The sequence below is a fragment of the Coregonus clupeaformis genome, unplaced genomic scaffold (assembly GCF_020615455.1).
Source record: "Coregonus clupeaformis isolate EN_2021a unplaced genomic scaffold, ASM2061545v1 scaf1350, whole genome shotgun sequence".
Taxonomy (NCBI): Eukaryota; Metazoa; Chordata; class Actinopteri; order Salmoniformes; family Salmonidae; genus Coregonus; species Coregonus clupeaformis.
This window is the reverse complement of record NW_025534804.1, coordinates 68,352-140,440: the sequence shown is the minus strand read 5'-3', so window position 1 is coordinate 140,440 and position 72,089 is coordinate 68,352. Positions and strand designations below refer to the sequence as shown.

The 72,089-nt window shown below is 42.0% G+C and overlaps 1 protein-coding gene, 1 non-coding gene and 1 pseudogene across 2 annotated transcripts; 1 reads left to right on the top strand and 2 right to left on the bottom strand.

Annotated features, from left to right (window-relative positions):
* Positions 1-604, bottom strand: part of LOC123486917 — a 667-nt pseudogene extending 63 nt beyond the window's left edge.
* An 18,973-nt stretch (positions 605-19,577) lies between these two features.
* Positions 19,578-47,399, top strand: LOC121535013 (septin-2B). Its single transcript, XM_045218085.1, is given in 14 exon segments — positions 19,578-19,606; positions 26,044-26,083; positions 28,186-28,300; positions 35,600-35,683; positions 35,880-36,003; positions 36,276-36,398; positions 36,400-36,408; positions 36,528-36,645; positions 36,916-37,017; positions 37,884-38,029; positions 40,737-40,859; positions 42,100-42,160; positions 42,436-42,533; positions 45,973-47,399. Coding segments are annotated over 13 exon segments (1,161 nt in total). The 3' UTR covers positions 42,523-42,533; positions 45,973-47,399.
* Positions 20,400-20,471, bottom strand: trnap-ugg. The gene has a single exon. It is a non-coding gene; the product is annotated as a tRNA-Pro (tRNA).
* Positions 47,400-72,089: the final 24,690 nt, after the last annotated feature.

Here is a 72,089-nt window from a genome sequence, read left to right as displayed (position 1 = left end):
AGAATGTATGCAACCTGAGGCTGTAAACTCGTCGCCGACCACGCGCCACAGTTACAGGGCACGACGTACCCCGGGTTCGTTGGTGAGGGGTGAGTGTGCTGGATGGGGCATAATCCCAAACTTCCAAATGGGCCAGTCTGGTATCCCAAAGATTGCGCGTAATACAAACCGTTGGCAGCCAGCACGTTGGGCATTTCTGATATCCTCTTGACAGCACCTGTGCTGAATTTACCAGGGTCAAGAAGCCAGTATGACCACGACGTCGGCGGCAAAATGGCTCTAGCTTTCTCTGCGGAAGCCAAAAGGGACTCCGTCGAAAATCCTTTCAAATGTTCTGCATCCCCGAGTAAGGGCAAACGGTCCTTTTTGAGCAAACTCTTGGGTTTGCGCCGGGGTCTGTACTTGTAGTTGGGGGTCTCTTGGCTTCATCAATGTATGGTTGCTTCTCTGATTCGGAAAGCAACTTCCAATCCACGCCAAGTCTTTTGCTGATTTCAGAGTTGTGCATTTTGGGATTCTCCAGTGACATATTTCGCCTCTGACCGCGAGACCACGCCATGAAAGCGTTCATTGGTCTCTTGATATGATCCAAAGGTTTTGCCATTTCAAGAGCACACGGTGAAATGCGCATTAACATCAAATAAAGTTATAAAGATCTATAGATGTAGATATAAAGGTGTAGGTATTTACCTCATCAACTGCTCATACTCCTTTGGTGTGATGGTGGAGATGTGGTTCAGGAGAGAAAACGTAGGCTATCCAAATTGGCTATAGGCTAATTAACATAGTTAAAAGAGAAGGTAAATACAAATGCCTTTGCGAGTTGAATCACTTGTGTATTTGTCAAGAAAATAAAGTTGTCTGCAATGCAAGCTCAATAATGTGGAGAGAATGGGAGCCAAACATAGCCAAGTTGAAAGGCATAGATGATGCTGGGCAGGTCCGCGCGCAACCTGATATCGTAGGACTGTCACACTCAGGCAAGCCAATCAGAGTGTAAAAAAGCAATGTAATCCCTTTCCTAAACGTTGAATCTATATGTAAAAAAAAAAATAGGGAAAGGAAAGTGCTCTCTTTTTTGTACCCTATTTTGCCAACCCTAGCGAGGTTTCCATCCAATTGGGGAAAGATTTTCATGCGAATATTCAAAAATCTGCATAAATACAATATGTGCGTGTTCCCACCAGAGATGGGTTTCCATCAAATTGACTTGTTGCAGATAAAAGTCTGTGCTTGATGGAGTAGTGAACATAAAAATTACTTTTGCAGTTAAATTCCCATGTACTGAATAAAAACACAAGTTAAATGGGTTTGCATCTCATTTTCAACTCTACTGATGGTTGTGTCACACATTTTTTTGCCATATATAGGGCAGGGTTATTCCTTAAATAGAGCGGCATGTTATATGGCAGTCACTGTGTGTGTGTGTGTGTGTGTATATGTGGTGAGTGTGGTGAAACGAATCAGGCGCAGGAGGGTAATCACCGAATACAGAGTTTATTCCTTCGTTGACACACAAATGCGCTCCAATAGTGATCAACGAAACAGGCACAGGGGAAACAAACATCCCTGGCAATTACACTGTAACGGAATCCAATAATACATAGGCACAGGGGGGGAAATCTACCCTGGCAACACAATGTTATGAGTAGCACCACTGCGCTACATACTCTCACAATTAACAATCACGCAGAGGGAACACTTATACATAGACTAATTAGGGGATTAGAACCAGGTGTGTGTGATTGACAAGACAATTGTGATGATGATGATTGGGGCAGCAGTGGTTAGTACTCCGGTGACGACGAACGCCGAAGCCTGCCCCAACAAGGAGGGGAGGTAGCCTCGGCCGAAGTCGTGACAATATATACACTACCAGTCAAAAGTTTGGACACACCTACTCATTCAATGATTTTTCTATATTTGTACAATTTTTTTTTACATTGTAGACAAATGATAGTCCCACTAAGCCCAAACCAGATGGGATGGCATGTCGCTGCAGAATGAAACTGATTGTCTCAAACGCATTAAGGAAAGAAATTCCACAAATTAACTTTTAAGAAGACACACCTGTTAATTGAAATTAATTCCAAGTGACTACCTCATGACGCTGGTTGAGAGAATGCCAAGAGTGTGCAAAGCTGTCATCAAGGCAAAGGGTGGCTATTTGAAGAATCTCAAATATAAAATATATTTAGATTTGTTTTACACTTTTTTGGTTACTATATGGTTCCATATGTGTTATTTCATAGTTTTGTTGTCTTCACTATTATTCTACAATGTAAAAAATAGTAAAAAAAAAAAAAAAAATCCTTGAATGAGTAGGTGTGTCCAAACTTTTGACTGGTAGCGTATATATACTGATCATAAATATAAATGCAACATGAAACAATTTCAAAGATTTTACTGAGTTACAGTTCATTTAAGGAAATCAGTCACTTTACATAAATTAGGCCCTAATCTATGGATTTCACATGACTGGGAATACAGATATGCATCTGTCGGTCACAGATACCTTTTTAAAAAAGGTAGGGGCGTGGATCAGAAAACCAGTCAGTATCTGGTGTGACCACCATTTGCCTCTCCTTTACATAGAGTTAATCAGGGTGTTGATTGTGGCCCGTGGAATGTTGTCCCACTCCTCTTCAATGGCTGTGAGAAGTTGCTGGATATTGTCGGGAACTGGAACACGCTGTCGTACACGTAGATCCAGACCATTTCAAACATGCTCAATGGTTGACTTGTCTGGTGAGTATGCAGGCATGGAGAACTGGGATATTTTCAGCTTCCAGGAATTGGGTACAGATCCTTGCGACATGGGGCCTTGCATTGTAATGCTGAAACATGAGGTGATGGCGGCAGATGTATGGCACGACAATTGGCCTCAGGATCTCAGTATAGTAAAGAGGCATTTTAAATGCCTCTTTACTATACTGAACAAAAATATAAACGCAACATGTAGTGTTGGTCCCATGTTTTTTGGGCTGAAATAAAAGATCCCAGAAAATGTTCCATACACACAAAAAGCTTATTTCTCTCAAATGTTGTGCACAAATTTGTTTACATCCCTGTTAGTGAGCATTTCTCCTTTGTCAAGGTAATCCATCCACCTGACAGGTGTGGCATATCAAGAAGCTGATTAAACATCATAATCATTACACAGGTGCACCTTTAGCTGGGGACAAAGGCCACTCTAAAATGTGCAGTTTTGTCACACAACACCACAGATAACTCAGGTCATGTCTTTTCAGGTAGCCTATCAAACCTAAACAATCATTACTTATGCCCACACTTTCACAGTTCTCAAACTGCCCTTAAAAGTTGACGGGTTCATAGAAATGCTTGCTTATGTGACGAGTACTAAGGATACGAAGAGGCAGGACGCAGAAATCAACAATGTAAAGGTTTACTTAACACTGAGCAAGAGAACAACAACACGCGAGTACACAACAAGACACTAACAATCACACACAACACTGAACAGTCCAGGGCTATATAGGGGTGATGATGAGGTGCAGGTGCAGGTGCGCTGGAGGTGATTAGGGTGAGTTGGGTTTCCATTCCGGTGTTGCCGAGGTGGTGCGCTCAGACCGGTGGCTCAGTAGACCGCGAATCAGAGCGCTGGAGGGGAGCAATGGGAGGAGACATGACAGCTTAACTGCACCCTCACTTGACTTAATATGTGTACAGTGAGGGAAAAAAGTATTTGATCCCCTGCTGATTTTGTATGTTTGCCCACTGACAAAGAAATGATCAGTCTATAATTTTAATGGTAGGTTTATTTGAACAGTGAGAGACAGAATAACAACAAAATAATCTAGAAAAACGCATGTCAAAAATGTTATAAATTGATTTGCATTTTAATGAGGGAAATAAGTATTTGACCCCCTCTCAATCAGAAAGATTTCTGGCTCCCAGGTGTCTTTTATACAGGTAACGAGCTGAGATTAGGAGCACACTCTAATCTCAGTTTGTTACCTGTATAAAAGACACCTGTCCACAGAAGCAATCAATCAGTCAGATTCCAAACTCTCCACCATGGCCAAGACCAAAGAGCTCTCCAAGGATGTCAGGGACAAGATTGTAGACCTACACAAGGCTGGAATGGGCTACAATACCATTGCCAAGCAGCTTGGTGAGAAGGTGATAACAGTTGGTGTGATTATTCGCAAATTGAAGAAACACAAAATAACTGTCAATCTCCCTCGGCCTGGGGCTCCATGCAAGATCTCACCTCGTGGAGTTGCAATGATTATGAGAACGGTGAGGAATCAGCCCAGAACTACACGGGAGGATCTTGTCAATGATCTCAAGGCAGCTGGGACCATAGTCACCAAGAAAACAATTGGTAACACACTACGCCGTGAAGGACTGAAATCCTGCAGCGCCCGCAAGGTCCCCCTGCTCAAGAAAGCACATATACATGTCCGTCTGAAGTTTGCCAATGAACATCTGAATGATTCAGAGGAGAACTCGGTGAAAGTGTTGTGGTCAGATGAGACCAAAATCAAGCTCTTTGGCATCAACTCAACGCGCCGTGTTTGGAGGAGGAGGAATGCTGCCTATGACCCCAAGAACACCATCCCCACCGTCGAAAATAGAGGTGGAAACATTATGCTTTGGGGGTGTTTTTCTGCTAAGGGGACAGGACAACTTCACCGCATCAAAGGGACGATGGACGGGGCCATGTACCGTCAAATCTTGGTTGAGAACCTCCTTCCCTCAGCCAGGGCATTGAAAATGGATCGTGGATGGGTATTCCAGCATGACAATGACAAAAAACCCACGGCCAAGGCAACAAAGGAGTGGCTCAAGAAGAAGCACATTAAGGTCCTGGAGTGGCCTAGCCAGTCTCCAGACCTTAATCCCATAGAAAATCTGTGGAGGGAGCTGAATGTTCGAGTTGCCAAACGTCAGGCTCGAAACCTTAATGACTTGGAGAAGATCTGCAAAGAGGAGTGGGACAAAATCCCTCCTGAGATGTGTGCAAACCTGGTGGCCAACTACAAGAAACGTCTGACCTCTGTGATTGCCAACAAGGGTTTTGCCACCAAGTACTAAGTCATGTTTTGCAGAGGGGTCAAATACTTATTTCCCTTATTAAAATGCAAATCAATTTATAACATTTTTTACATGCGTTTTTCTGGATTTTTTTGTTGTTATTCTGTCTCTCACTGTTCAAATAAACCTACCATTAAAATTATAGACTGATCATGTTTTTGTCTGTGGGCAAACGTACAAAATCAGCAGGGGATCCAATACTTTTTTCCCTCACTGGAAGTGTGTCTCACCTGACCCAGCCACCATTCTTATCCCAGTGTAATCAATAATAATCACATAAATAATTCAATAGTCCTTGATGATTCCATTGATTTTGAGCTGCTGTCACGCTCGTTGAAGGACGGGTCGGACCAAGGCGCAGCGTGATATGCATACATGTTTATTATAACGAATAAACACAATGACAAAACAACAAACTAAACGAAATGTGAAGTCCAAGGTAGACACAAACAACATACCTTACACGGAACAAGATCCCACAACTAACGAGTGCCAATAGGCTGCCTAAGTATGAACCCCAATCAGAGACAACGAGTGACAGCTGCCTCTGATTGGGAACCACACCGGCCAACATAGAACTACACATACTAGAACATAAACATAGATATACACCACATAGAAAATCACACCCTGACTCAACAAATAAGAGTCCCCTGAGTCAGGGCGTGACAGCTGCTGGTAATTACTATCCCTTATCTGATCAAATATATATTTACACTATTTTCCTTGATAACGAAATTACATTGATAAGACAGGGCATTTGTTTTTAATGTATTTTATTCCACCTTTATTTAACCAGGTAAGCCAGTTGAGAACAAGTTCTCATTTACAACTGCGACCTGGCCAAGATAAAGCAAAGCAGTGCGATAAAAACAACAACAACACAGAGTTACACATGGGATAAACAAAACGTACAGTCAATAACACAATAGAAAATCTATATACAGTGTGTGCAAATGTAGTAAATTATGGCGGTAAGGCAATAAATAGGCCATAATAAAAAAGAATTACAATTTAGTATTAACACTGGAGTGATAGATGTGCAGAAGATGATGTGCAAATAGAGAGACTGGGGTGTAAATTATCAAAATAAATAACAATATTGGGATGAGGTAGTTGGGTGGGCTAATTACAGATGGGCTGTGTACAGGTGCAGTGATTGGTAAGCTGCTCTGACAACTGATGCTTAAAGTTAGTGAGGGAGATAAGAGTCTCCAGCTTCAGAGATTTTTGCAGTTCGTTCCAGTCATTGGCAGCAGAGAACTGGAAGGAATGGCGGCCAAAGGAGGTGTTGGCTTTGGGGATGACCAGTGAGATATACCTGCTGGAGCGCAGACTACGGGTGGGTGTTGCTATGGTGACCAATGAGCTAAGATAAGGCGGGGATTTGCCTAGCAGTGATTTATAGATTACCTGAATGTCCTTGCCAGAATACTTAAAAACTGTAAAAAGTGTTTTCTTAAATTTGTTCCCCCTTTATGTGTTCTTCATTCAATTTGTAAAATATCAAAAATCAATATTTTTAGCAAAATGTGTCATGATCATATAGAGATTTATATAATAAAGATTTTGTTTATTTTTGTCTTGAAGTCTCCAAAAGAAAGGAGGGGCCACATATGAAGAGGGGAGCAGATTTGTACACAACACAGGAACATTTTTATTAGGATTAAACTTTCTGAAAATCTGGTCCCATGGGGGATACTTTTTGGGGGGCATAAGGGAAATACACCTTTCTTTGTGGGTAAAGGAAATACACCCCTCTTTGGGGGTGCCTCAATAGAAGTGGATGCCCCTAGGCCATCCGACAAACCCTGAAAAGTCAGAAGGGGCTTGAACCAAACAGATTATCACCATGACAGACATATGTGTTTTTTTGTTTTTTACCCTGATAGACTTGGTACCAGTTGATCAGAGTTGGGAGTGGAGGGTATAAGGACATAGGACCAGAGTGGAGGCCTTCTTTATTTCAATCCAGTGCCAACCTAACAGGGTTAAGTCAACTCTGTACATCAGTGGCACTGCAGGGCCACTTTAAAGGCAGAAAATGGACACAAGGGGATCCAATGATGCACGTTGATACAGAGGCAGAGGTTATAAAGATGTTTAACCACCAAACTGGGCTTCTCCCGAGGGCTGTGTGGATAAACTGCCTGGCAGCAGGGGTCATGGGGATCCACAGTAACACCACAGCCATGTTATCTATCTGCTGTGGTGGGTTGATCAGAGCTTCAGACACAGGAGGCGTTGACCATGCAGCGAGGCTGATTACTTCTACAGAACAGGGTATAAATCCTGATTGTTTCTGCTCTAGGAAGGCAGCAGTTTGAAGGAATCAGTGAATGGGTTAAAATAACAAAGTGTGTAAACCCAAATTCAGGTACTCCCCTAGTAAGAGAGTGTGTAGATAATAACAACACTCCTGCCACTCTTTCCAATAATGCTGTCATCCGAAATGATTTCCGCTGTATGAGGAAAGCTCTGAGAAATGTAACTACATGATGGCAGTGTTATGTGTAGTTTTCCATATAGTCTGATTGTGTAAGTAAGTGATTGGTGTGACTATGTTCTGTGAAGATGGCATTTTCTCTCTAAAATTTGACAAAACCTTGGGTAATGAGAAAAACTGCCAGCAGCACAAAATGGCAGACATAATCCGGCTATCCTCCGGGTGCTGAAGATACTGGTGTAGTGGGTGATGTTGGACGGAGTCAGATGCAAGAGAGTATATCACGTAATAAATGGTTTAATCAATAAACAGAGGTACGCAGCAATGCACACAAGTGTGGACAAACGGCACACTGGGGAAAATAAGGCACACGGGTGAAATAACCCAGAGATACACAATATAATCGAGCTCCACTGAGCTATAATCTCCTCTTCAATAAACAATCACACACAAAGACAAGGGGGCAGAGGGAACACTTATACGGGTACTGATGAGGGGATATGAACCAGGTGTGTGTAATAAACAAGACAAAACAAATGGAATGATGAGATGAGGAGCGGCAGTGGCTAGAAGGCCGGTGACGACGAACGCCGAAGCCTGCCCGAACAAGGAGAGGTGGCAGCTTAGGAGGAAGTCGTGACAACTGGTCCTCGGGACTCTATCTTTTTCTTCTTGTGTCAAAACTGTCCACCACTCACTCAGGTGGATTAAGAAGTCACGCTGTAGAGAGAAATTGACAGGTACAAAAGACCTGGGGGAAGAAAGTGAATGAAAGAGGAGAATGAAGAAGTGGGGATAGTTGTACCTCAGGGCACCAATAACTTTCTGTTCGATAAAAGGGAAAAAACTGGTAACCACAGAGTTCAAAAAGTAAACAAGCCCTGCTAATTTTGCGTTGAATACTTGCTGCTCTACTCTGTTGACATTAACTACTGACATGTATCCCACTGGGCACACACTGGTTGAGTCAACATTGTTTCAACCTAATTTGTCAACGTATTGTGATGTGGAATCAATGTGGAAATACATTGGATTTGGAAAAAGTCATCAACCAGTAGACTGCTGTTTTCATCTCATTTCAACCGGCGTTGTAAACATTGGAAATTAGGGTAAAAACCTCAACTTAAATACATTGTCACATCAATCTAATTTCAACTAAATCATCTGAACTACGTATACGTTGAAATTGTGTTGAAAATTCCACATAGAAACGTAAAGAATAGCTTTCACCTGGATTCACCTGGTCTGTCTATGCCATGGAAAGAACAGGTGTTTATAATGTTTTGTACCCTCAGTGTATATTGGGTGGATGAAATTATGTTACATATTTGATTAAATATATTTCATCAGCTTCCATACTCATTTGTGTAGACTACCTAAATAGAATTGAATAGTTGAAAGTAACTCCTCTAACTTTTCTTACACAAGCTGTATGTGAAAGTAAATTCGGAGTGAGGTTTCAACGTGTAGCAAGGTATGCTATCATTCTTCAATGGTTGATTGGATCTTAGGAAGTTTAGAAGTAGTTAACATTAGCCCTATAAATAGGATTCCAAATTCATGATATTAATAATAAACTTTTAACTTTGGATATTGTATTTTATACACTACCGGTCAAAAGTTTTAGAACACCTACTCATTCAAGGGTTTTTCTTTATTTTTACTATTTTCTACATTGTAGAATAATAGTGAAGACGTCAAAACTATGAAATAGCACATATGTAATCATGTAGTAACAAAAAAGTGTTAAACAAATCAAAATATATTTTATATTTGAGATTCTTCAAATAGCCACCCTTTGCCTTGATGACAGCTTTGCACACTCTGGCAGTCTCTCAACCAGCTTCACGAGGTAGTCACCTGGAATGCATTTCAATTAACAGGTGTGTCCTGTAGTCCCCGTAGCTCAGTTGGTAGAGGCATGGCGCTTGCAACGCCAGGGTTGTAGGTCTGCGTTTCCCACGGGGGCCAGTATGAAAATGTATGTACTAGCTGTAAGTCGCTCTGGATAAGAGCGTCTGCTAAATGACTAAAATGTAAAAATGTGTGTCTTCTTAAAAGTTAATTTGTGGAATTTCTTAATGCGTTTGAGCCAATCAGTTGTGTTGTGACAAGGTAGGGGGGGCATACAGAAGATAGCACTATTTGGTAAATGACCAAGTCCGTATTATGGCAAGAACTGCTCAAATAATCAAAGAGAAACGACAGTCCATCATTACTTTAAGACATGAAGGTCAGTCAATACAGAACATTTCAAGAACTTTGAAAGTTTCTTCAAGGGCAGTCGAAAAACCATCAAGCGCTATGATGAAACTGGCTCATGAGGACCGCCACAGGAATGGAAGACCCAGAGTTACCTCTGCTGCAGAGGATAAGTTCATTAGAGTTACCAGCCTCAGAAATTGCAGCCCAAATAAATGCTTCACAGAGTTAAAGTAAAAGACACATCTCAACATCAACTGTTCAGTGGAGACTGTGTGAATCAGGCCTTCATGGTCAAACTTGCTGCAAAGAAACCACTACTAAAGGACACCAATAAGAAGAAGAGAATTGCTTTGGCTAAGAAACACGAGCAATGGACATTAGACCGGTGGAAATGTGTTCTTTGGTCTGGAGTCCAAATTTGAGATTTTTGGTTCCAACCGCCGTGTCTTTGTGAGACGCGGTGTGGGTGAATGGATGATCTCCGCATGTATTTCCCACCGTAAAGCATGGAGGAGGAGGTGTTATTGTGTGGAAGTGCTTTGCTGGTGACACTGTCTGTGATTTATTTAGAATTCAAGGCACACTAACCAGCATGGCTACTACAGCATTCTGCAGCGATACGCCATCCCATCTGGTTTGGGCTTAGTGGGACTATCATTTGTTTTTCAACAGGACAATGACCCAACACAACTCCAGGCTGTGTAAGGGCTATTTTACCAAGAAAGAGAGTGATGGAGTGCTGCATCAGATGACCTGGCCTCCACAATCCCCCGACCTCAACCAAATTGAGATGGTTTGGGATGAGTCGGACTGCAGAGTGAAGGAAAAGCAGCCAACAAGTGCTCAGCATATGTGGGAACTCCTTCAAGACTGTTGAAAAAGCATTCCAGGTGAAGCTGGTTGAGAGAATGCCAGGAGTGTGCAAAGCTGTCACCAAGGCAAAGGGTGGCTATTTGAAGAATCTCAAATATAAAATATATTTTGATTTGTTTAACACTTTTTTGGTTACTACATGATTCCATGTGTGTTATTTTATAGTTTTGTTGTCTTCACTATTATTCTACAATGTAGAAAATTGTAAAAATAAAGAAAAACCCTTGAATGAGTAGGTGTTCTAAAACTTTTGACCGGTAGTGTATATGTTATTCATAATATTCAGTATACACTCAGTGTACAAAACATTAGGAACACCTGCAAATTATCGATTGATATGTTGGATTCAACTCTGCATCTCAACCAAAAAATGTAAGTTAGGTAAGCACTTTAAATGCACTTCAAATAAAGTTTTAATTGATTTAGTCCTTTTCTTCGACTTAGATTTTTGGTTGAGATGGAGACGTAACCAACATATTAATAACGTGTAGATTAAATTTGAAATCAACCAATCATCCTTCATTTACAAGACAATATCCAAAGCTATTTTTAATATCTGAATTTGGCATGCTATTTATAGGGCTAATGGTAACTACTTCTAAACTTCCAACGGTCCAATCAACCATGGATGAATGATAGTATACCTAGCTATATGATGGTGTCCTTTGTTGGGCAAATCAGATGTCAATGTAGCCTACATAAACCTAACCTCACTCCAAATTTACTTTCACATACAACTTGTTTAAGATAAGTTAGAGGAGTTACTTTCAACTATTCTGTATAGTCTACAGAAATTAGTATTTGAGCTGGTCAATGTCTAAATATGTTGACATAGTAGCTCAGCTGAATCGAACACAGCTTGTTTCTAAAGCTAAGCAGGGTACATAGAGGTAGGCATCTGGATGGTAGATGTGTTCTCACTGAAGTTCATTACTCCTCGTAGGCAGAAGTCGTTGGACTGTGGCTTCACATTTTATTTCAATATACCTCTTTATTTAGGTTGATAGCATGACATTGAAACAATGACGTTGATTCAAACATACCATTTTACTATCAACGTTGAAACAAAGTCAAATAAAATATCTAAAATTCAATATAATTTCAGCAGAGCTTTCTTTTCAGCACCATGGTGTGAATCCTTACCACCGCTACACCTGGCTGTCAGCGGTGCCTTGTCTGGCAGCGAAACAGTTCATTCAGCCTCATTTACTGCCTTTTTAAAAAGCATAGCTGATATGGCTGACTTGCTTAATCAAATGTGGTTTCTACTGACAATTGAGATGTACAAACTATGGCATAAGGGAATGATGAGTGCATAAGAGGCAATCCGTAATTTCGATTAAGACATTATGAGATTAATATATATTATTTGTTCAGCACTTTTGAAAATGTACAGCGACAGAATTCAGAACACGGGCCGTTCTTACAGTATTCTCCCTGTACACCAAGTCAGAACTGTAGGATAAATAAAGGAGGCATATAAGCAGACAATGAAAGCTCTTACAATATTCAATGATGACATTTCTCTAAAACAAGCTACATGTGCACCACCAAGTCAGAACATTAGGCTATGTTATGAGGGGGAGAGGGACAAAATTATTAGGGTGAGGCACATGGGCTACTAACAGCTTACTACACAACATACACTTAGGCTGCATTCCTAACACTTAAAAGACACACCCGCTCCCCTCAGCCCTCAAATTAAGTGGACACTTCTGATGACGTATCATGACGTCTGACGAGTTGACACTTGCAGGACAAGGGGCAAGGGAAGAATTAATGGATGTTATATGGACCGCTCTTGCAGTGTATTCGATCTGCGCATGTGCATGGCGAGTATCCATCTTAGAAATAGTTTTAACATATACACTTTATATGTCCAAATTCAGAATCAAATAGTCTTCGCAAAAACAACACGATCACTGTAGTAGAACGTTTATTTTGATTGCCGATATTCAGCATTTATCAAAGTGCCATCAGTAGCCTGATTTCAGATGTGTCCATGTAAACAGGCTTATTAGGGAAATCATTCTTCTGTGCAAAGCATGTAAACATTTTAAATGAACTATTATATTAATCTGACTATCCACAATAATCATATCATTATTATTATGTGCATGTAGCTGTGCTCATTGGCTGTGACCCTGGATAATCCAGCAGTACCAACCTGGGATAAAGAGAGTGGGATGCCTGCTGCAGACACCAGAAAATGGCAACTCTAAAATGCAGGGGGATAGAGACAGACACTGAATAATCGAATTGAGCCAGACAGGAGTAGCCATGGCGCCCAGTTTCACTCTTGTTAAGCAAATGGGATCATACTCTTGCAGGTTTCTTAAAGCTTTGGCTCATAGCTCGAGTGTTGAGCGCTATTAGGGTACGTAACCGGATTCCATATGTGTGTCAAGAAAGGAGATCAAAATGTGTCACAGGAGCTGGACAAAAAAAGTAGCAGCCAACCTTTTTATGCGAGTACGTATACGTCTGCAAAAAAATTCACGTCCAGGCCTGGATGGAAATACCAAATTTGGCGGTAAAATTTCCAAATGACGACAACACTAAATACGCTAGACAAGGTGGGATCTTTTTGTGTCTGCAAAATGTATTATAAGCAGAAATGGCGGTGGAAATGCTTTTATGCGCAAATATTGATATAATAACCATCGTCAAGTACACTTGGAGTCATGCTATAACATGTTGTGTGGTCTTCCCACTATGACTCGGAAAGCATTATTATTTGGCTACAGATTAAATATGTTAAAATGAACTTCACAGGGTGGTGAAAGTGCAAGGTGATGAGCTTGATGGTCCTTTCCAATAAATATTGAGTCTTATTCTGGTGACATGATGATATATACTTTGCTGCCTTTTTGACAAATAAAAATGATCTTGCTCTTTTTGTCCATAATAATCTCATCATGTAGCCTATAGCCTACCCGCACTGTATCTGTGAGCTGTTGGCTAGAGTATTTTTATTAGATACACGTGATTTTAACTGCAAAATCTATTTTGATGTGCACTACGTGATCCCTTACGAAAAACCACATGAATTTCACATGTGAACACGTAATCTCGTGTGAGCTCATGTGATCACATGTCATTTAATATAAAGTTAATGTGATAATATATGACAACATGTGAAGCAATATGTGAAGCAACATGTGATAACAAAACTACACGTGACAACATGTGAAAACACGATGTCATGAGAAATAAATTTGAAAAAAAATGGACAACTTGAGGATGCAACATTTTTACATGTGATCTCATGACACTACACAGAACATTTGAGCACATGTGAAAATCCAGGGGTGAAATGTCATTTGGAATATTTTACTTTGAAAGGCATAATTGACATTCATTCAATTTAAACAGTCATGGTCCCCTGCAGGTTTTGTCTAGTTCCCAGTTTGTTAAACTAGTTACTGTATTTTTACAGCTAAATTCAGGTGTTAATGGACATTTATGCTGCTGTATGCGCAATTACTTGGGGCTCAACCTCACAACTTCTTGGTTGCTAGCAGCCTGAAGGTCCTCCTACATCACCAGTTCTGTGGACATAATGGAGATTGGCAAGAATACATTTCTGCTCTTTGCCCTAAAGTTGCAGTAAAAATAAAGTAAATATATACAACAACTTGAAGGTGTTATTTCTATAAAATAACAGTACGCTGCTGTATTTTGATTTAAATAACTGTAAAATATTGTGCTGTGACCTCAATGGAGACTCAGCCTCAAATGGTATTTGAACTCATAACCTCTTGGTCGCTACCAGACTGTAATATCCTGCAACTGTGCAGCTACACAATCAGATATGTAAGCATGAAAGAGATATGGCCACAGACTTATTGGCAAGAATGCATTTCTGCACTTTGATAAAAGCTGCCCAGAATCAAGTTAATAATTGTCCATTTATCGCCACCAACGTAAAACTATCAGTTCTCAAGGACAGTTAACCTAGTGCATACGTTATTCCTTTGGGGATTTAAACTTGCAAGCTCTTGGTTTGGAATGCATCAATGTTTCTGTAGTGCCACCAAGTTCATACGAACTGCATTGAACATTTAACACACACTCTCAAAAAAATAAGGGTATGGGTAGGGTGCACTACAGTGTAACCTGGGACACAAAAGGTCAAAGGTACACTTCACAAGTACATGTGAACTCACATGGTACTGTTTGGTACCTTGTAGTTATAATGGGACATTTTTCTACGCAATATTTTGAATATAAGGTGTGATCATCACTGTGCTTTGATAGGTGGGGGCAATGTACTGGCTCATTAGCATATTTAGCGGCGTGGTCAAATATATGTGCATTTGTGCCAACCGTCAATGGAAGTGTTGTAACAGTTTAAGTGTTTGACGGCTATGCCGAAGATTGTACAGCACCTCCTTTGACAATATTTGTTCTGCAAGCTTTGCAGAGCTTATTCTGCATTTACCAGTAAGTCGCTGTATATTTGTTGTTTTTTAATTCTAAACTACTTGTCAGTATGTTATTGTAAAAGACAAGTCTTACTGACAAAATGTTGCCAGTAACCTACAGGACACTGACTCTTCTGTTGACAAGCTGCACGTCACTTGCCGATTGGCAGCTCATCAGAAGATTGCAGGCGTGGCTTATTCGAGGTGTGGCTTTCAGCTAGCTCTTTTTAGTCTCCCATAAGAGGGGAATGTCCTCACAGTTCATCTGGTCTGTTCATTAATGTTATGTTTACATACTGCGTACATACTGTGTGTGTGGGATTGCTGGAGGCCAGACTCACTTGGCTATGGAGCACTCACAAATACTTAGTGGGTGTGTTCAGTGCAAGTTCTCTGTATGTATCTTGTGCCGTCTATAGATGGATTCCTTAGTGGGAGAGGCAACCATGAACAGCTATCTGAGTAAAGTCCTTCTGTTCAGGGTCATGATGATGGGTTATTGGGATAATTTCATTGCAGATTTGGATCAGGGCCTCTAACGGGTCATTTGTGCTGTTGGCTGTTCACAGGTCTTGACATGCCTCCCCACTGACTGCCTGGTGGACTACAAGTTCTAACTAAGGTTATTTCAAAATTCATCACATGTTAATATTTCAAATGAAATTTAGTTAAACTTCAAAATAATAAACAATTCAAACAATAAATAATGAATTTAATTTAAGTTAATCAAATGAAGAAAAAAAAATTACCCCTTGCATTCAATCAAATAACATTTAACAATCATCAGTCTGTCAGTCATGGTTGGTCTGGTGGAGGATGGTGTCTTTGTGTTGGGAGAGGATTGCAGAATTGACAACATTTCCACTGACGGTTGGCACAAATAAACACACTTTAAACCATTGCCCCCACTTACATTTCAAAGTGCAGTAATGATTGTACCTAATGCTACGTTTGTAATCAAGTGGGAAGTGGAAATTGGCCACATAGAACTGGGAAAAATCCACTTGAACGGGCCTCCAACTGGTAATTACTAGTGGGAAACACGTCTATCATCCCTGAGCTTCGACTTTTCCCCACATTCTGACCTCTGATGTCACCTACTAAGGAAATTACCTCGATAACAGCATTTTCTGCAGTGAAATGTAACAACAAAACATTATTTATGAAACACTATGCATTAAGATGGTTTTTGAACTCTATAATTTATTTACAAGCATGATAGCTATACTTTTAGTTTATAGTTTATGGCTTGTTGGCCATTAGCAATTGGCGTTCGCAAACAATTTCAAAGCATGTGAATACATCCAACTGGTATTTACAACTTCACAACTGATAAATTCTCAAGGTTGCGAACACAGCTTTATGTTTAATATATTGGGTAGAACATTTTACCATTATACTATATTATCCGCACATGTACCCTAAAAGGTACCGACCAGTAGCATGTGAGTTCCTTTGTGTACCTTTGACCTTTTTGTACACCAGGGAATAACACTGTACCATAACTGTACTCTTATTGAATCTATGCCTTACTGTCAAGTGTCTCTGAGCACTACTTTTTAGTTGGTGTTGTCAGATAATTGCAAAATTATTGACATGATTCCTGGCAACTTTTAGAAAAGTGCAGAAATGTCTTCTTGACAATAAATCTGTACACAGAAGTGGTGGCGAAGCAGGAACTTCAGATTGCTGTCATTTAAGAGATTGAGAGTTCAAATCCCAGGTGTGGTTGTGTCCCAAGTGCGGAAACTAATGTTGAGGTCAATTCCATTTAAGTTCCAGTCTATTCAGAAAGTAAACCCAGTTCCTACTCTTAATTGAATTTGAATTTTTGTGTACTACCTGAATACAGCTCGTTGTTGTATATTTACTGACAAATTACAGTTCAGCTGTAGAAGTACATTAAAAGTTGTTTCCACTATTTTCACCGCAACTCAGTAGCCGGTAACTTACTATAAAACTACAGGAAGATTTCTGACGTCACCTACTAAGGAAATTACCTCGATAACAGCATTTTCTGCAGTTAAATGTAACAAAAAACATTATTTAAAAAAAGCAATCTATTATTAGGGTTTTTAAACTCTATAATTTGTTTACATGCATGATAGCTGTACTTTTAGTTTATAGTTGACACAGCTTGTTGGCCATTAGCCAATTTGCATTTCCCAACAATTTCCCAAAATGTTTTGTGCACTTCCTGAATACAGTTCGTTATTGTATATTTACTGACAAAATACAGTTCAGCTGTAGAAATACATTAAAAGTTGTTTCCACTATTTTAACCGCAACTCAGCCGGTAACTTACTATACATTTACAGGAAGATATTTTTTAACAGTTTGTGCCATAAGCACATCTAAAGTATCCTATTAGTTTAAATGCAATTGCAAGTGAGGCATGCCAAGTTAATTTGCAAGAAGGGCCAAAAAGTAGCCAAGTGCTTTGCGAATTACATGAAATATATAGCAAAACATGAATACAGTATCCCATTACAGTAGAAATGTACCATATAATGACAGTAAAATTAGTAAGTCGCTCTGGATAAGAGCGTCTGCTAAATGACTAAAATGTAAATGTAAAATTGACCACAAAATTAACAACAATGGCTAACAGTGTAGTTTCATAAATCCATCAAGAATTTCTGACACTTCTGAGGAGTACATTAGGATACATTTCAGGGGGAAAATCACCCAGATTTCCAGAGACTCCGGAGGGGATTTCACTAAATCTTGTGCTTATTCTCATGATACTTAGGAAAGAAAGTAAAACAGTATTAATATCTTTCCCTGACGCATTGATTGTGGAATATGCTTGGGGTCTCTTGCAGACAGCTCCAATCCTGAGGGGGTTGAGAGATCTCCCCCTGCATGCTGTTATGGCCTGCCTGACTAAATTAATACACTTAATACACTTCACCATCTCAGGATAAACCTGAAGGCCAAATTATAGTGGGGCCTATCTGCAAGCTTGTAATAGCGGAGTCAGCAGTGAGAGACATTTGTCAGTTACTCAGCGTCATGCAGGCTAGAGATTTAAAATGTCCTGCAGTAAATTAAATGCTGCTTGAAAGTGAAAGGTGTCGGCTAAGCAGGACGATACTTTCCTCTTAAATGCCAGAGTGGTTAAGGGCGTGAGAGTGCTCCGCAGGTGAAGTAGCTTCAAGTTCAGTCCAGTTAATTTTGTATCCTCCTTGGTGAGCGTCGGTAGGGTCACCTGACATCTGAGCGAAACGAAAGAGTCACAAGTCTTGACCTTGATTCACAACCTTCAAACTAGCACATCTGATATCAATGTTATACTAACCTATAGTTGCTTTTATATCCACCTCAACTTGCTTGAACCCCGCTATCAGTTTTGTGATAGGTCATCCTTGACCAACTCCATCATTTATGAACTACTGTATTTGAAACAGGGACCTACCAAGGGATAGACACATACAGAGTGATTTTCCCTCTTTTGTTGGATTAATTACACGCTGAAACATGATGACAGATGTTTAGAAATACGCCAGGACCAGAAAAAGAAATTCCAACATGCAAGATGATCACTAAAGGATCAACAGTTAAGATGCTCCCTGAAGAAACAAGTTTTTACTGTATGCAAATTAGCAGTAAGACATTATCAGCAGCCAGGAGAGTTTAGCAGGGGAGTAGTGTGTTTTCAGCTGAAACGCTGCTTGATGTTGCATTATTTTTTTCCAGAAGATACAAGTGAAGATGAAAGTGTTTGTTTAAGGCATAATTCCAGAGGATTGGAAGAAGGTCCTTGAAAGCAACAGAAGCATTGCTCTAATCAGTGTGTGTGTGTGTGAGTGTGTGTGAGTGTGTGTGAGTGTGTGTGTGTGTGTGTGTTTGAGAGAGAGAGAGAGCGAGAGAGAGAGAGAGAGAGAGACATTCAAGGTGAGGGATGTGGAGGAGTACCCCCAACTGACCTTGTTTGTCTGTTACTTCCAGACAGACATTTATCTACCATCTTCCACTTCCTTTAGCGCACACAGGGGAGAACAGAAACAATCTGCCCTCCAGGGTACCAGCCTAAGCCTGGCAGCTTTACACCCCTCTCCTCCAAGTGGCCTGGCTCAACCTTTAGAGGTGAGACTCCTCTCTTGAGGTAAAGGGATTACATATAAGTGGCCAGTTAAAATGACTGGAATTATTAGCTTTTTCATATTCCGAGTTTAACAGGAATTTGTGTTGCCATATACTGTATGAGGAGAGCCACTTCAAATACAGACGATATCCATAGGGTTCATAATATGGCCCCGCAGCTATGATATACCAGCTGTGACAATAAGGAGAGATTTGTATTTACTGAGATTGCCTGTACTCGTGTTAAACACCATCCTGAGCCAGAAGGGAGGGAGTAGGGAGACACTGTGACAACAGTGTGCTTAGATACGTCTCCTACCGGGAGAGGACAGATAGACAGGCATAAAGTGGAGGTTTTTAAGTCTCTTTGGGATGCTCCTGCTCAACCAATGGGATTGCAGTGAGTGTACTGTAGGTAGGTGGATTTGGTTCCATGACTGATTATCTGTGGGCACTCCAGAGCTGTTGTGAATCCGGACATGACAGAGCCATTGTGCCCGTTTCTGAGGTGGGCTGGGTAGAGCTCAGCAATACACAACACAGGAAAAAGATATAGGACTGGAAAATCTTGGTAATCCTCCTCTTTATCAAAATGTTCCTTATGAATGTGCCTCATTATTGTTGTGTTTCTCTGAATTAAATGTCTTGCATTTCCCCCTGATTCACCAGTAAACACTGAGCAATGATGAACAACAAGACAGGAGACATGATCAAAAATGTTAAGACACAACTGAAAGCCAATCTGAAAACAAACCCCAATACCATGGGTGGAGAAGCTACTAGATTTAGAGCAAGTTGGAGAAGCACACCAAGTAAAATCAATGCACACACTGAGGTTAGTGCTGGCAATAACATGACATGTAAGGTGTAAAGGGCCAGCAACAGCAGGCATTAGGCCTACAGTGTATTGGTTTAACTGCACACGATTGTAGTACTGAAGAAGGGCCAGAAGAGATCAGTATAACAACAGTCATTCATTGGGCTATAATACAGCAAGTAGCCTGTACATTTTTTATCAACATTTTTTTATCAACATTTGGAAATAGGTAAACGTGAGGTTAGATCCATCTCTGTGTTATTTCTGAGACTAGACATTTTCAAGTGTGATTAGGCCTACTTTCAGTCTTTGAGGTGAGGGCTGGCAACAGATAACATCATTAGTAAATCAACCTATAAAAATACATTCCAGACCAAGATGAATTCATGGATAGAAGATGTGCACCTGAATGTTAGAGGGTAGAAAAGTTAATGATGAATGGCCTTGTCACAACATACCGAAAATGTTGAATAAGAAAAAAGATGGGCTCGTCCGGGATTTGAACCCGGGACCTCTCGCACCCAAAGCGAGAATCATACCCCTAGACCAACGAGCCGCTTACGTGATATGCAGATATCAATGTATAACTACATACCAACCGTGACGACAACAACGACACGAAATCCTTGCTGTCTGGCCATAGTTTTCGTCAAAACAGCTGTTGGCGCCAAATTAATAACTTGGGAAATACAGACTGTCCCTTTTTATTATGAAGAAAACCCTGGCTTTACGTACCTCAATTTCACCCAACTTGCCTTAATATCTTGTTTAAAATGTTTGAGCGCACAAATCCTACCACCCAAGTTTCACGAGCACTGATTAATTTCCTCATTACATTGTAACGCTGGTTACAGATGATGAGATACGTAAGGACACATGCTCTTTCCATGACATAGACAGACCAGGTGAATCCAGGTGAAAGCTATGATCCCTTATTGATGTCACTTGTTAAATCTAATTCAATCAGTGTAGATGAAGGGGAGGAGACAGGTTAAATAATGTGTGCCATTCAGAGGGTGAAGTGCCTTTGAACAGGGTATGGTAGTAGGTGCCAGGCGTACCGGTTTGTGTCAAGAACTGCAACATTGCTGGGTTTTTCACGCTCAACAGTTTCCCGTGTGTATCAAGAATGGTCCACCACCCAAAGGACATCCAGCCAACTTGACACAACTGTGAGAAGCATTGGGGTCAACATGGGCCAGCATCCCTGTGGAACGCTTTTTGACACCTTGTAGTAGGAGTCCATGCCTCGACGAATCAAGGCTGTTCTGAGGGCAAAAGGGGGTGCAACCCAATATTAGCAAGGTGTTCCTAATGTTTTTGTACACAATCATTGTACCATCTAGACCACTGTGAAGTATATTTTATTTAACCCAAACTATTGTATTTGCAGCTGTTTGAATCTGGTCTACAAAACCGAAAGTAAATCTAAATTTAAGCATGGGAAGCATAGAATAGCACACATAGAACATATATACCGCTTTTTAAACTTGCTTTCATTGATAATGACAGATCTGTAAATCATATTTCTATGTGAATTTGGTTGGGGTCCCCAAAAAAGTTACATATTGCAGCTTTAAAGGGGGAATTTGCGATTGCTACATACATTTTTGGACTTTTAAATTAATGATATGTACCCATTGATTCTTGAAGAATATGTAGGGATAATCAACTGGCTCTATGTGTTCTATGGAAAATAGTGAACGACGTGGAAGGTGAGTTCCATGACACATAGCGGAGTGGAACTAACCTTCCACAGAGTTGCACTATTTTCCAGAGAACGATAGAGCCCAAAGTTGATTATTCATTTTATACCATGGCTAGAAATGTGTTCATTTGCAGGTAAAAATGTGTTCAACATCCACTGAAGTTGCTAGCAAGTTTACTAGATGGCTACAGTAGTTGCAGTGGTAACCGAACAAACAGACTTGCTAGTTTAGCTAACCAAACTATCAGTCCTAGCTTGCCATTATGAAAATCAAACTAGCAATGCCAATAATGTTTTCAATTCGAATTTTGCTTTCAAAAGCAGCTCAAACATAGAACATGTAAGAATGAACTAAAGCCATTGAATTCTACCATGCTGATGTGGTTATAGGGAATAATGCACACTCTAGAATGCACTTCAAGCCAATCAGAAACAAGTATTCAACAATGCCATGGTATAAACACATGCCATGGCATAAACACAGATAGAACAATGAGACATTTATTTCACCTGATGTATAAATGTGAAGCATCCGGTTGCGTTTTCAATCACTACCAAATATGGTGGTGAGAGGAAGCCCAGTGGCTGGCAATGGGAGAAGATGGAGCGAGATGGATTTTGGCCAACATTCTGCAAATGTTCTCATCGATTAAACATTTGATCTCAATACAGTTTTCTATTTCCCAAACTAGAATCTGTTACAAACAGAGTGGACTAAGTTTAGTAGACTATACCCTTTTGCGTTGTTTAGAAGGAGTACAAGGGTGAATTTAGTTATTCCACACCCGCACTTCACAGAGTAGGCATTCCCTAACGGAAATATGCAAATACAAGCTAGCTCATGCTTGGCTCTGCCCACCTCCTTGCTTGTTCTGCCCACTATGATTAATTTGCTCCCATTGGAAACGACAGGCTGTGGTCTATCTTGGGTTAGTTACAAAAATCTTTGGTATAAATGTATATTATAACGTTGCTACATAGTAGCTCACTAGCGAGTTCACATTGTAGCCTATTGACCCGTAATACGTAGGCCTATGTTGTTCTTTTGTAGCCTATCTAATTACACGTGTATGAGCCCTAGGCCCACCTTCCACAGACTAGCCTGAGCCTAGTGATGGCTATAATGTCAACGTTATTATCCTATAGGCCTAATGTTAATAACTGATCAAATGTAATAGGCCTACCTGATGATGATGTGGCACTGTAGGTGGCTTAGTTCAGTTAGAGTATGCATTTATAGTAAGCTAGGCCTAGTTGTTGGGCAGTTTAATTACATTTTTTGTTACCCATTTTAAAGTCTCATGCCTATCTTCATAAATAATGGGCTAGTTTTATTATTAGTAGGCCCATAATCAATCATCATAACCAACTCTACAGATTTATTCAAACTTTAGGTAAATTGCTTCTACCTCAGAGATGGGAAACTGACGGTCCACACCCTTTGAAGGCCCAATTTTGTATAATTTTTAGGAACTCAGTCGGGGTCTCAACGTACTGTTGCGAGTTAGAATAGTAGAATACACAAGGTGCAATTTCGAAATTTGGTTGTGCATCATCAGTTTTTTTTGTTATGTCAGTCACTGATAGTCAATTAGCCCATGTCAGCAATTTGTTTTTAGATTGTTTAATTAGTTTAGCGGCCAGCTATCTAAACTTGTTATCATGGTTAAATTACCGTGTGGGGGGCCCCCATTGATTTTTTTATTCAGTCTCACTCAGATATATTAAAAACTGCTAACATTTCTTACCACCCTATGGCAAAATGTGTAGAATTGCAGGAAATTAGCTGTAACACAGCAAATATTCCTTTCTGCCCCAACCTGGTCTCAGAGCATTTCGTATTATTCTGTAGGTAAATCTGAAACACTCCATTTAGTACGATATGTTCCGTATTACATTTACATTTTGCAGACACTCTTGTCCAGAGCAACTTACAGGAGCAATTAGGGTTAAGTGCCTAGGGCACATCGACAGATTTCTCACCTAGTCAGCCTGGGGATTAGAACCAGCAACCTTTCGGTTACTGGCACAATGCTCTTAACCACTAAACTACCTGCCACCCCTATGATGTATTAATTTGTGGATGTCCAGCGTCCATTCCGTATGATATGTTATGATTTGCAATTCGTTCAATATGTTATGAATTGCAATTTCCTACGTTGTTACGAATTATATAAATATATATATATATATATAATTTTGCAAAATGTATGATATGGTACGAATTCGAATTAGTTGTTGCTAAAGTTAGCTAGGTGGCTAGGTGGCTAACTCAAACATTAGCTAGCTGGCTAATGTTAACAAGGCTAGATGTTAGGGTTACGGTTAGGGTTAAGGTTAGGAGTTAGGTTAAAGGGTTAAGGTTAGGGTTAGCTAAAAGGGTTAAGGTTATGGGAAGGGTTAGCTAACATGATAAGTATTTGCAAAGTTGCTAATTAGCTAAAATGCTAATGTTGTCCGTGATGAGATTTGAACATGCAACCTTTGGGTTGCTAGACATTCGTGTTACACACTCACCCTCCCATCTTCCTTTTGTTTTTTCTTCAGTAACCTCCTGTCTTATGTAACTATACCAAAATTAACATGCGTATTCATTTGAGTGTCCTGGTGTGTATTATTATGAGTGTCCTGGATTGACTTTACTATGTTACGTCTAGTGTATGAGATCAGGCTGCATGGCAAAATGAGTAGAATTGCATGAAATTAGTTATAAAATTGCAAAATATTCGTTCCACCCCATGGCAAAATGTATAGAATTGCAGCAAACATGTTTTAAAACTGCAACATTTTCCCTACACTGCATGGCAAAACGTGTAGAATTGCACGAAATTAACTCTCAAAGATAAAACATTTTTCTCTCTGCTGTCAAGAGGAGGGCGGGCCACTTAAAGGTTTTGCTAGCAATGTGGTGGGGATGGATGTGGGCCCCTCATGATCAGTTCAGATTTTTTGTGGGCCCCACCCCAATCAAAGTTGCCCATCCCTGTTAATGATGAATTAAGGTTGAAGGACTTTGGATCAGACTGACCACTGCTTTGTCAATTTTTGTTTATGATTTGAAGTACTGTATGATGATAGTTGGTGATGAGGATAATGACGATGATGATGATGATGATGATGATGATGATGATGATGAATAACAGTTGTATTACAAATTGTAAAGAAAATCGTTGGTAGTAGATTTACGTGTCCGATTTTATTGCGAAGAAAAAGCAATGCATTATTTGATGACCAATTTGAGGACAGTCAACGCCCAATGCATTCTGGTCCCTGTGCTGAAGAAGCTCAGGAATTTGAGGTGTTGTTCGCCAGTCCAGCCTCCAAACCAATGACTGTATATATGCTCCAAACCCACAAGGTTTTCTTTCACTGACAATCGAAACGGTAAATATTGTATCTATTAGCCAGTTATTAGGCGTATTCATGTCACATTTAACTGTCTCGTCGAATTAGATACCTCGTTTTAACTTCCTGCCGCATCCCAAATAGCTTGTTAGTATTAAGCTAGCCTTTAGCAAAGTAGCTAGCTACTTGATAATTAGATGGCTGGCTAACGTAAGTTTTCAAAGCTTGCTTTTAGACACTTCGCCGGTTTAATAGTCAGTGTTAGCTAGCTAACGTTACCATTTGAAACCATGAGATGAATAATCAATTTACAGTTTGTCTACACAGCCCGGTTTGAAATACTTGTTTGCTAGCTAGCTTGAAGGTGTTAAATCATGTTTTGTGATATTATTAGCGTAAACTTAACTAGATAGGCATATTTGAGGTAACTGCAATATCATTTAGTTGTATTTCAGATATTGGGACAGCGCTTTCAAAACCCAGTTAAATTTTTTTCAGACTTCCACTGCTCGGCGTTGAACAAATAAAAGTCCAGAGAGCAGTTAGCTACTGTTAGCTCTGAAAGAAAGATGCCCATGTCAATTTCTCTCTGGCCTCCTCAGAAGGGCCCGTCTGTTGTCAGTTGAATTGTGATGAAATTATTTCTTCCCCCCGCTAGCTAACTGTATGAAGTTTTGATATCACTTCCAGCTTCAATTTATTTTTGGTATGCTGTAATAGAAAAGTCACTAGCTAGCTAAATAAAAGTACAGAATGGAAAGTTGAATTCAAGTTAAAACCAACTTGAGTACATGCATCTGTGAAGTGAAAGTGCTAAAGAAAGTTTTTGGAAGGGAAGGCTGTTAGTTTTTGTTGTTAGACATTCTTTCTCGAAAAGTCATTGAGCAGAGAGCAGACTTCCTGTCTCTCACAGTCCTCTAAATCATGTAGGTAGGCTATCCTCCATTTTGTTAGTGTACACAGTCGTCATTCTCTTCAAGTAAAAGCTAGTCCTATTGATATAGTATTTACATGCTCTGCAAAAAAAACTGAAGTACTTTACATTTGACATGTGAGGTTCTCTGTTCTCTGGCAGGTTGAAAGAGCTCAAAATGTCTCAGGCTGAAAAAATTAAGGTAAGTTCCCGACTGAGTATGATAAGAGGATGCTTGCTTCCTCTCAGTAAGTTTGCTTCCTCTCAGTAAGTAATGCTGTCAGGCGGTCCAATAATGACTTCAGAGGGAGCTTATTTTGACTAGGCCTATATAAACAGGATGTGAATCTGCTTTGGCAAATCAGGATTTATTAGAATTAAAACCATTGCAGCCATTGGAAAAAAATAATATATATGTATTTGATCCCTGCTGATTTTGTACGTTTGCCCACGACAAAGACATGATCAGTCTATAATGTTAATGGTAGGTTTATTTGAACAGTGAGAGACAGAATAACAACAACAAAATCCAGAAAAAAGCATGTCAAAAATGTTATAAATTGATTTCCATTTTAAATTGATCTGCAAAACATGACTTAGTACTTGGTGGCAAAACCCTTGTTGGCAATCAGAGGTCAGACGTTTCTTGTAGTTGGCCACCAGGTTTGCACACATCTCAGGAGGGATTTTTGTCCCACTCCTCTTTGCAGATCTTCTCCAAGTCATTAAGGTTTCGAGGCTGACGTTTGGCAACTCGAACCTTCAGCTCCCTCCACAGATTTTCTATAGGATTAAGGTCTGGAGACTGGCTAGTGCTTCTTCTTGCGCCACTCCTTTGTTGCCTTGGCCGTGTGTTTTGGGTCATTGTCATGCTGGAATACCCATTTACGACCCATTTTCAATGCCCTGGCTGAGGGAAGGAGGTTCTCACCCAAGATTTGACGGTACATGGCCCTGTCCATCGTTCCTTTGATGCGGTGAAGTTGGCCTGTCCCCTTAGCAGAAAAACACCCCCAAAGCATAATGTTTCCACCTCCATGTTTGACGGTGAGGATGGTGTTCTTGGGGTCATAGGCATTCCTCCTGCTCCAAACACGGCGAGTTGAGTTGATGCCAAAGAGCTCCATTTTGGTCTCATCTGACCACAACACTTTCACTCAGTTCTCCTCTGAATCATTCAGATGTTCATTGGCAAACTTCAGATGGGCCTGTATATGTGCTTTCTTGAGCAGGGGGACCTTGCGGGTGCTGCAGGATTTCAGTCCTTCACAGCGTAGTGTGTTACCAATTATTTTCTTGGTGACTATGGTCCCAGCTGCCTTGAGATCATTGACAAGATCCTCCCTGTAGTTCTGGGGCTGATTCCTCACTGTTCTCATGATCATTGCAACTCCACGAGGTGAGATCTTGCATGGAGCCCCAGGCCGAGGGAGATTGACAGTGCTTTTGTGTTTCTTCCATTTGCGATTAATCGCACCAACTGTTGTCACCTTCTCACCAAGCTGCTTGGCGATGGTCTTGTAGGTCATTCCAGCCTTGTGTAGGTCTACAATCTTATCCCTGACATCCTTGGAGAGCTCTTTGGTCTTGGCCATGGTGGAGAGTTTGGAATCTGATTGATTGATTGCTTCTGGGGACAGGTGTCTTTTATACAGGAAACAAACTGAGATTAGGAGCACTCCCTTTAAGAGTGTGCTCCTAATCTCAGCTCATTACCTGTATAAAAGACACCTGGGAGCCAGAAATCTTTCTGATTGAGAGGGGTTCAAAGACTTATTTCCCTCATTAAAATGCAAATCATTTTATAACATTTTTGACATGTGTTTTTCTGGATTTTTTTGTTGTTATTCTGTCTCACTGTTCAAATAAACCTACCATTAAAATTATAGACTGATCATGTCTTTGTCAGTGGGCAAATGTACAAAATCAGCAGGGGATCAAATACTTTTTTCCCTCACACAGAGATGACCAGTTCCTTACATCTGTTTATAAGCTGAACAGATGGGCTTAGGGCCTAACTTTGAAACCTTTGGTTGGACTGCACATTCTCCCTGGTTACGTAGAGGCCTGTTAGGGCCATAAACACTGGGAATTCAGAAAATAATGATTTTCACAAAGAGATGGCAGAGACAGTCACCTCACCCAAAGGTCATTCGTGGACAGCTGTTTCTTTTGAGTAGCGGCCTAATTGCCGGTTTTAATCTTTGCTGCTGTGATTTACACTGCCCATGCCAAAGTAAAAATGATGGTATTCTTGGGTCGAATGACTCAGGTGCTCATGTTGTTGTCTCTTATGTTTTACAGCAGGGTCAGTTCACCAACCCAGAGACGCCAGGGTATGTGGGCTTTGCCAACCTGCCCAACCAGGTGCACCGCAAGTCAGTCAAAAAGGGCTTTGAGTTCACCCTTATGGTAGTCGGTGAGTGTCACAATATTTGTCTGGTGTTTTTGTATTGAGAGTGTTGTAACGTTCGTATGCAGTATCTAGCCGTAGTTCCCCTAGTTGGATATCAGACAGAACGTTTCACCAGTTGTTTGAGCTTTGCACAAAACCACTTTGTGTCTTTGCTTGTCGGTGAGTGTCAGCCATTTTCTTGCTGCAGTTCTTTACTCAATTCAGTAGAGATGATGAGTTTTGACCTTCAAAGGGGAATGTGTGGCAAAATGATAATGTTCACACAGCTTTGTCAGATCATAAGCATCTTAGGAATGTGACAGCAACAGTAAGCAATGCATATTAATAGGGTTGTCACGATACTAGTATTACAATACTATGATACCAGATTTTCCATGGCAAAAAAATAAAACAGGAATTAGACTAACCTCTATGGTCCTATAAAAACCTACTTGATGTAAAATTGTGAGTGATATAGCTAGCAAAATAAACAAATGTGACTCTAGGTGGCAACATAATGCTGTTTGTTTCTAATATTGGGACTGTTTCCCTCAAGAAATTAATGTTCCACTTCATGTTTTGTTTCCTTGCCACGATACTTCGGAATATCGCGATACTGGTATCATGACAACCCAGTATGCATTTCCTTTTTCCTCGATGCATTTTGAGTGGGAGGATAGCTTTTTTTCTTTGCTAAACATACAATATATTTTTAACAGAAATTTAACAAACTGGTATTATGCCTAGTTTGTGCTAAGCATTTAGGCTATCACTTCATGCTGTCGACAGAATGGAATGTGACTTCTTTGACCATAAGTCCGGACAGTTGTTATCTAGTTGACAAATGCAGACGTTTCCTTTTCCCATAGCCTCTCCTCACCATTCACATTTTCCACCCTCCCCACAAATCCGCCAGTAACCACTATTGCAAATCGCTTCACTTCCTTTTAGAGTTTTTATGTGACTGTATGTATGTCCGGCATACGTGTGTGCCAGAGTGGTTGTGTCTGAGAGAGTGGGATATGTGTAGGATCATGTCAGAGGCCCGGTTTAGGTCACTGTTGTGAGTCCAGCTTCAGACAGTCTCTATGTAAACGGATGGAGGCTGGGCGTATCTGCGTCCTCTGGTTTAGCTGTGTGAAATGGTTGTCCTTTCTCTCTTCTTCCTCCATGTCTGTGTGGGGGAGGAGGGGGGCCCTATTGTATACTCATCCCTCTGCCTTAAAATAAACCAGAGTGGAATGTGTGCCCGAGGGGCAGCTCAGCACTGGACAGGCCTCTGCTCTTGCTGCTAAATAGAATAAGTATGAATAAAAACCACACAAGAACTACGATGAGAGTTAAATAAACACTAGAATGCAAGTATATACAGTACCAATCAAAAGAGTTTGGACACACCTACTCATTCAAGGGTTTTTCTTTATTTTTACTATTTTCTACATTGTAGAATAATAGTGAAGACAATAAAACTATGAAATAACACATATGGAATCATGTAGTAACCAATAAAAGTGTTAAACAAATCAAAATATATTTTATATTTGAGATTCTTCAAATAGCCACCCTTTGCCTTGATGACAGCTTTGCACACTCTTGGCATTCTCTCAACCAGCTTCACGAGGAATGCTTTTACAACAGTCTTGAAGGAGTTCCCACATATGCTGAGCACTTATTGGCTGCTTTTCCTTCACTCTGTGGTCCAACTCATCCCAAACCATCTCAATTGGGTCATCTGATGCAGCACTCCATTACTATCCTTCTTGGTCAAATAGCCCTTATGCAGCCTGGAGGTGTGTTGGGTCATTTACCTGTTGAAAACCAAATGATAGTCCCACTAAGCCCAAACCAGATGGGATGGCGTATCGCTGCAGAATGCTGTGGTAGCCATGCTGGTTAAGTGTGCCTTGAATTCTAAATAAATCACAGACGGTGTCACCAGCAAAGCACCATCACACCACCTCCTCCATGCTTCACGGTGGGAACGACACATGCGGAGATCATCCGTTCACCTACACTGTGTCTCACAAAGACACAGTGGGTGGAGCCAAAAATCTCCAATTTGGACTCCAGACCAAAGGACAGATTTCCACCGGTCTAATGTCCATTGCTCGTGTTTCTTGGCCCAAACAAGTATTTTCTTCTTATTGGTGTCCTTTAGTAGTGGTTTCTTTGCAGCAATTCAACCATGAAGGCCTGATTCACACAGTCTCCTCTGAGCAGTTGATGTTGAGATGTGTCTGTTACTTGAACTCTGTGAAGCACTTATTTGGGCTGCAATTTCTGAGGCTGGTAACTCTCTAATGAACTTATCCTCTGCAGCAGAGGCAACTCTGGGTCTTCCTTTCCTGTGGCGGTTCTTATGAGAGGCACTTTCATCATAGAGCTTGATGGTTTTTGCGACTGCACTTGAAGAAAGTTCTTGAAATTTTCCGCATTGACTGACCTTCATGTCTTAAAGTAATGATGGACTGTCATTTCTCTTTGCTTATTTGAGCTGTTCTTGCCATAATATGGACTTGGTCTTTTACCAAATAGGGCTATCTTCTGTATATCACCCCTACCTTGTCACAACACAACTGACTGGCTCAAACGCATTAAGAAGGAAAGAAATTCCACAAATTAACTTTTAAGAAGGCACACCCGTTTAATTGAAATGTATTCCAGGTGACTACCTCATGAATCTGGTTGAGATAATTCCAATAGTGTGCAAAGCTGTCGTCAAGGCAAAGGGTGGCTACTTTGAAGAATCTCAAATATGAAAAACATTTTGATTTGTTTAACACTACTTTGGTTACTACATGATTCCATATGTGTTATTTCATAGGTTTGATGTCTTCACTATTATTCTACAATGTACTTTTTTTTTTTTTTTTATAAAGAAAACCCTGGAATGAGTTGGTGTGTCCAAACTGCGGACTGGTACTGTACATTGCAGTGCCAGAACCTTATTCAATGTGTAGGAGTACTGGAGTGGTTGAGGAATATATACATATGTATGGTAATATAATAATGGTAATATACAGGGCGTTCTGAAAGTATTCAGACCCCTTGACTTTTTCCACATTTTGTTACGTTACAGCCTTATTTAAAGTTTTTATTAAATTGTTCTTAGGGACCCTCAATGCTGCAGAGTTTTTTTGGTACCCTTCCCCAGATCTGTGCCTCAACACAATCCTGTCTCGGAGTTCTACAGACAATTCCTTCGACCTCATGGCTTGGTTTATGCTCTGACATGCACTGTCAACTGTGGGACCTATATAGACAGACAGGTGTGTGCCTTTCCAAATCATGTCCAATCAATTGAATTTACCACAGGTGAACTCCAATCAAGTTGTAGAAACATCTCAAGGATGATCGATGGAAACAGAATGCCCTGAGCTCAAATTCGAGTCTCATATTAAAGAGTCTGAATACTTATGTAAATAAGGTATTTCTGTTTTTTATTTAAAAATGTGCAAAACAAATCTAAAAAAACAGTTTTCGCCTTTTTGATTGAGGTATTTGTGTAGATTGCTGAAAAAAATGATATTTAATCCATTTTAGAATAAGGCTGTAACTTAACAAAATGTCAAAAGTCAAGGGAGCTGAATATTTTCCGAAGGCACTGTATACATGTAAACAGGGCTCTTATGATATGGCATTAAAATATCTCAATAATTATTTGTATTCATTTTTTGTAGTTATTGGCGATACACAATGTTTTCTCTAAATAGGCCTAAGCTTTTTTGCACAATTAAAGACCAATACACTGCATTTCAATTAGTCGTGAATAATCTAATGAATTATATCTAGCCTTCAACCCTAAGACCCACTAATAATTTAATTATTTTATCAAACTAGTTTAACCTGCTTTTTTTCAATAATCACTGATCTGGCTTTCAAGTTTGTCTAATGAAAGTGCCCTTCTTGTAAAAAAAATAGCCTGAACCATGCACAACCACTAATAATATCAATCTTCTGGTAGCAGGCACTATAGAACATTTACACGGGTCTCATAAACAATCTCTCTAGCCCTTCATCATGACTCTCAGTTCCATTACATTACACATAAAAGTCATTGGGCGATGGCGTCTTGTGTAGGAAGGAGTTTTGTTACATTAACACGCAATGCTTGCGTACGGTTTTGCATAAGAACCTTATCTTTTAATATCGCGAGAAATGATTGTCTATAAACAAAATGTTAAATTGCTACACACCTTTTTATAGGGTTAGGGTTCCCACACGGCCATGTTACAGCACTAGTTTATGTAAAACAGATGGAAGACCGAGTGGACTACCTGTGCTAATTAGCTATCTGTGTAAACGGAAGACAGACTCCAGAAATATGTTGTCACCTGAAAAATACTGTCAGCTACAACTGTCTTAAGCGGTTAAAACAGTGAACTAGAAGTGTGTATTTTGCGTTGAAATTAATTTGATGTGATATGAAAGTAAAGGGATTTAAGTATCTAGAACCGTACCGCAATTGAGAATCGATTCACGTTTAGATGGAGTATTTGGCTGTTTTGGCTTCCAGAGCCAATTCACCCTTTTAAACAGAATATGTATGGTCTTTGGACTAAGGAGTAACGTTAGGTTCCTTTTAGTCCAATATTTGACTACAATCTCTCAAGCACAAGCCCACCTGCTAGTGAGTAGCCAGCTAATCTTTATATTTAAAGGCTAGCCAATTTGCTTGCTAACAAGCTAGAGCAGTTTAACTGTTATGGATACACCCTCCTGTCTGTCTCTAACTGTTTAAACCACATAGCCTGTTCGCATTGTGTCAGTGTTCAAATCAAGTGGCCAAACTTGGTAAGAAGATGCTTTTTTCTCAGAATGAGAACGAGTTGCCAATTCCTTGTGTAAATATGTCTTTTTATGCTCATTGCACATTCATCAAACACAGACTAGACAGCTAGCACATAAGTGTGGCTAAAATGCTGATAGCGGTACCGCAATGCCGTGCATGACAAACTGAGCATTCATTTTCCACAATCATGTTCATTGTTACTCCCATCTTAGTAGGGTCTGCTGTGTTTTACATGTTGGGAGTTGAGACATAAAAAGGGTATCGTTATAATATAAAGGTCAAGTTCTCCTCTATTACAGTAAAATAATGTTTCTGTGTCCATATGACTGATTTTGTTTGACCAAACCTGAAATGCAAATAGCGAGTTGAAACTGCTTGTTGTCAGAGATGAAGACAATGCACTTTCGTCGTTGTTGTGAGTTGCAGGGAGAGGGGCTTGGTGTCTGTGTGCGAGTGGTAAGGTGCACAGAAATAGCGAATGAGATGAGACCAAAAAGTCAAACACTCATCATAAATTCAACCCTAGATTCTTGCGATACAGGCATTTGTAACATCGCGCTAAAACATACATTCAAATTTATTTGATATATCGCCCAGCTCTACATGTAAACAGGAGTAAAAGTGACCAGTAGCAGGATAAATACTAAAGGTAATGCCAATCAATAATCAGTGGACGGTAGCGTAATGGAGTAATACATCTAATCAATAATAATCTTCGCAGCAGCGTAGGTTTTCTGAGAGGGTAGAGACCGGTGGATGGGCGTAGAGTCAGTGTGGATAGTCTGTGGGAGAGGGAGATCAGTAGTTGTTAGCGCTTTAACAGTCTTATGGCCAGGGGATAGAAGCCGTTTAGAGTCTGTTTGTCTGAGCCTTGATTCACCAGTACTGCCTGCCGGACAGGAGCATAGAGAACAGTCCATGTCTCAGGTGGCTGGAATCTTTGGACATTTTTTCAGACCTTTCTCAGATACCGCCTGGCATGTACGTCCTGAATGGCTAGGAGCTCACCCACAGTGATGTGCTGTGTCTGCACCGCCCTCTGTTAGGCCTTCCTGTTGCGGGCGGTGCAGTTGCCATGCCATCTGAGGGGCCATGCCAAATCGTTTCAGCCTCCTGAGGTAGAAGAGGTGTTGCTTTGCCTTCCCGACTGTTCTGGTGTGAGAGGACCATGTTAAGTCCTTAGTGACGTGGACACAGGAACTTGAAGCAGTTAACCCTCTCCACTGCGGCCCGTCGATGTGGATGGGGTGTGTGCACCCCCTGTTTTCTGTAGTTCATGATCCTGTTGCCCTGGCACCACACTGCCAGTTCTCTGACACCCTCCCTCCAGTTGCAGGTGGAGGTGTTCAGTCTAAGGGTCCCGACATTGGTGACGAGCTTGGAGGGCACTATGTTGTTGCACGCTAAGCTGTAGTCGATGAACAGCATTCTCACGTAGTTATTCCTCTTGTCTAGGTGGGAGAGCGCAGTGTGGAGTGCAATTGAGATTGCTTCATCTAGATCTGTTGGGGTGGTATGCAAATTGAGTGGGTCTGGGATGATGGAGGTGATGTGTGCCATGACCAACCTTTTTCTAAGAACTTCATGATTACAGATGTTAGTGCTACAGGGCGGTAGTCATTGTGGCAGGTAGCCTTAAGAGTTCTTGGGAACAGGAATGATGGTGGTCAGCTTGAGATAAGTGGGGATTTCAGACTGGGACAAGGAGAGGTTGAAGATGCCTGCCAGCTGGACTGCGAATGCTCTGAGAACGTGCCCTGGAATACCATCTGGCCCCATGGCTTTGGGAGTGTTAAAAACCTCAGTCATGTCGGCCTCGGCAAGCGAGATCACCTTGTGCACGTTTCGGTGGTGTTTTTTGTCAAAGCGTGCATAAAATGCATTGAGTTCGTCTGGTAGAGGGGCATCGTTGGATAGATCACGGCTAGGTCTTCCTTTGTAATCCGAAATGGACTGTAGCCCCTGCCACATGCATCGAGTGTCGGAACCGGTGTAGTAGGTTTACACCTTGTTCCTATATTGTTCACCTTGTTCCTATATTGACCTTTTGTGTGCGGTAGCTCTGACTTTAGTTTAGTGCGCACCTCTGTGTTAATCCAGGGCTTTTGATTGGGGAAGCAGCGAACTGTCACTTGAGCTTGTTGCATTTAGGACTAAGGACTGTGTGTGTGTGTGTGTCTGGTTTTACTGCGAGGTTAATGCATTTCCCAGGCTATGAGAGGCCTAATGTGTAGGAAGATGCTTGGCTAGCATACAGAGTCCAGGCTAGTTGTGCCCGTTGCCCAACTAGCAGGCAATATTGTGTATTTTGTGGAAAAAGGAACACCCTGCACACATCTAATTGTAGATTCTTGTAGTATTTGTGGTTCGTAGACAAAAAGGTAATCCGTTATGAACAGATATATATTGCCATATATTCTATATTTTGCCATACAGGCATAATAGTCTGTTCTATTCGGTTTTTAATCGTGTCTTTGGTTGTGATAGGATGATAGGGTTTTTATATTGATGATTCTGTGTGTTCTTTTTAGGGGAATCTGGTCTGGGGAAGTCCACCCTCATCAATAGCCTGTTCTTACGGACCTCTACCCAGAGAGTGATCCCTGGAGCAGCAGGTAATGGGTATACACACACACACCAAGGCCAAACTTTCCGCTATCATCAAAACCTAATTTCTTCCTGCATAACCTAATGGGAGTCATTTAAAACAAATTACGCCAAATCCCCTCTCATTTAGTCAGTGGCCTCGAGTATCTCGAAAAGCACAACCTTTTCGCTCCTCTCCCCCCTGGTTTTAATTTTGACCCACAGAGAAGATTGAGCGCACGGTTCAGATCGAGGCGTCTACGGTTGAGATCGAGGAGAGAGGGGTGAAGCTCCGCCTCACCGTGGTGGACACACCCGGATACGGCGACGCCATCAACAGCCAGGACTGGTACGCCACTGTCCACAACCTCTTTTGTCCAACATGGAAATTGTTGGAATATAGTTGAAGTAAAATTTTTGGGAAATCTTTATAGTTTTAAAAACAAATTTTCTAACATTTAAAGGGATAGTTTGCTTTTAAAAGTTTTTTAGCTTTGCATGAGTTTCTGGACTTGGCAGACGACACCCCTGTAACTAAAATGTCAGTTCCCATTGCTCTACCCATGTCATACAGTGTTATATGGCTTTTCTAATGGCCACTGCTTCTTGTTTCTCCTCCAGTTTCAGCACCATCATCGCCTACATCGATGACCAGTTTGAGCGCTACCTCCACGACGAGAGCGGTCTGAACCGACGGCACATCGTGGACAACCGTGTTCACTGCTGCTTCTACTTCATCTCGCTGAGGCCATGGGTATACACACTTTTCAACATGCACTTTTAATTAACCTTGACTTAATGACTTTAAATGAGTACCCCCCCTGTGGACTTTCCAGTTATTTTACTCGCTCTCGCTCTCCCTTTCTCTCTCAGGCTGAAGCCTCTGGATGTACAGTTCATGAAGGCCATCCACAACAAAGTCAACGTGGTTCCTGTCATCGCCAAGGCCGACACACTCACCCTGAGAGAGAGGGAGAGGCTCAAGCGCAGGGTAGGAGACATTATAGCTCAACCTGACTCTCAAAAGTATACAATAGGAGAACATTTTAAGTAATCTCACACAAGGGATGTAAATGTTGTGGTCTTCCTTTCATATGATACAACTGCACCAATGGACTGCACCGCGTGCCTGTATTGTTAAAAAAAGAATCCCTCTGTGGATTAATAAAGTACTGTATATTCAATTCAATAGTTAAAGCGCAGCTAAAGTAAATAGCCAAAATGATGTGTACATCCTCCATATTCCTGTGTGTGGCTGTAGATTCTGGATGAGATTGACGAGCACGGCATCAAGATCTACCACCTCCCCGACGCAGAGTCTGACGAGGACGAAGACTTCAAGGAGCAGACAAGGATTCTCAAAGTAATCCCCACCTCCTTTTCTAGAATTGGTCCTGCCTACCTAAGGATTCTGAACCCCAATTGTCATTTCCACATATAGTGGGGTCTGAAATTATTGGCACCCTTGATAAAAATTAGCCATAATAACTGTATAAAATAAATAATTTAAATACTGAGCTATATTGTATGCTATTGTTTTTCTCTGAAATTATATTATTTTATACTAATACAATTGCTCAGAGAAAGAGGTTTTGTTTAATAAGTAATACTTATTTCTCTCAAAAAGGTAGGGGTCAAAATTATTGACACACCTAAAAATTCTGATAAATAAAGTAGTCAAAAGTGTATTATTTGGTCCCATATTCCTAGCACATGACTACATCAAGCTTGTGACTCTTTGCAGTTCGTTTTGGTTGTGTTTCAGATTATTTTGTGCCAAATAGAAATGAATGATAAGTAATCTATTGTGTAATTTTGTGGTCACTTTTATTGTAAATAAGAATAGAATGTTTCTGAACACTTCTACATTAATGTGGATGCTACTATGATTACGGATAATCCTGAATGAATGGTGAATAATTATGAATGAGAAAGTTAGAGGGTCAAAGATCATACCCCGAGGACATGCTAATCTCCCCTGTCATCTTTAACAAGGGTGTCAATCATTTCGGACCCCACTGTACATACATTATCTTGGCGATCGGAATTGACATCGAGGATGGTTTCTTTGAGACTTTTACTACTGTTCCTGAAAGTTACTAGCATTGGAAGTTCCAACTAAAAAAAAACACACAACTTTACAAATAAGCTCAGAATGGTATGCAATCACCAAAATCACAAACATGCTATCTGTTTTGACCATCAATGTCTCCTCTCTCCTCCCTCTAGGCCAGTATTCCCTTTGCGGTGGTGGGCTCCAACCAGCAGATTGAGGCCAAGGGGAAGAAGGTGCGGGGTCGCCTGTATCCCTGGGGCGTGGTGGAGGTGGAGAACCCCGAGCACAACGACTTCCTCAAGCTGCGCACCATGCTCATGTGAGTGGGTGGGAGAGAGAGGGCCTGCACTGGGCCATATCCTCAGAGGGGCTGCTCTGGTTTCTTCATATATTCGACTTGAATAGCAGCATAGAATAGCAGCTTCAGAATCCCGAACGGAAATAGTGGCTAATGCCGATTTAATTGAGTGTTTATGGTTGATTTGGATTACCGTATTTTCCGCACTATAAGGCGCACCGGAGTATAAGCCGCAGCAGCTAAATTGAATGATATTGAATGATGTGTACATATATAAGCCGCACTGGACTATAAGCCGCAGGTGTTTTAATGTTTAATTACCATATGTAAGGGTTCGTGCACAGAGGGGATTGTCGGGAAAGAGATGGCTGCTTGAGGAAGCTCCCATTTATTAACATTTCAACAAACAAGTTGCATATTTGCATAACGTATTCCAGCAAAATTAGTTAATAGCGTCACAATCATTTAACCACTTAACTTTGGTTATTTTTGAAAAATCTTGAAAAAGTGTGCTCATCTTTGAATATGTATCTACATTATAGCCTACAGTAGTACCATAACAAAAAACTAAGCTTACAGCGCTTGACGAGGCAATATCAATGGCTAAATTAAATGTGTTTTTTTTTAAGTGCAAAATAAAGTGCCTGTAACACGACAGTAAGCGCGTAAACCTAAAGTTGCAGCAACACGGCTGCTTAAAATATACGGTAATCAGCCTACCAGAAAAGTCATTAATCCTCGTCTTCATCTTTTAGGCTAAGGTGCAGTACACGGCTGTAACCAGAAAAGTCAAGTCATTAATCCTCATCTCCGTCTTCTTCCTGCGTACTAAAACCACCAAAGTCCTCATCTTCAGTGTCGGAAACGAACAGGCTCAGGGTGGCTTCGTCAGCCACTCTCCTCTCTCCTTCGTTGACGCTCTCAAAACCAACGAACTCCTCTTCGTCACTGTCGGAATCGAACAGACTCTGAAGGGCCTCAGCTGTGGCGGCGTCCTCCTCTTCATCACGCAGCAGTCCAGCCTTTCGGAACCCGTTAATGATCGTGGATGTTTTGACACTCCTCCACGCTATCAGGATCCACTCGCAAACTTGAGCGAAAGTTGCTTTTCGCATGCGACCAGTTTTGGTGAATGATTTATCGCCGCTAGTCATCCACGCCTCCCACTGAACGCGTAGTGCCACTTTGAACGCACGATTGACACTGATGTCGAGTTGCTGCAGATGCTTCGTTGTGCCCCCCAGGAATCACAGCTGGAATCGAGTTTGTGCTCTTGATGGCTGCTTTCACATAATCCGTTATATGGGCCCTCATGCTGTCCAAAACGAGCAAAGCTTTTTTTGGCGAAAGAATCCTCCAGGGCGCTTTGACGTAGCACTCATTCAGCCACTCATTCATTACGCTTTCCATCATCCACCCTTTCTTGTTGACTTTAAAGGAGATGCCGTTCAGGATCTTTTCTTTTGGCATTGTAATCCGCTTAAAAATCACCATTGGCGGAAGCTTTAATCCAGATGCTGTGCAGCCAAGAACACAAGTGAAATTCGTTCTCTGTGGCCAGTGGTTCTCAACGTGATGGACGATTCACCTTTCTTGTTAACAGTCCTAGTGAGAGGCAGGTCAAACGTCAAAGGCACTTCATCCATATTTATGATCTGGTCCGGTCCGATGGAATATTCCTCTATCATTCTTTGTGTGAATTCGCGAAGTTTGTTATTTTTTCCTGGTAGTCGGGAGGGAGTTGCTGACACACAGTCGTCCGCGCCCTGATGGAGAGTCCCTTTCGTCTCATAAATCTGAAACACCAGGATGGTCCACCTCTAAAATTTTCAATTTTCATTTCGGTGGCGACTGTTTCAGCTTTCAGTCGGATCTGCAGGTGGAAACACCTCGGCCGTCTGCTCTCTGTGTGTTCACCCAATCTTCAAGAAAGTCTTCAAGTTCGGGCCATCTGCTTTTATTACCTCTGAAAGCTTTTTTTGACTTTTTGCATTGAGACAGTTCTTCCCGCTGGCGTCTCCAACGTCTCACCATTGACTCATTGATGCCAAGGCTACGTGCAGCAGCTCTATTTCCTTCTTTTACAGCCAGTGTGACTGCCTTTAACCCAAAAGCTGCATCATATGCATTTCTACGTTTGTTTTCCATAATGAGGGTTTGTGCATGAAAACTTCCTTTGCACAAACTGTCTCGCTCTCGTAATGTCTGTCTGTCTTGCTCTCGTTCTGTCTCTCGTACCACTCTCGGTTCCACTTTTACTTTTGCGCGCTACCTGTCTCACTCTTTTCCGGCCTCCAGCTTTTCCTGCTGGAGCCCGCGGCTTAAAGGTGAGGGGCGCGGACCGGTCATAGAGCCCATAGAGTTAAAGTTGGTGGACTGTAACCTGTAAAATCCATAGATTTAGGAGGTCTTCTAGTGGCCGTTAGCTGTAAAAATCCATAGATTAGCCGCACCGTTATATAAGCCGCAGGGGTCGAAAAATTGGAAAAAAGGCGCGGCTTATAGTCCGAAAATTACGGTATATTCTTATATTGAACATGCTGAATGCTTGTCTTCTACAAAGCTGTGTCAGTTGTATAATTGTATATGTTGTTTCAATCCATTAAATGTCAGTAGTGAGCAGTGACTGTCCCGTCTCACATACTGCTTGGTGTTTCGCTTATGACTATCTTGAGTTGAGCGACTGGTTTAGTGCTTGATTGATTGACGGATACCTATCCTTCTACAGCACCCACATGCAGGACCTGCAGGAGGTGACCCAGGACCTGCACTACGAGAACTTCCGCTCAGAGCGCCTCAAACGAGGCGGCAGGTTGTCCTCCCATGGTTACGTTCTGCCTCTGTCTCCTGCGTACGTACCTGTCTGTCTGCCTGACTTTCTATACCCTACCTCCCCCCAAAACTTCCCATACGCAGTAATATAATATACAACCAAAGACTCAGACAAACTTAATGCCACGTAGACAGCTGAATGTAACAGAGCATGTTGATACAATGTTGAGACATTTGTAACACAAGACTTGTGTGGCTTAACTTCCTTAGAATTGAATGACTAAGACAATTGGTTGGTAACTAATACAGTGTCTCAGTCAGCCAGTTCCACTTATCTTGGGTTAATGTCTGTCAAGAAGTGATTAGGTGGTCGTCAGCATTGAAAGTAAATCTCCATTGTGTTCATTAATATTACATTGTTGGAAAAAACGTGTTTTTAAATAAGTTGAAAAACTATCATTTTGGATGTACATTCTACAACAATTTGACCTTAGTAGTGGGTTTGAGTTAGGCATGTATAGTCCGTGGGCTATTTTTACCTTGGTTATTTATTTATTTTTGTAGTGGGCTATGGGTTTTAAACCAGTATATAGTTTGGTTATAGGTTGTATTTGTAGTAGTATGGGTGTCATATGACTCTAGGAGTGTGGACCCTTTGGATTCTTTGAGACCTTCCTCTATAGCCAATCCAGGAGAAGGGAGAGATTTTACTGCCTTCCTATTGGCTCACCATCAGCCCAATGATGGTGGTCTGGTCGGTCCAATCCTCTGAGTGGACTGCTGGAGGTACTGTTTTCAATGGGGGAGGTACAACTATCCCCCCCGTCCCCTACACTTGCTGCTCTCTTCTTGCTTCTGCAGCTTGCCCTCTTTCACTTTAGCACCCAGCTTTCTACATTTCCCCCAATCTGTTTTTTCTCTCTCACTAATTTCTCTCCGGCCCTTCTTTCGACTTTCTAAGTGTTGCTTTCGTCACGTCTGCTTAAATACTAGAAAGCTAGAAACTGCACCCCACACACACACACACACACACACACACACACACACACAACCACCAGACTTGGGGATCTACCAAAACTCTCTTCCAGAGACCCCGTATGCACATGAGTTTTCACTCCTCCACCTTTCTGCTGATTCTATGAATGACAATGATATGCTTTTGAATACTGTATTTTCTTCTGAATGCACAAACTATATAATAACTTGAAATGTATGAGATTTCCAGTGTTCATTTATGTGGATATTTATGCCAAGTCTCCCCAATGATTGAGCCTTTAGCCTAAAGAGCCTAACTCAACAAACCTGTGTCCGTGTTACAGGAAGGGACCGGAGCCGGAGGAAATGGATAAGGACATGATCCTGCAGGAGAAGGAGGCTGAGGTGGGATAGCTAATCATTAATATCCCTCTCTCACTACCTACAACTCACACTACCCTTATACTGTATACTTCCATTCAAATATCGCATTTATGGGAGTATCACACCATCTTGAATACCCCACTCACCGGACCTCTTATACCCAAACTCTTACTTGGACTGCAATAAGTTTATTCCATGTGATACAGGTGGTTGTTTTGAGGAGGGGAGGGGGTTTAGTCAAGTAGTCGGTGTTCAAAGATTTGGTAGTAATGTTATGTTTATTTTGTTCTGTGCAGCTGAGGAGAATGCAGGAGATGATTACCAAGATGCAGGCCCAGATGCAGATTAAGCCTGATGGAGCGGGAGACGGCCAGCATGTGTGAAACCCACCACGGTAAGAACAACACGTCCAACAACACATTTTGACACTAAACACAGCAAACCTATGCTATGAAAACTAAAATGTACACTGGCATATTGTGGACCTATATGGCTCAGTTGGTAAGAGTGTGCAATGCCAAGGTGGGTTCAACACATGTAGTAATCAAAATACACATACAAATATATTTGAACTCGCTCTACGGTAAGTCTCTTTGGATAAAAGTGTATGCTAGGTGGTATATATTTTTTATTACTATACTGAACAAAAATATAAACGCAACATGCAACAATTTCAAAGATTTTACTGAGTTACAGTACATATAAGGAAATAATTTAAATCAATTAATTAGGCCCTAATCTATGGATTTCACATGATTGGGAATACAGATATGTAACTGTTGGTCACAGATACCCAAACATGCTCAATTGGTGACATGTCTGGTGAGTATGCAGGCCATGGAAGAATTGGGACATTTTCAGCTTCCAGGAATTGTGTACAGATCCTTGCGACATGGGGCTGTGCATTATGCTGAAACATGAGGTGATGGGGGCGGATGAATGGCACGACAATGGGCCTCAGGATCTCGTCACAGTATCTCTGTGCATTCAAATTGCCATCGATAAAATGCAATTGTGTTCGTAGTCCATAGCTTATGCCTGCCCATACTGTAACCCCATTGCCACCATGGGGCACTCTGTTCACAACGTTGACATCCGCAAACCGCTCGCCCACAATGCCATACACGTGGTGTGCGGTTGTGAGGCCGGTTGGACATACTGCCAAATTCTCTAAAACGACATTGGAAGCAGGTTATGGTAGAGCAATGAACATTACATTCTCTGGCAACAGCTCTGGTGGACATTCTTGCAGTCAGCATGCCAATTGCATGCTCCCTCAAAACTTGAGACATCTGTGGCATCGTGTTGTCACAAAACTGCACAGATTGCAGTTTATTGGGGGTGGGCTGGGGTGGTCCAAAGTAGGGGAGGGTTAACAAACATTATTTTTTCTTTGGGGAGGGTTGTGTTATTAATTTTTTGGGCAGATGAGAGGGTATTTGTTTTTTTCTGGTTAACATTCGCTCTTGCGTGTTTTACTAGACTGAACAAAAATATAAACGCAACATGCATCAATTTCAAAGATTTTACTGAGTTACTGTTCATAGAAGGAAATCAGTCAATTGAAATAAATTAATTAGGCCCTAATCTATGGATTTCACATGACTGGGCAGGGGCGTAGCCATGGGTGGGCCTAGGAGGGCATAGGCCCACCCACTTGGTAGCCAGGCCCACCCACTGGGGAGCCAGGCCCAGCCAATCAGAATTGGTTTTCCCCACAAAATACACTGCTCAAAAAAATAAAGGGAACACTTAAACAACACATTGTAACTCCAAGTCAATCACACTTCTGTGAAATCAAACTGTCCACTTAGGAAGCAACACTGATTGACAATACATTTCACATGCTGTTGTGCAAATGGAATAGACAACAGGTGGAAATTATAGGCAATTAGCAAGACACCCCCAATAAAGGACTGGTTTTGCAGGTGGTGACCACAGACCACTTCTCAGTTCCTATGCTTCCTGGCTGATGTTTTGGTCACTTTTGAATGCTGGCGGTGCTTTCACTCTAGTGGTAACATGAGACGGAGTCTACAACCCACACAAGTGGCTCAGGTAGTGCAGCTCATCCAGGATGGCACATCAATGCGAGCTGTGGCAAGAAGGTTTTCTGTGTCTGTCAGTGTAGTGTCCAGAGCATGGAGGCGCTACCAGGAGACAGGCCAGTACATCAGGAGACGTGGAGGAGTCCGTAGGAGGGCAACAACCCAGCAGCAGGACTGCTACCTCCGCCTTTGTGCAAGGAGGAGCAGGAGGAGCACTGCCAGAGCCCTGCATAATGACCTCCAGCAGGCCACAAATGTGCATGTGTCTGCTCAAACAGTCAGAAACAGACTCCATGAGGGGTGGTATGAGGGCCCGACGTCCACAAGGTGGGGGTTGTGCTTACAGCTCAACACCGTGCAGGACGTTTGGCATTTGCCAGAGAACACCAAGATTGGCAAATTCGCCACTGGCGCCCTGTGCTCTTCACAGATGAAAGCAGGTTCACGCTGAGCACATGTGACAGACGTGACAGAGTCTGGAGACGCCGTGGAGAAAGCGTTCTGCTGCCTGCAACATCCTCCAGCATGACCGGTTTGGCGGTGGGTCAGTCATGGTGTGGGGTGGCATTTCTTTGGGGGGCTGCACAGCCCTCCATGTGCTCGCCAGAGGTAGCCTGACTGCCATTAGGTACCGAGATGAGATCCTCAGACCCCTTGTGAGACCATATGCTGGTGCGGTTGGCCCTGGATTCCTCCTAATGCAAGACAATGCTAGACCTCATGTGGCTGGAGTGTGTCAGCAGTTCCTGCTGGAGTGTGTCAGCAGTTCCTGCAAGAGGAAGGCATTGATGCTATGGACTGGCCCGCCCGTTCCCCAGACCTGAATCCAATTGAGCACATCTGGGACATCATGTCTCGCTCCATCCACCAACGCCACGTTGCACCACAGACTGTCCAGGAGTTGGAGGATGCTTTAGTCCAGGTCTGGGAGGAGATCCCTCAGGAGACCATCCGCCACCTCATCAGGAGCATGCCCAGGCGTTGTAGGGAGGTCATACAGGCACGTGGAGGCCACACACACTACTGAGCCTCATTTTGACTTGTTTTAAGGACATTACATCAAAGTTGGATCAGTCTGTAGTGTGGTTTTCCACTTTAATTTTGAGGGTGACTCCAAATCCAGACCTCCATGGGTTGATAAATTTGATTTCCATTGATAATTTTTGTGTGATTTTGTTGTCAGCACATTCAACTATGTAAAGAAAAAAGTATTTAATAAGATTATTTCATTCATTCAGATCTAGGATGTGTTATTTTAGTGTTCCCTTTATTTTTTTGAGCAGTGTACCTTTATTACCGATAGAAATGCTCCTCAGAAGATCACGCAGGTGACGAAGCCAGATGTGGAGGTCCTGGGCTGGCATGATTACACGTGGTCTGCGGTTGTGAGGCCGGTTGGACATACTGCCAAATTCTCTAAAACGACATTAGAGAAATTAACATTAAATTATCTGGCAACAGCTCTATTGGACATTCCTGCAGTCAACATGCCAATTGCACTCTCCTTCAACTTGAGGTGTCAGGTGGATGGATTATCTTGGCAAAGGAGAAATGCTCACTAACAAGGATTTAAACAAATTTGTGCACATAATTTAAGAGAAATGTGCATATGGAAAATGTCTGGGATCTTTTATTTCAGCTCTTGAAACATGGGACCAACACTGTTTAGTATATATCAGATGTACTCAATCAGAATTATTGGTCCCTTTTAGTCTTTGAGTGTTCATATAAATCCAACATTAGGAAGTACAAGTCCTTATGTATCACTTTTGTATTTCCCTACAGGTTTTCAAGCTGTTATTTGAGCTTGACCAGAGATGGATGGAGGGATTGCAGGAGAGAAGGGTGCGAAAACAAGAGAAAGATAACTGGTCCTCATACTGCTTGCCACTATATTTAGTTTATTTCACTCCTACTTGGGATGATTTTGAGTTTTCTTTTATTTTTTCTTTATTTTTATATAAGCAGTATTACATTTTTATATTTACACACATTTTCTTTCTAATATTCCATATTGCTCATTATTCATTTGTTCCATTCTATTGGAATGGACCATGCCAGTTAGTCACCAAATGAAGAAGAACTCCTTTAACCAGGGGAATGCTTTTATTATAGAGACATAGTTTTTTTTTTTTGCTGTTGAGAAAGCCAAAAGCTGCTGCTTTTCAGTACTGTCATAGCCAAGGCTTTCCACTCGGCCTCTGCTAAAATCGCTCATTAACGGTCGATCATGTTAGTTACTGTGGCTCCGCGTTACGAGTGGGAAAGACCAACTTATTGTGAAAGTTAGCAGCTCTCTTCTGTCTTTCGTGGAGCCATACAGTTAAAACTGTACATTTTTTTTCTCTAATGGTTGTCATGCCAATGTTGGAGGATTCTTTAAAGATTGTGTATTGTTTAAAGATATTGTTTAAACAGTCTTTGAAAAGCAGCAAAAATATGTTTCCTTATATTGCTAGGATTCATTGACCGTGTTCTTTCTCCTACTCCCTTGCACACAGCTCTTTCCCCTGTCTGAAGTGGTGTTGTGTTGAAACGACTGGTTATGACTGAAATACATGACACTGTGACCTTCCCAGTCATCCTGTAGCCCTGAACCAATGAAGGAGACATACCTTGGTGTTTTTTACTGTATGTGCCTATATGAATACTGGACCTGTAAAGTGTCTCAGAGTAGGAGCACTGATCTAGGATCAGTTTAGCCTTTTAGATCATAATGAATGTGGTTATATAGACTGGGGACCTGATCCTAGATCACCACTCCTACTCTGAGACACTTTATGTCCCCAGGTTTTAACATATTGCAAAGTGAATTGATGTTTGAGGTGAAAGTCCTAGCGAACTAAAAGTCAATTGAATTACTGTGCTGTTCGGACTTATGCTTTTCCTCGTGGTCCCCCGTGATATTGATGATTTGTTGAATGAAGTGCATCCAGTCTGATGTGGAGGTCGTGCTGTAAAGCCCATGCTGTACTTGGTGTAATATGATATCCATAGCCTTCTATTCTTTATGGCTGAGTGTCAATGGATTAAGACTGAAAAGTGACTGATGTTGGACAGGTCTAGTTACAGTTGCTGTGACCGCTGGCCTTGTCACTATCCTACGCAAGCCAAGTCAGAGTTAACATTCCAATTTCTGCTGTTTTATCCAATAACTATCAAATAAAACCCTTGACGTATGCTATCTTGTAATAAAGTTTTTATTAAAGCTAGATTCTAGTTTGCCTCATTTGTCATTTTACAAAAACAAAAATCCAGATCCAAGTATTTGGCAATGTTCCTATATGTATCGTAATATATCTATAAGTGGCTCATGTCTAGCCATGCGATAAATCCGTCATTATCGAATCTTCAATCCAGATTGTTTTTACAGATTCCAATATCTTCAGTCTGGTAAAATATTTTGTATTTATTATGGATCCCCATTAGCAGCTGCCAAGGCAGCAGCTACTCTTCCTTGGGTCCAGCAAAATTAAGGCAGTTATACAATTTTAAAAACATTACAATTCATTCACAACACATTGTGTGCCCTCAGGCCCCTACTATACTACCACATATCTACAACACAAAATCCATGTGTACGTGTGTATAGTGCGTATGTTATTGTGTGTTTTGTATGCATGTGTCTGTGCCTATATTTGTGTTGCTTCACAGTCCCCGCTGTTCCACTGCTTGGATGAGTTACTTGATGTGGAATAGAGTTCCATGTAGTCAAGGCTCTATGTAGTACTGTGCGCCTCCCATAGTCTATTCTGGACTTGGGGACTGTGAAGAGACCTCTGGTGGCATGTCTTGTGGGGTATGCATGGGTGTCCGAGCTGTGTGCCAGTAGTTCAAACAGACAGCTTGGTGCATTAAACATGTCAATACCTCTCACAAATACAAGTAGTGATGAAGTCAATCTCTCCTCCACTTTGAGCCAGGAGAGTGACATGCATATTATTGTTAGCTCTCTGTGTACATCTAAGGGCCAGCCGTGCTGCCCTGTCCTGAGCCAATTGTAATTGTCCTAAATCCCTCTTTGTGGCACCTGACCACACGACTGAACAGTAGTCCAGGTGCGACAAAACTAGTGCCTATAGGACCTGCCTTATTGATAGTGCTGTTAAGAAGGCAGGGCTGCGCTTTATTATGGACAGACTTCTCCCCATCTTGGCTACTGTTGTATCAATATGTTTTGACCATAACAGTTTACAATCCAGGATTACTCCAAGCAGTTTAGTCACCTCAACTTGCTCAATTTCCACATTATTCATTACGAGATTTAGTTGAGGTTTAGGGTTTAGTGAATGATTTGTCCCAAATACAATGCTTTTAGTTTTTGAAATATTTAGGACAAACGTATTCCCTTGCCACCCCATTCTGAAACTAACTGCAGCTCTTTGTTAAGTATTTCAGTCGCTGTAGTAGCTGACTTGTATAGTGTTGAGTCTTCCGCATACATAGACACACACTGGCTTTACGCATGTCGTTAGTAAAGATTGAAAAAGTAAGGGGCCTAGACAGCTTCCCTGGGGAATTCCTGATTCTACCTGGATTATGTTGGATAGGCTTCCATTAAAGAACACCCTCTGTGTTCTGTTACTCTTTATCCACAACACATACGTTTTTCCAGCAGCAGACTATGATTGATAATGTCAAAAGCCGCACTGAAGTCTAATAAAACAGCCTCCACAATCTTTTTATCATCAATTTCTCTCAGCCAATCATCAGTCATTTGTGTAAGTGCTGTGCTTGTTGAATGTCCTTCCCTATAAGCGTGTTGAAAGTCTTGTCAATTAGTTTACTGTAAAATAGCATTGTATCTGGTCAAACAATAGTTTCCAAAAGTTTACGAAGGGTTGGTAACAGGCTGATTGGTCGGCTATTTGAGCCAGTAAAGGGGGCTTTACTATTTTTAGGTAGGGGAATGACTTTTGCTTCCCTCCAGGCCTGAGGGCACACACTTTCTAGTAGGCTTAAATTGAAGATATGGCAAATAGGAGTGGCAATATCGTCCGCTATTATTCTCAGTAATTTTCAATCCAAGTTGTCAGACCCCGGTGGCTTGTCATTGTTGATAGACAATCATTTTTTACACCTCTTCCACACTTACTTTACGGAATTCAAATTACAACGCTTGTCTTTCATAATTTGGTCAGATATACTTGGATGTGTAGTGTCAGCTTTTGTTGCTGGCATGTCATGCCTAAATTTGCTAATCTTGCCAATGAAAAAATCCTTAAAGTAGTTGGCAATATCAGTGGGTTTTGTGATGAATGAGCCATCTGATTCAATGAATGATGGAGCAGTTTGCCTTTTTGCCCAACATTTAATTTAAGGTGCTCCAAAACTTTTTACTGGTATTCTTTGTCATTTATCTTTGTTTCATAGTGTAGTTTCTTCTCCTTTTTATTCAGTTTAGTCACATGGTTTCTCAAAGTGCTCCCAGTGGCTTCTGACTCAAGATATAGAGCACGTGTCAAACTAATTCCACGGAGGGACGAGTTTCTGCGGATTTTCACTCCTCCCTTGTACTTGATTGATGAATTAAGGTCACTAATTAGTAAGGAAATAGTACAAAGCAGATTATTCTGTTGCTATTGTTCCTATAGGTCCTATACTATGGCGACATCATTTAAATGAATGCAGTTACCACTTCATTAAAGCCGTTAGATGCTGTTTATCATAGCGCACTGCGCTTTATTACGTGTGACAGTTTTAGTACTCATCACTGCATTCTCTACCAGAAAGTTGGTTTGCCCTCTTTGATGTCACGTAGGTTGATACATTACTATGTTTTTATTTATAAAACTCTTTAACAAAAAAGTCCCACTGTACCTAAAATCTTTACTGAACTTTAGACATACAAGTTAACACACCTGGTCTCAGGGATGGTTAACTCTGGAAATGTATTTGGTCTCTACTGAGTTACGTAAATCAGCTTTTAGTTTTCTTGCACCTTATCTGTGGAACAATCTTGAAAATGTTCTTAAATGTGATGTTTTGATCCCTCTAGGGCAATTTAGAAGGCTGATTGAGGACCTTATTACTGATTAATGTGTTCTTTTTTTATGACCATGTTGTTCTCTCTGCTTGCATTTGGTATTTATATTGATTAGTGTACTTTCTGTAATTTATTTAATTCAGGGCTCATCTGTAAAAGAGACCTTGGTCTCAGTATAACTCCTTGATAAAATAAAGGTTAAATAAAAAATTGTAACATCGCTGAGTACCACTCTTTTATTTCAAGCATGGTGGTGGCTGCATCATGTTATGGGAATGCTTGTCATTTTCAAGGACTAGGAGGTTTTTTTAGGATAAAAAAGTACGGAAGAGAGCTAAGCACTGGCAAAATCGTAGAGAAACCTGGTTCAGTCTGCTTTCCAACAGACACTGGGAGACAAATTCCCCTTTCAGCAGGACAATGACCTAAAACACAAGGCCAAATATACACTGGAGTTGCTTGCCAAGACGACATTGAATGTTCCTGTTTGGCCTAGTTAGGTTTCGACTTAAATCGTCTTGAAAATCTATGGCAAGACTTGAAAATGGCTGTTTAGCAATGATCAACAACCAACTTGACGGAGTTTGAATAATATTTTTAAGAATAATGTGCTAATATTTTACAATCCAGGTGTGCAAAGCTCTTCGAGACTTACCTAGAAAGACTCAGCTGTAATCGCTGCCAAAGGTGATTCTAACATGTATTGACTCAGGGGCGTGAACACTTATGTAAATGAGATATTTCTGTATTTCATTTACAATGCATTTTCAAATATTTCTAAAAACATGTTTTCACTATCATTATGGGGTATTGTGTGTAGATGGGTGAGAAAAAATCGATTGCATAAATTTTTAATTCAGGCTGTAACACAACAAAATGTGGAATAATTCAAGGGGTATGAATACTTTCTGAAGGCACTGTAGGCTTTCTCTGGTGCCAGGGCTTAGCTTTAGTCAATTAATTTTTTATTTAACTAGGCAAGTCAGTTAAGAACAAATTCTTATTTACAATGACGGCCTACACCGGCCAAACCCGGACGATCCTGGCCAATTGTGCGCCGCCCTATTAGACTCCCAATCACGGCCGGTTGTGATACAGCCTGGAATCAAACCAGGGGGTCTGTAGTGACGCCTCAAGCACTGAGATGCAGTGCCTTAGACCGCTGCGCCACTCGGGAGCCTCTAATGGATCAATGTTTATTAGTAGGCTTATTTGGTTGTCATTTTCTCATGTTAAGCCTAACATTTCACAAAGCTATACACGGTGTAGCAATGCTGCCATTTTAGACTGCTGGCTGGGGCAATAATGTAATTACTTGTTCAGTAATTAAAGTTGGAAATTCAAACATTGCAGATTGTAAAATAAATGTTTGATGCAACAGCATACTAATCAGCTACCAATTAATGTTTTTATATATATACACAACTGTCCTGTACAGGCTACCTGAACCTGCATGACATGAGCCGTCCTCACGCTCTCTCCCATCTTGAATAGAAAGTTGTCTGTAAAAACAGTCTATTAATGCCAAATAATACAGTCAGTCCACCCTCAAAACACTAGCTTACTAGGGAGTGTTTCATTATATAGTGTACTTTCTATAGCTACAGTGCATTCGGAAAGTATTCAGACCCCTTCACTTTTTCCACATTTTGTTACGTTACAGCCTGATTCTAAAATGGATAAAATAGTTTTTTCCATTCCTACACACAATACCCCATAATGACAAAGCAAAAACAGGTTTTAGACATTTTTGCAAATGTATAAAAAAACAACAACTGAAATATCATATTTATATACAGTACCAGTCAAAAGTTTTGACACACCTACTCATTCAAGGGTTTTTCTTTATTTTTACTATTTTCTACATTGTAGAATAATAGTGAAGACATCAAAACTATGAAATAACACATATGGAATCATGTAGTAACCAAAAAAGTGTTAAACAAATCAAAATATATTTTATATTTGAGATTCTTCAAAGTTGCCACCCTTTGCCTTGATGACAGCTTTTCACACTCTTGGCATTCTCCCAACCAGCTTCACCTGGAATGCTTTTCCAACAGTCTTGAAGGAGTTCTCACATATGCTGAGCGCTTGTTGGCTGTATTTCCTCCACTCTGCAGTCCAATTCATCCCAAACAATCCAATTGGGTTGAGGTCGGGTGATTGTGGAGGCCAGGTCATCTGATGCAGCACTCCATCACTCTCCTTCTTGGTCAAATAGCCCTTACACAGCCTGGAGGTGTGTTGAGTCATTGTCCTGTTGAAAAACAAATTATAGTCCCACTAAGCACAAACCAGATGGGATGGCGTATCGCTGCAGAATGCTGTGGTAGCCATGCTGGTTAAGTGTGCCTTGAATTCTAAATAAATCACTGACAGTGTCAACAGCAAAGCACCCCCACACCATCACACCACCTCCTCCATGCTTCACGGTGGGAACCACACATGCAGAGATCATCCGTTCACCTCCTCTGTGTCTCACAAAGACACGGCAGTTGGAACCAAAAATCTCAAATTTGGACTCATCAGAACAAAGGACAGATTTCCACCGGTCTAACGTCCATTGTTCATGTTTCTTGGCCCAAGCAAGTTTCTTCTTCTTATTGGTGTCCTTTAGTAGTGTTTTCTTTGCAGCAATTCGACCATGAAGGCCTGATTCACACAGTCTCCTCCGAACAGTTGATGTTGGGATGTGTCTGTTACTTGAACTCTGTGAAGCCTTTATTTGGGCTGGTAATTCTAATGAACTTATCCTCTACAGCAGAGGTAACTCTGGGTCTTCCTTTCCTGTGCCGGTCCTCATGAGAGCCAGTTTCATCATAGCGCTTGATGGCTGTTGCGACTGCACTTGAAGAAACTTTCAAAGTTCTAGAAATGTTCCGGATTGACCGATCTTCATGTCTTAAAGTAATAATGGGCTGTCGTTTCTCTTTGCTTATTTGAGCTGTTCTTGCCATAATATGGACTTGGTCTTTTACCAAATAGGGCTATCTTCTGTATACCATCCCTACCTTGTCACAACACAACTGATTGGCTAAAACGCATTAAGAAGGAAAGAAATTCCACAAATTAACTTTTAAGAAGGCACACCTGTTAATTGAAATGCATTCCAGGTGACTACCTCATGAATCTGGTTGAGAGAATGCCAAGAATGTGCAAAGCAGTTATCAAGGAAAAGGGTGGCTGTTTGAAGAATCTCAAATATAAAATGTATTTGATTTGTTTAACACTTTTTTGGTTACTACATGATTCCATATGTGTTATTTCATAGTTTTGATGTCTTCACTATTATTCTACAATGTAGAAAATAGTCAAAAATAAAGAAAAACCCTGGAATGAGTAGGTGTGTCCAAACTTTTGACTGGTACTGTAAGTATTCAGACCCTTTACTCAATACTTTGTTGAAGCACCTTTGACAGTGATTACAGCCTTGAGTCTTCTTGGGTATGACACTACAAGCTTGGCACACCTGTATTTCGGGAGTTTCTCCCATTCTTCTCTGCAGATCCTCTCAAGCTTTGTCAGATTGGATGGGGAGCGTCGCTGCACAGCTATTTTCAGGTCTCTCCAGAGATGTTTGATTGGGCTCTCGCTGGGCCACTCAAGGACATTCAGAGACTTGTCCCGAAGCCACTCTTGCGTTATCTTGGCTGTGTGCTTAGGGTCGTTGTCCTGTTGGAAGGTGAACCTTCGCCCCAGTTTGAGGTCCTGAGTGCTCTGGAGCAGGTTTTCATCAAGGATCTCTCTGCACTTTGCTCTGTTCATCTTTCCCTCGATCCTGACTAGTCTCCCAGTCTCTGCTGCTGAAAAACATCCCCATAGCATGATGTTGCCACCACCATGCTTCATAGGGATGGTGCCAGGTTTCCTCTAGACGTGACACTTGGCATTTAGGCCAAAGAGTTCAATCTTGGTTTCATCAGACAAGAGAATCTTGTTTCTCATGGTCTGAGAGTCTTTTAGTTGCCTTTTGGCAACCTCCATGTGGGCTGTCATGTGCCTTTTACTGAGGAGTGGCTTCTGTCTGGCCTCTCTACCATAAAGGCCTGATTGGTGGAGTGCTGCAGAGATGGTTGTCCTTCTGGAAAGTTCTCCCATCTCCACAGAGGAACTCTGGAGCTCTGTCAGAGTGACCATCGGGTTCTTGGTCACCACCCTGACCAAGGCCCTTCTCCACCGATTACTCAGTTTTGTACCCTTTCCCAGATCTGTCCCTCGACACAATCCTGTCTTGGAGCTTTATGGACAATTCCTTCGACCTCATGGCTTGGTTTTTGCTCTGACATGCACTGTCAACTGTGGGACCTTATATAGACAGGTGTGTGCCTTTCTAAATCATGTCCAATCAATTGAATTTACCACAGGTGGACTCCAATCAAGTTGTAGAAACATCAATGATGATTAATGGAAACAGGATGCACCTGAGCTCAATTTGGAGTCTCATAGCAAAGGGCCTGTATAGTTACGTAAATAAAGTATTTCAGTTTCGTAGTTTTTTAAAATATATTTGCAAAAATGTTGAAAAACCAGTGTGATGGAACATTTTATAATGTGAAGAGAGCCTTAAAAATGTTAATCTTGTCTTTTGTGTCATAAATAATGCTTGGTTCCTGCCTGTGCTTGGTAAAGAATGAAGAGGGGGCAACATGACCCCCTCCTTAGGACCATCTGGCAGAACGCCCAGAATATGTTCTATAAGTTAAGATAGGAGACGGTGCCAGACACATGCTGGAACCAACCCTATGAACTATGCCTATGTAACGTGTCTGTAAGCAATATAAGAGATCTAACGGGACTGCCCCGAGGGAGCTCACTTCAGACCGGTACTTTATGCATCTAAGTTTGACTGTGACCTCTCCAGCTTGCTGTTAATAAACAATGAGATTCATTTAAGATTGACTTTGAGTGTCCCTGTGTAGAATTTCCATGATAATTTGGCATCACGGATGATTGATTCTGCCTACGGAGCGTTCCAGTAGGGGACTAGGACCCGACCAGACCAGACCCTTACTGTGAGCTGCCCAGGAGGAGACACATCACCCACGAACAATTGAGGGACATGTCTAATGAATTTCAGTAAGTCATTTTAAATGAATCTCTATAAAATACAAATGATAAAACCAATCAAATGAATGTGAGTAACGCATAAAAACGTACCCATAGTCTTATTGGAGAAGGCTATTCACTAGTCTTATGAGAAGACTAGAACTAGGGTGTAACGGTACCATGGAAAGCCCCGCTGACAGCTGTCTGTAGGCATTTATAAGAGAAGTGTCTACATGGTCTGCAGCAACTACTAATAGCACGTGGTGTTATTATATATGTATGTGAAAGATACATACAGTATGGTGCATAGGAAGTAACGACAGAGAATCATTGAAGATGCACATGGGGTAATAAGGGAGATTACCGAGTGTGTTTGGGAATAGTACTAAGTGAATGTGGATGTGAGAGTTGTGTAACTGTGGAAAGGAGGATTGTAATTTGTATATTAAGCTGATTGATATTTGGATAATAAGCTGATTGAAATTTGGATAATACATTTTGCTATTAAGTACTGAGTGAATGAGAGCTGTCAGGGGACTAGCTCCGGTGTGAAAGAGGTCGGAATGAATACCCCAACCAGTTCTGTGTGAGCTGAGTTTTCCAGTTCTGGGTGAGCTGTGTTTTTCGATCTATAACGTTATCTTCGGTTCTGTTATCTAGGGGTTCTGTCCATCACCGCCCATCGTAGTCTGGGACCACTAGCATGAGGTGTTATTATAGTGGCAAGAGAACCGTTGAAGATAGACGGTGTGCATAGGATGTAACAATAGAAAAGTCTAGGTGGTCTGAACCGCTGATAATAGCACGAGGTGTTATTGTAGGCATTTAGGTATAGTTGAAGACACACATGGGGTGGTGTAGTAACATATGAAGAGTATAATGGGTTACTAGAGATTGGATGAAGTAACAATAGAAAAAAAAAATATATATATATACAACTTGCACACCGACACATAGACGTACGTAAGTGGTGTAAAAAGTATTAAGAGAAATTAATAGTATAATGGGTTACTAAATTTGATAAAGTAACAATGTATGAATGTATAATGGGTTACTAGAGTTGAACTTGCTAGGTAGAGACTTAGTATGGACAGAGCACGCCATCTATATGGGACTGATAGAGAGTGCCAGCCCAGTTATAGTGAAAGTTGATCCCAGAAAGAGACTCTAGTCTCGAGAGCTACCTTAAAAAAAAAAAGCTCCCTCCAAAGTTTATCTCTTCCCTTCTGAATTGGCAGATGTATTTTATAAATTCAGCGCATTACATGTTCATCTTAAAATAATAGACATTTCATAAGTGTGAAGCAGAAAGTGAATATCCAACAGAAATTAGTAATAAATATTAAGAGGTAACATTGTTAGGCTAGACTCAAATTAAAACAATGCCTTCCAATACGGAGAAAGTTATCATGTTTGTTTTGTTTTGTTTTTAAACCTTGCAATAGGGGGAAAAGCAGAACATTGTTTGAGAGTGATCCGAGTCTATTAGCAGTAGAGATTGAGAAGGTCTTCCTATTGGGAAGAAGGGAGTCCTAGTTGAGGGAAACAGATATGGAGACTAGTGAAAGTAACAAAGTGAATGGTAATATTAGTGGCTTTCAGATAGCACTCTAATAATTCATTATCTTAGTAATTTGAAGAGTAAATGTTTCAATACAAGGTCACATGACAAACAGAGGGATTGAGCATTGGGACCAATATTAAATTAGAGGCCGCCATCTGGTGTTTGGGTTAGAGATAAGTTTCCTGTGAAACAATAGGTAGCCGCCAGTACTCACTGAACTCAAACAGGCTGTAAGGGGTACAGTGGGGGAAATTTGGGACAGAGGTATGAATAATTGAATAAGATACATTTATTACAATTTCCAATTATTATTACTCAATTCTATAGTTTGGGTAACACAAATGATTTAAGTAAGTAGGTAAAGTCATCTAAAACAATCATCTGTTTCCATTTCATGGAACTGTGTCCAGAATTGAAGTAGATCCAAGTAAATGTTTTTGTACCGAATATTGAGCTGATAAGCCAGCACCAACTTTTTGAAGGTCCGAGCAGATTTGTTAAAAAACCGGTTTCATATTTTCACTAGTTTATGTCCCAGGGACAGTTAGTACAGAACTGTATGTCAATGCGACAGGTCAAAATAATAAGATTACAAGAGAGGGGCTCTGGGATTGTTTACTTTAGAAGGTGCCTATTCTGCTTAACGGGACACTGTATCATCTGATGTGTCTGAAGTATAATTCTGTATACGCATGGTTTTATCAAGTTCCTGCCCAAGATGCAGTAAACTCGATTAAGATTTTTTAGGACTGATTAAAATGTTTATTTTCTTTCTTCCATGACTGATGGAATGTCCGCTACCAAGTTATTTTTGGACATGTTTATCAATGATTCTGTATCTCTCCCTTTGAATTGCTTTCTGAGGCAGGTGCCTTGGGAAAATAGTTAGTATAAAGGTACCCGGATCCGGTTGTTAAGGGAGCTCCCAAATTAAGAAAGGCCATTTTGTTTGTTTTTACCCTACGTTTTAGCACACACTACATTTTCTGAAGTATCTAATGTCAGAGTTTGGTTGCACACATATAAATTCTCTTGATAAGAAATGTACTGAAAAACCCAATGTAAACCTGATACATAAAATGTTTGAAATAATGTCTGAGGTACAGGGAAAGAAACACTCACTTAATAGGGTTGACTGACCTCTGACCTCTGTTCTGACTTTCTGGTGAGGCCTGATCACCATTACTTGAAAGACTAGAGACATTGGGTGAGATTTAAATGGGCTATGTAAACATTGATAATTAGGAAGAAGTTTATAATTTATCAACAGTCCTATGTGTGATTCTGACCACGAGAAGGAGAGAGAGTGCTGCCCCTGAATGAGGGACACCTGTCTCTAGTCTATTTGACTATTACCTTATGGGATACAAGTATTTCCTTATGGAGTTATCAAGGGTTGTAATTCTAATTTTCTTTGTAATTTTGATTTAACAGGCAGTGTCGTTGTTTTTTTGGGACGCATGAATCACGATGTGAGTCATGTGTCCAAAGGGGGAATTACCGGTCCCCTGGGGCCCTTTGGTAAATATGCAAATGTATTTTTCACATGCCTGCTGTTGTGACGTGACTTTCATTAATATGATGACTGTTATTTATCGAATCAACTAACTATGTTTAATTTTTACTCAACTAAATTAATCATGTAACAATTAACTCATTAGGATTTGGGGCACCAAGGAAGAAGTTGTTTATAGAGTTACCATCTCCCAAATTAAACTCTAAAAGGTCTTTACCTATCAATATGTATAAAACAGTCAACGTATCAATCATTACCTCTTATCAGTCTCATTCTGAACAGTCGCAGACTTCTTGGATCTGTACGAACCCCAGCTTTACTTATGATTCAGTACTACCCAAATTTGTTAAATTTTTTTATTTACTAGCTAACTAAATAATAACACAGACTACATACACTTAATACATGAGAAAAAGTCCCTAGTGGACTAACAGCATGACTGCTTGGTTATCAAAAAGAGGAGGGGTAAGGAAGGGAGGGGGAGAGGGAGAGACAAAGAGAGTGTCAACTTATCGTTGCTACATTTGGAAGCTACCCTCAAAGTAATCATAATACTTTGCTCACGAACCACCGCCCGTTCGGAGTAAGAAACCATTTAATGTATTTACGTGTTTGCCGCTCGTCTATCTCTCTGTTGACCCAAGCCCTCTTGGAAAGGTTTTGGTTGGGTCTTTGCTCAACTCACTTGTAAGGCTCTGATTGTCCACCAGAGGTCACAATGTCCTCAGAGCAGGTACTCTGTGATTGTCTGAGATGGAATTTTCTCCTTCTTTAGTCAAAGTTCTAGATCACTTTACACGCACAGCTGCAGACTGGCAATGTTCTGGTCTAGTGAGTTTATCTTCTTCTCCTCGTGTTGAGATTCAAAGTTCTAACCATTTCAAACATGTGGACTACCGTCTCCACACTTTCTGATCTAACCATTTTAAGCCGTGCAGCCACAGCTCCACGCTTTCTAGTCTGATGTGAATTTGTTGTTCAAGCCTTTATGCACTCTGGTAAAAGGGGCGTTCCTACTTGCTGACACGCTCTCTGAGCTCACTCGGGGCGTATCTAGTCACCGTGCATAGTTTATATGAAAACCTATGATCTCGTTAGAAAACTAAAATCACATTCCTATTTTAACAAAAATACTATTGTAATTCTCCATATTATATACACAATGTAAACTTCACAGATAAAGTGTGTACACTTTCCAAATTACAGTTATTTCTTGATACCATCCTTAATGACATCACAAAATAATAAACAATATGACATGATGTTCACTTTTTGGACATAAAAGGTTTGGGCGGCAAAAAGTATCTGGAACAAAGACACATTCCAATCCCAATACTGAAGAGCAAGTGATAGATTCCCCTCCTCTTAGATTTACGACCGGGAGTGAGGTGTTAAAACCGGCCCAGCTCCCCCTCTCCTCTTCTGTGGGAGAGAGGGGGTTCTAGCTATCATCAGTTATTTGCCAAGCTGATCTGAGGCCTTTGGATCCTCAGCCAAGAGAGTCATGACACTGCCTATAAAAGGAAGAAATATATGTTGGTAATCGTTGACAGTTACTCCAAATGTACTGAATTTTACCCCACTTCAAGTGAAATATGAAGAAGTTGTCACAAGCCGGGCTAGAACTCCGGTCTCAAATGTGTAGAGCTGGGGGTACTACCCCTTAGCCACAGAGGAGATGTTGTAGGACCCAAATGAAACACCCAAGGCAATACTCCAGGTAAGTAGATTTAATGTTCCAAAACAGTAGGCAAAACAAAACAACTCCCCGAGGGGAGAAAAACAAACTAAAGAACTTCGAATAACTTACTAGGACTGATACGGTGGGACAAAGCAGGAGACACATAGACAGGACGCAATAACCAAGTGAGAAACAAGGGGAAAACACACAGCTAAAATACTCAAGGGGAAACAAGGCACAGGTGACATAGATAAGCTAATTAGGACACATGAGGAAAAACTAAGGCAAAGGGGGAACACAGCTGACCTCTAGAGGCCAGGAGACAAACAGGGGAAGCAGGAAGCTGACAGGACCCCCTCCCTCTAGGAACGACTCTGACGTTCCTTCCAGAACACCCTGGCCCCAGGGTGCGAAAATCTCGGATCAACCCTGGGTCCAGGATGTCCCTGGCCGGAACCCAGGAGCGCTCCTCTGGCCCGTAGCCCTCCCAGTCCACCAGATACTGCAGAGAGTTCTGGACCCTCCGGAGTCCAGTATCCGGCGGACTGTGTAGGCTGGCTGGCCGTCTATGATCCTGGGAGGTGGCGGGGGTCTGTGTGGGGGGGCAAAAGGAGAAGACAAGACAGGTTTAAGGAGTGAAACATGGAAAGTGGGGTTAACTCTAAGGAGCGAGGCAGAACTAAACGATACGACACAGGGTTAACCTTTCTAGAAATGCGGAAAGGGCCGATGTATCTCTGGGAAAGCTTCTTGGATTCGACCCGGAGGGGCAAGTTCTTAGTGGCCAACCAAACTCTCTGACCAGCTCGGAAACTAGGGAACGTCCGGCGGTGGCGATTAGCCTGACTTTGGTATCTCTGGGAGGTCCGAAGGAGGGTACACCTGGCCTTCTTCCAGGTCCGCCTACAGCGTTGGACAAAGCGCTGGGCCGAGGGAACACCAACTTGCGCCTCTTCCTCTGGAAACAAAGGAGGGTTGTAACCGAACTGGCATTCGAAGGGGGACAATCCGGTGGCTGAGGACTGGAGGGTGTTGTGGGCATATTCAGCCCAAATGATATAGGTGGCCCAAGACGTGGGATTACTGGCCGCCATACACCGCAGGGTGGTCTCCCAGATCCTGATTAATCCGTTCCGTTTGGCCATTAGACTCTGGATGGAATCCTGACGATAGGCTGGCTGTGGCCCCAATAAGCCTGCAGAAGGCCCCCAAAACCGGGACGAGAATTGGGGACCTCGGTCAGAGACCACGTCCAGGGGAATGCCAAATATCCGGAAGACATGGTTCATGAGGAGCTCCGCAGTCTCCTTGGCCGAGGGCAGCTTGGGCAGGGGAATAAACCGGGCAGCCTTAGAGAAACGGTCTACCACCACAAGGATGACGGTGTTGCCCTGGGATAGAGGAAGTCCCGTAACAAAGTCCAGAGAAAGGTGTGACCATGGCCTACGAGGAACAGGTAAGGGATGGAGCAGTCCCTGGGGTCGCTGGCGTGTCGACTTTCCCCTGGTTGCACACAGGGCAGGCCTCCACATAGACCTGCACGTCCTTCTTGATGGACGGCCACCAAAACCGCCGTCGGAGGAACTCCAGTGTGCGAGCACTGCCAGGATGGCATGTCAAGGGCGACTCATGACCCCACTGCAAGACGCGGGCCCGAACCGAGAGAGGAACGTACAGGCGACCGGCAGGACCACCGCCTGGATCGGGCTCATGGGCAAGAGCTTCTCGTGCACCCTCTTTCTAGTTCCCACTGAAGAGGTGCGACGATCCTAGACCTCGGAATAATCGATGCCAAGGGCTTCTCTTGTACCTCGGGAGAATAGACTCGAGACAGAGCATCCGGCTTGACGTTCTTGGTGCCAGGTCGGTAAGTCAGGATGAACTGGAATCGATTAAAGAAAAGGGACCATCGTGCTTGCCGAGGGTTCATCCGCTTAGCCTGTTGGAGATATTCCAGGTTCTTGTGGTCGGTGAGAACCTGGAAAGGGTGCTGAGCCCCCTCAAGCCAATGGCGCCACTCTTCCAAGGCCAGTTTAACCGCAAGCAACTCTAGATTCCCCACGTGGTAGTTGCGCTCGGCCTCAGACAGGCGGCGAGACATGAAGGCACAAGGGTGTAATCTCCCATCCGCACCCCTCTGTGACAGGACGGCTCCAACCCCCCACCTCTGAGGCGTCCACCTCCCACCACGAAAGGTCTCTCTGGGTCAGGGGTCACCAGAATCGGAGCAGAAGTGAAGCGGCGCTTGAGATCCTCGAAGGCCCCTGCTGCTTCCGACCCCAGTGAATCTTGGTCCCTCCTCCCTTGGTAAGCGTCGTCAAGGGGGCTACCACCGAGCTGAAATTCTTGATGAACTTCCGATAGAAGTTAGAAAAGCCAATGAACCGTTGAACCTCCTTGACCGTGGCAGGTGTGGGCCAATCGTGGACCGCCTTGACCTTCTTGGGATCCATCTCTAGGTGCCCGGGAGTGACAATAAACCCGAGAAACTGAGTCTGAGAAACATGAAATTCACACTTCTCAGGCTTAACGTAGAGGTGATTGTCAAGGAGCCTCTGGAGAACCCGGCTAACATGCCCCTCATGCTCCTTCAGTGACCTCGAGAAGATGAGGATATCGTCCAGGTACACGAAGACGAACAGATTAAGCATATCCCGGAGAACATCATTAATCAGGGCTTGGAATACTGCGGGGGCATTGGTGAGCCCGAACGGCATCACCCGATATTCATAGTGTCCCGTGGGCGTGTTGAACGCCGTCTTCCATTCGTCTCCTGGCCGGATCCGCACGAGATGGTAAGCATTGCGGAGATCCAGCTTAGTAAAAATGGAAGCCCTTGAAGCAGCTCAAAAGCAGTGGCCATGAGAGGAAGAGGGTATCGATTCCGAACCGTGATCTTGTTGAGTCCCCGGTAATCAATACAAGGCCTCAGACCCCCGTCTTTCTTTTCAACAAAAAGAGCCCGCCCCAGCCGGGAAGTAGAGGCATAGATGAGGCCGGCTGCCAAGGACTCCTTAATGTAGGTGTCCATAGCTGCGTGCTCGGGGAGGACAAGGAAAAGATCCGACCTCTAGGAGGGCAGCACCCAGGGAGTAGATCAATGGCACAGTCATAAGTGCGATGAGGCGGTAAGGCAGTAGCCCGGGCCTTGCTGAACACTGCTTTGAACCGATGGTAAACACTGGGGACTCGGGAGACGTCAACAGACTCTTGAAACTGGGTACTAGGGGCTGAGGAACTCTGAAGCATGCAGGTGAGTTGGCAAGTGGGACCCCAGCTAAGAATGGTGCCAGTAGGCCAGTCGATCTGGGGATTATGTCTGCATAGCCAAGGGTGACCCAGGATAATAGGATACTCGGGAGAGTCAATGAGATAGAAGGTCTCCTCCTGCTGGTGTTGAGAGATGGTAAGTCGCAGGGACTGAGTCGCCTCAGTAACTTTTCCTGGTTCCAGAGGTCTGCCATCTAAGGCTGTAACTGCCTGGGGTTGAGGAAGTAGTTGGGTAGGGATCTTAAGTTCCTTAGCCAAGGTTACATCCATAAAATCACCTGCGGCACCGGAATCGATCATAGCCTGGACCCGATGCTGGTGGCCCTCCCAGGACAGAGTGGCTGGAATAGCTAGGACCGCGTTAGTAGGAGGAGCTCTAATTTTCCCCATCACAACCCTCCTGTAGCTGGGCGGGGACAGGCGTTTCACAGCTCGGGGCAAGTGGAGCGGAAGTGGCCGGCAACCCCGCAGTAGAGGCACCGACGCTCCCTCATGCGACGTTCCCTTTCGTTGGAAGAAAGCCTGGAACGGCCTAACTGCATGCTCTCCGGGGAATCCTGGGGCAGTTCAGGAGCCGGGGCAGCTCTGAATGACGGAGTCCAAACAGGAGAAACAGAGCTGCTCAGAGGAACTTGGGACTGAGACACCTGACGGCGAGCCGTTCTCCGCTCTCTTAGACGATTGTCCAGGCGGATGGCCAAGGCTATGAGGGACTCGAGATCTTCAGCTGGTTCACGGGTGGCTAACTCATCTTGAAGGGGCTCAGATAACCCTCCCTGAAAGCAGACCCTCAGCGCTTCATCATTCCATCCGCTCCTTGCTGCTATGGTTCGGAACTCAATGGCAAAATCTGCCGTGCTTCGGGGCCCTGACGGAGAGACAGTAGGCGCTTGAAGCCTCCCGCCCACTGACAGGATGATCGAACACCCGCTTGAACTCTTCTACAAATGCAGCGTGGGAGTCACAACAGGCCTCCTGGGACTGCCACACCGCAGAGGCCCAGGCGAGCGCCTTGTCTGAAAGAAGGGTAATGAGGTAGGCAATCTTGGAACGGTCTGTGGGAAAACTTGAGGGTTGGAGCTCGAAGGTGAGGGAGCATTGGGTGAGGAAACCCTGACAAGAGCTTGGATCCCCAGAAAAGGGCTTGGGAGGTGGTAGTCGGGGCTCCGCCAACCGAGAAGGCCTGTCGTCACTGGGAGGTGACCGGGGGAAGGGGGAGAACCAAGGAGGCGTTCAAAGAGCTGGTGAAGGGAACTCATCATTTCGGCCAGGAGTTGAGAATGTCTAGCCATCAGCTCCTCTTGTCGGCTGAGAACGGCTTCATGGCGCTGGAAAGAAGCCTCATGTCGAATGATCACCGCCAACAGGTCCTGGGAACTGAGTGTTTCTGGGTCCATGATTGACTTGGTTATTCTGACACAAGCCGGGCTAGAACTCCGGTCTCAAATGTGTAGAGCTGGGGGTACTACCCCTTAGCCACAGAGGAGATGTTGTAGGACCCAAATGAAACACCCAAGGCAATACTCCAGGTAAGTAGATTTAATGTTCCAAAACAGTAGGCAAAACAAAACAACTCCCCGAGGGAGAAAAACAAACTAAAGAACTTCGAATAACTTACTAGGACTGATACGGTGGGACAAAGCAGGAGACACATAGACAGGACGCAATAACCAAGTGAGAAACAAGGGGAAAACACACAGCTAAAATACTCAAGGGGGAAACAAGGCACAGGTGACATAGATAAGCTAATTAGGACACATGAGGAAAAACTAAGGCAAAGGGAACACAGCTGACCTCTAGAGGCCAGGAGACAAACAGGGGAAGCAGGAAGCTGACAGAAGTGTATCGAGTGATATATGAAGAAGTGTATTGCTGTTGCTGTTGTTGTTTTGTTTGTTTTTGTCTTGCTTCAATAACAAATCTCGCCAGATTGGGTCTGCTGGATGGTTGGGATTTCTCCCTAAGGATTAGCCATCAACTCCCTGACCCTGTAACTCTGCAGTGAGATCGCCAAGATGATAGGGGAGTATAATTCAATTTGAGAAAAAATTTGTGTTATTCTCTTTGACATTTGTCTTAGACATTTGTATTAAGAATATTGGTAATAGTAATAATTTGTCATACAGTGAATAATTTGTCTGGATTTCCTGAATCAGAAATGCCCTAAACTAAACTGTTGTTCTGGTCTGTCCTCTCTCGAAGTTATGGCGAAGGTGGCCACAGATGTGTCTCTAATTCGACCGAGAACAGTGTGAGCCTCACCCCCTCTAACTGGCTGAAGTAATGGCGACAATGGCGTTCACTATGGTCCTTCACCACCTGAGACCTGAGTCCGAGCCAGCAACTTGTACACAGCATCCAATTTAAGCTATCAACTGCCTTTTCACTCATGCCTTTTCCCTCAGGAGTGCGACATGAATACTATGGAGTGAGCATGGAGGGATAACCCGCCCAAACTTCTCTCATGCTGCTGGTGTACTGGTAGGAAAATGGATATAATGGACCGTAAAGGATGGTGGCGGCTCAGGTGAGAGTTTCGTCTGCTGGGGGAAATCAGATTATTCCCCAGATATTGAAATTGGGACATTATCAAGCACCATCCACTTTGAACATGTGCCATTGGGAGGATGAACTGAAACACTATCTGAAGAAGAAAGCGAAGGAAACGCCAGAAGAATGCCGGCAGGGAGGGGGTGGTCAACCGTGCCCGTAATTGATTTAGGCTTATCCAAAATTGTTTATTTAGGGTATCAGGTTGATTGTGGAGGTCTGCACACTGTGAAATGTATAGTAATTTAGACAAAAATTGCATTGAAATACCGATCTGTCATTAACATGCCACTTGCGACAAAAGCTCCAGCTGAAATGTCATTGCCAGAATCCATAAATGAAATTGTGTAATGAAGCACATGTGTAACTGTATTGTAGTATATGGAGAATTATGACTTTGCTAATGTTTTCAAGTGGAACCTGAGAGGATTTTTATTCAGTTTCAGAGGGAGACGTTTTAGAGTGACACCTCATAGAACAGAGGGAGTCTGTTTGTTGTAGACAGGGGATTGGTCAGTATGGGGAACCACCCATATTTTGGGAAAGATTATAAGTACTGGATGGGAACAAAGAAGATTAGAACAGACTTATTCTTTTGGGACTCTGTTCTCTGGATGCTATAGACATCTGTAAACTTATGCTGAAATCTTGTGATATGAATAAAACTTATGATCAGTTCAGTATAAGCGGACTCCTTTGTTTAACAGCATAATTAGCCACATTAACTCGACACTACAAATTTGGCGACGAGTGATTGGGGCGATCTGCGTCTCTCCAGTGTTATATTCATGAACAGCGAAGTGACTCCCGCTCAAGACGCCCCCTCATAAGGTGAGATTTCTCCCGGTCTTGTGTGCGATTTAGTTCGTCTGGTTATGGGTGTGTGCGCTGGGGAGATGTACCGTAAAGGACTTGTGTGTGCTGGTGTGGCTGTTATTGCTGTGGACTAGGGGTCTGTCATAACTATTCTAGATTTATTTGCACTGGTAAACAGCGCAAAAAGGGGGGAGAGTCTATAGAGATATTTGGCTTGAATAAGAGTTCAAGAACAATCGATTGAGAGAAATAAGGCCTAGGCATATGTATGTAACTTAGAACCGCTGTGAATCTACGGAAGCCCTTTTTGTAAAGGCGACCTCTAAGGTGGGCCGAAATCCTAGAAGCACATTAGGTGACTCAGTCCTGGGGACTTGAGGCCGTGGTATATTGTGATTGTATGTTACCGCTCAGCTGGTGGTTGATGAATCATTTGTTTGATGTAACCGCTCATTACAATTCCGGAGGGACCTCGTGGTAGCACAAATTTAGCTAACAAATAAATTTTACGACACGGCGAAGGGAGAAATGCTAAACGTGGCCTGCTAATAACGCTTCATGCTACATGCTAATGCTACATGCTAATGCTACATGCTAATGCTAATTTATTCATGCTACATGCCAAATTTGATGCGGGTTATGTTCGATATTTTTTCCTTGGTGGTCCATTGGAATGGGTCGAGCCACCAATATCATGTTTAGATAGTTTGGGTTTGGTGCCTGATGTTTTGTGAGCTCTGTTAAGTGTTATTGTTTGTCTATAAGGGTAAACGAGAGGAAGGATAGTGGGACTGTTAACGTTCTAAAGTTGTCTGGCGTGGAGAGAGCTGGGAGAGAGCTCCTTCCACTGTGAAATCGTAGTGATGAATGGACTGCGCATGCGTGTGATTTTATGTCTCTAGAGTGACGTAGGGGTAAATAGGTCACTCCTCTGCTATACTCTTCTGCGGGGAGGCGCAGACGAACGAAGGAACAAAGCCATAGAGATTTAGAGTCTAATGGTGTATTCTGGTTGTTACATCGGCTGTTGTTTGAAGATGAAACTGTTTTCTTGTGACCTATTGAATTGATAAACTAGAGATATGTTGACGGATTTAAATAAATAAAATAAAATGTTATTGAGTTACTTATAATATTCCTGAGTTAAGTTTTTGCTTATTTCTTAGCGCAAATGTGAACAGAGGAGTATTGAATGTTTGACATAAACTCAGTGTGTGCATAAAATACTAAATTCTTGTTTGTCCTTTGTTATTCTGTCATATGAGAGACGGTAAGAGGAGAGAGGAAGAGAGCGGAAGTGCTGACGTATACATCACGTGACAGGGTGTGACGCGACAGAATCTGCTGCACCGGATCTCGTCAAAAATCAGGCCAGTACTGTTATGTTTACAAAACCTTCCCCTACAGGATATTTGATGTTATGACAATTTGACAGGGACTTGGCAACAGACTGATCAATTGATGTAATTGCGTATTGGAGTTTTTGTGCATGAGTGGGTTTGATTACAGTTGTGTTGGGAATCGAGTACTGGCATTATTCTGTAAGATTGAGGTCATTTGGTGCTTATTAAATAATTGGTTTATGAGTACTGTAGTGTTGCTGGATTATAGGTATTTTCTTTTTGGATTGCTCTGAAGTTGTCTACTTTCCTGTACTTTTCCTGAGTGAAGGTGGTAAGATAGCCACTAATTGATAAATTAGTAAAATAAAATAAAAACATATGTTTGATTATTCATAAATTTATTGATTAATTGTTTAATAAAAAATAAAAACACTTTATTATTTTTGAATATTCATATTTTTATTGATTAATTTTTATTATTTAGATTTTTAAAAAAAATTAAAGGGAGGACACTATAAGCTATATATTCTAAAATAATAAAATAATTCACATTAAAGGAATATAATACAGTTGTTACAATGGGGAAAAAGGATATCAGGACTATGAAGGTAATTACACCTGTTGATATAGTACAACATAGTTCTCTAGTTAATGGTATTGCAAAATGATCTGGAAAATGGAACAAACGTTGGCCTGACATTGAACAACCATGGCCAGTGGAAGGGACTCTTAACCCTGACGTAATCAACATAATGAAAGTGCTTCTGTCAATTCATAAAGCAGATCAAAAGAAAGGGGAAAAAAGGGAACAACGTAAAGAAAAGACACAAAGAGAGCTGGGTGTTCTTAAGTTGTTCGAGAATGAAGGACAAAAATTGATAAAAGATGCCAACGATAAAATAAACAAAGGTATAGAGAAAATGGTGAAACAAGGAAAGGCGACAGAAAAACTAATGGCAGAAGTCAGTACACCTTTCTCACATACGGATTCAGCAAAAAGACCCCCACCTTATGAGAAAGAAGTAGAGCTTAAGGACGTCCATCCTCAGCTTCCGGTGATCGTTCAGGAGGGTGATTATTGCATCAGAGATGAAGATGAACGAATAATAGAGAGAGGACAAGCAGAAACGACCATAAAAATGAATCCAAACTCCAGAAGTAAGAAAAAACCGAGATGTCTGGAAACTAAGGGTAGAATGAGGTTCAGGAGAATGGAACTTGATGAAGACGATGATGATGATGATGATCAGAGTGATTCAGAAGAGATCATGGGTGGGTATGACCCTGTGATCAGACGGAGGTTGGCCAGAGCGGAAAAAAGGGGGTGATGGGATGTTTGAAGAAGAAGAATACAGGAGATTAGAGTTCTGATAAAAGCAAAGATGAAGACAGCGATAAAGAGTGGGAGAGTAAAGGTGCTTCATATTCAAGAGGATTTTATCCAACAATGACTAGCACAGAAGAAATAGAAAGAGATATAGACCGATGCGTATCATGCCTGGATAAAGCGAATGATTTAGGAGAAGTAAAAGAACTGGAGGAACAACTCAAGAAGCTGAAGATACAGAAGAAGAAACTGCTGAGAAAAGAATCCCAAGAATTTGAGAAAAAAATATACATTGAGGCCAAGGAAAGAGGGCACTAGTAAGAAAATGATGCCAGTGATCATTCGAGGTCAAAACTTAGAATATAAGCCTTTGCAAAGTACCGATATGTCAGATATACTTGAGAAGCTGCCTACTCTTCAAGATGGAGCCTATCCTTGGATTTCAAAATTGGAAGAAATTACGGTGGGAACACAGTCTGCTATAGGAGACATTAAGAGACTTTTGGCTAATCTCCTTGGGATTCCAGGTATGGAAGAAATTTTTCAGAGAGCGGGACTCAATAGATATGTGGGGACTGCAGTGAACGACCCTGAATTGTTGGCTGCAAGTAGGAATCGTCTGTGGAGAGCATTGAAAGATACATTTCCAACAAATGTACATCCTGATAACATTCTGATTGACCCACTAGGACAACAAGAAAATCCAAGAGCCTATGTGTCAAGAGTCCATCAAGTGTGGAGAAATATTACTGGAAATGATCCAGATGTGAGTCAAATTGAGCAGTCAATTTTGAGAGCTAAATTGCAGATGGGACTGCCCTCACCAGTAAGGAGTAAACTGGCAGAGGTGGTTGGACTTGGAAGCATGACAAAAGGCGTCTATACAGATCATATAGCCCATCAAGTGGATTTGTACAGAAAAAAGGAACACAACCAGAAAGAACAGGACCAATAAACTCTCAGAAAACTCAATCAAATTCAGCTGGGGGAGAATAAGAAGGAGAAGAAACAAGCTTTGGTTATGCAGAATCAGGGTGCACCAAATCAACAATCACTGCCACAGCTTCAACAGGACCAGTTCCAACCGCAATTGTATCAGCCACCAATAGCGGTTCCAGTTGTTCCATATCCACAGCCAGTTTCTGGACACAGAATTGGAGAGGAAGAGGACGAGAAGGCACAGAAAGAGGAAGAGGAAGATTTAAGCCATACTTCCAGCAACTTTCAGAAGCATGTTATAATTGTGGACAGGTTGGTCACTTTGCCCGTGATTGCAATGCGCCAGGAGGAAACATCGGAGGAAACATCAGAGGGAATTTCAGAGGAAGATACAGGGGTCAGTCAATATCATCTGGAGGACCGGTGAACTCCTATAGGGGCCCGGAGCAAGGATTCTAGGGGTGCCCAGAAGATCCGATAGGGGGGTGTCAGCTGGTAGCATCAGGACCGGAAAAATATCCAACAATTGAGGTGAAAATAAAGTGATGGCGGATAGCGGAGCTGCATTCACCTGTGTTCGGCCTGAAGATGCTACACATCTCCCTATGTCCAATCAACTCATTAGGACAATCGGATTCGAGGGAGTAAAACAGCTGATTCCTCTTACGGAACCAATTGAGCTCTGCTATAAAAATCAAAAAATTACAATACCCATACTGGTATCAGAACATACACCTATTGCATTGTTGGGAAGAGATGCATTGTGTAAGTTGAACTGTACAATAAGATGTACACCAGACGGCTGTCTGGTAGAAGTGCCAAAGGAAAAGGTTTACAAATTGTTGATGATGACAGAGATGGATTCGTCTTCAGTATTCTGGATTGGAAATCTCAGTGAAGATTTTTTGGAGCAGGCTAAGATATGGGAGAAATTTATTGTGGCAAATATGCCAGATGCGAGGCTTCCGGAATATCAATTTCATTGTACGCTTAAGTATTTCAAGAATGCTGCCCAACCAGACTCAGAGGAATGGTTGAGTCATCAACCTAAGAATGTTCAACTTAGCTCATGTTGCATTATTTTAGGACCACAAGGAGCAGCTATGAAGATAAACACAGATGATTATCTGGATAAAGAATTTGAGATTGAGAAGAGTGTGCCACATGTGACCTTGTTGGTTTCGGAAGACTATGACCAGAAGCAAATAGGAGAAATGATGACAGAAGCAGAGAAAGCTGTTTTTAGACCGATGAATGAGAATTTGGCGATTTGGAGGAGTGAAGATCAACGATTTCTCAAAATAATGATTTAGGCTCAAGGACAAGGAGAGCCACAAGCTGTACGGATGACACATGAGTCTATTTGCAGTGCGAAGATGGATTCAGACCCTATGAAAGAGGAGATGTTGCAACAAGTTCCAGAATGTTTGTGGTCTCAACACAGTACCGATATTGGACTTGTGAAATCAGCCCAACCTGTGAAAGTTGAACTTCGACCAGGAGCAAGACCTCCTTGGAAGAATCAGTATCCATTAAAAGATGAAGCAATCCAAGGGATTGAACCTCAAATTGAAGGACTTTTGAAAGCAGGTGTTTTAAGGACAACAAAAAATCCTCAGAGTAACACACCTTTGTTGCCTGTGGAAAAACCAGATGGAACTTATCGTGTGGTTCATGATTTGAGAGCGGTGAATGAGGTAGTGACTGACTTTCCAGCAGAAGTGCCAGATCTGCATACCTTGTTAGCCCAAATTCCTCCTGATGCGACACATTTTACGGTGTTAGACTTATGTGGTGCATTTTTTAGTGTTCCACTAAGTGTAGAAAGTCAGGGTTTATTTGGGTTCACATATAAGGGACA